The 72,089-nt window shown below is 35.3% G+C and overlaps 1 protein-coding gene and 2 long non-coding RNA genes across 3 annotated transcripts; 2 read left to right on the forward strand and 1 right to left on the reverse strand.

The window, feature by feature from the left end:
- Positions 1-20,996: 20,996 nt before the first annotated feature.
- LOC113317332 lies at positions 20,997-23,282 on the forward strand. Its single transcript, XR_003343435.1, has 4 exons — positions 20,997-21,290; positions 21,381-21,451; positions 21,557-21,650; positions 22,484-23,282. It is a non-coding gene; the product is annotated as an uncharacterized LOC113317332 (long non-coding RNA).
- Positions 23,283-51,957: 28,675 nt separating this feature from the next.
- Positions 51,958-53,174, reverse strand: LOC113317361. Its single transcript, XR_003343469.1, has 2 exons — positions 53,117-53,174; positions 51,958-53,018 (listed from the first exon to the last, which is right to left on the reverse strand). It is a non-coding gene; the product is annotated as an uncharacterized LOC113317361 (long non-coding RNA).
- A 13,556-nt stretch (positions 53,175-66,730) lies between these two features.
- Positions 66,731-68,419, forward strand: LOC113316534 (protein NYNRIN-like). Its single transcript, XM_026564696.1, has one exon. The coding sequence runs from the start codon at positions 66,731-66,733 to the stop codon at positions 68,417-68,419; it is 1,689 nt and encodes a 562-aa protein (XP_026420481.1).
- Positions 68,420-72,089: the final 3,670 nt, after the last annotated feature.

Here is a 72,089-nt window from a genome sequence, read left to right on the forward strand (position 1 = left end):
AAGTGATCAAATAATCAATAAGAAACATTCCGAATCTACATCAAATGATTGTCTCACACAAATAATGGAAGATGTTACCAGGCAATTTTCACATGATCATCTTTTGACTTTCGTCAAGAATAAAAGATGAACTTGGTTAAAGCGAAATCTTACCCATACATATTTCGAGAAATATGAAAGTGAGTTAAATTCAGCTTAAAATATCAATTTTATATAAAAAAAATCTATATAGCTATACCACTTTTTGTCTCAATAGAAGATAGAATAGAAATAGACTTCTTAGTGATAGGTGAGTTCAGGTCTCCACATACCTTTTGTTGATGAAGTTCCACAAGATCCCCTTAGTAGTTCTTCGTCTTAAATCGATAAACCCAGTGAAGTCTAAAGCTCAACTATACATTCTATCCTAATCCGAGACATAGATATAAGTAGACTAGAAATCAAGACTTATAGTTTTGACAACTAAACTTGACAAACAAGATTGAGATAGCAATGCTTGCGTGTTGGACCGAGTAGTGCTCTAACAACAATATTATTTTAGTAGGGCAGTTGATCATTCGTTTTAATATTATTATATCTATTTCATTAGTAGGGAAGTAATTCATCCGTTTTAATATTATTGCTTATTAATATAGTAGGGCAGTAACTAATCCGTTAGAATGTTATCTTAGTAGGGTGATAATTCATCATTTTATTATATATATTATTTTATTTGAGGGAAATCACTCATGTGTATATTATACTTGTTTGTCTAACTGGGTTGGGTTGTGAGATAAATCTTAATCACTAAAAGCTATCCAGAACTAAAATATTTATTTGGTTGACTAATTCGTTTTCTTGTTGTGTGTGTATATTTCAAACTAAAAATGGTAGGTTAAATCAATTATATTATGATTTATAAGCTTCAATAGGAATTATGAGTAATTAGTTTAAAAATTATGGACACTTAGTCTATCCAGCTTTTGAGAATAGTGAGTTCGGTAATCTTGACAGATTCCACATTCATTTCATAAATTTATTGATTTTATGAGTTGTTCAATTAGTTTAAAGCTTGACAAATCTTTTATGTTTATTGGGGTATAAAGAGTTATGGGTATAAAGAGTTATTGGACTGAGACTAACAAGAGATATATGACTTCTGACTCGGTATAAAATATAAAATGAACAAGTGTCAATTTTATAAAAGCATAAGTGTCAATAGAACATAATATGTTCTCAGAAAAAATAAAAACAGAAAAATTCATCTGATGAGTATACGTAAAAACTTCTCAAACTAAAAAAACACTCATGCACCCTAAACCTTCGATGAGTATACATAGATAAAGAATTGATACACAGAGATCAGGGACAAGGATTATCTTGCAATATCCAATGTTTTCAAGAAGACCAAAAACAAATCATGGAGAATTAAGTTGTTTGTTTGCTCAAAAACAGTATAACACAAATAAACAAAGATGATATGGATGATCGTAATAATAGATTTCATAGAAAAAGTTCATCGCTATATAAAATTAGTTAATATATATGATAAATATGTCAATGTTAAGCTTGTCATAACTGGAAACACTAAGTTTGACCGTAATTAGCCGGCGTTGGTATTCTGAAGAAACTGAAACCGAGCAATTTACACAAGTATGGAATGATACTGAATATGAAGACCAAGTATCCTTATCACTAAAATAGAATCCCTCCAGTTCCGTAGGTCATATAAAGTAAAGCCTCTTTGCAAAACCCGTTCATATTGTAACGAACCTCTAATAGAACGTCTCCAGTTTTTAAACACTTCATAACGAACCTCTAACAGAATACTGGTGTCACGAGGTGTTGTGTGATGAGTTCCTGAAAGTTTTGGTTGAAAAGAGGCCGAAAACTCAAAAAATCTTGCTGCACTTTGCCGGAGGCGACCTGTAGGAGTTAAATATCGCACACGTTGGCAATCAAGCGAAGTAAAGAATATAACTTAAGCGAATAACATCGCACACAACAAAGTTGAGATGACGCACCAGATGAGTCAGCAAAGTCACGAGTAAAGTGTGAAGAACTGTGTGAGAAGGTACGCTATGCGAATATGAGAGATTGTATATGAGCGAATGTATCGCATAGTGATCCCAAAAATAATGGGGAGAGGTCATTGTTTCTGGGAGGATTCTAGGACAAGTCTTGGAAAGGAAATAGAAAGAGAGAGAAAGTGAGCTTAGGTTTCAAGTAGAATTGTTGTAATACTTGAATCATTCTTGTAAACATTCTTAATCTTTAGTTATAAAACAAGAATTCATGATGATCACCTAGAGATTGAGTCAGTTATAGTGGAGTGTAGTTGTAAGATTTCTTACAACTACATTTTTGGCGCTAGAAAATAGCTCTGGATGTTAATTCCTGTTAATAGATATGAAATTCATAAGGGATCCATGAAGACAACAAGAGTCAAACTAATTCAAGAAAGAACCAAAGATATACAGTGTAATAACATAACTAAAGTATCAATTTCTGAGGCAGATTTTCAAGCGACGATAACCGGGAGAATTCTTAAAAGAAATTACGAAGGAAAGAAGGTGGAAACGGTAGAGAAAGAATTACCATTACAAGATTGGGAAAAGGTGAAGATTACCTTTGCGGCAGATGAAATTTCATAGGAAAACTTACAGCGAGCAGATCCATTGGTAATTACGGTCACAGTCGAGCGAGAAAACATTATTGCAAATCAGAGGACATTTGAAGGATGGGCGATTGATAAGACATTGATAGATACATGAAGTGCAATTGATATATTATTTTATCGCACATTCAAAGCAATGGGATATAAAGATGCATAAATGGCACCTACAGCCTATAATGCTCATGGATTCAATAGAGCAGTTACAAATCCAAAGGGAGAAATCGTGACGCGAATATTATTGGGAGAGGTTGAAACAAAGATAACACTATGTGTGATTGACATTGAGTCACCATACAACATGTTGTTGGGAAGACCATGGGTACATGTATTAAAGGCGGTAGCGTCAACGTTACATCAATGCATCAGGTTTCCAATTCCAAGCGGTATAGGTGAAATCAGAGGAGACATTAAGGCTGCGAATACTTGTAATCAAATAGATGTGCGAAATTATGAAGGACGAGCCAAAAAACCAAAGTATCGATGGAGAAAAGCGAAACAACAAAGGAAAGAGGAGGAATTTCGAATATACATGATAAGAGCGAAAGAAGGAAAAGGAATACCAAGCGAAGAACCAGCGGAGGAAGGTGGACGAAGTAAAGAAATTAAGGAACCAACACCTATGGGAGAACCAAAAGCGAATTTTACCGCAACAAAACCAACAAAATAAATAAATATAGGAATTGAAGAAGAACCGAAAGTATTAAGAATTGGAACTAAAATGGATAAAGAAGAAGAGGAAAAAACAATAAGCATTCTGCGAGAATACAATGATATTTTCGCATGGAGTATGAAAGAAATGCCTAGAATAGATCCGTCTGTCACATGTCATAAATTAGACATTAAGAAGAATGTAAAGCCGTTCAAGCAAAGGATAAGGAAAATTGCAACTGATTATCATCCTAAAATAGAAGCAGAACTACAAAAAATGTTAGATGCAGGAATTATAAGGGAGGCTAAATATCCGGAATGGATAGAAAATATGGTAGTGGTCCTTAAAAAGAACAAAATAATTAGGATTTGCATAGATTTTACATATCTAAACAAAGCGTTCCCTAAAGACAGCTTCCCTTTACCCGATATACCTCAAATGGTGGAATCAGCATCAGGGAATGATAGAGTCACAATGTTAGATGGGTATAAAGGCTATAATCAAATTCCTTTGGCAGAAGAAGATCAAGAACACACCGCTTTCTTCGCACCAGGAGGTTTATATTGTTACACGAAAATGCCGTTTGGATTGAAGAATGCTGGTGCGACATATCAAAGAATGGCGCAGAAAGTTTTCGAAAAATGGATATATAAAACATTGGAGGTCTATGTAGATGATATGATAATTAAAATCAAAGAGGCGAAAGATTATGTTGATGATTTGCGAGCAATATTTGAACAGGTGCGAACATTCAATATTAAAGTAAACCCAGAAAAATGTATAGTTGGTGTATCATCAGGAAAAAATTTAGGCTATATTATATCCAAGGAGGGAATACAAGTTGATCCGAAGAAGGTAAAGGCAATTAGAGATATGCCACCACCTGCGACAATCAAAGATGTTCAAAAGTTAAATAGATTGATAGCATCATTGGGAAGATTCATTGCAAGATCTTCGGAAAAATGCAAACACTTTTTCAATATACTAAAGAAGGGAACCAAATTTGAATGGACAAAGGAGTGCGACGAAGCATTACAGAGCATAAAAGATTATTTGGTAAATTTATACATTATGCAAAAGGCGAAGCAGGGAGAAGAATTGTTATTGTATCTAGCATCAACATCTCATGCATTAAATGTAGTACTGTTACGATCAGAGGAAGGTGTAGAAAACTGATATATTACATAAGCAAAACATATAACTCTGAAGAAAAAAATTATTCCAAAATCGAAAAGCTGATTCTCGCACTGGTATATGCATCATTCAAGCTTCGCATCTATTTTCAAGCTCACAAAATTAAAGTATTAACAAGAGCACCAATTGAAAATGCAGTAAGAATTCCAAGAGGTCAGGAAGAATAGAGAGGTGGAATGCAAAATTAGGAAACTATGAGATTGGTTATGAAATTTAATCTTCACCAAAATCTCAAGTTATCGCAGAGTTTCTTGCAGAATTTCCAATAGAAGAAGATGAATATGTAGAAGAAATGATGCAGGTGGATGAAGAACATGGAAATCCTAATGATTTATTGACTGAGCGAAATCCAAAAAGATGGGAGATTTTGGTGGATGGATCCTCCAATGGAGAAGGAAATGGGATTGGTATTGTATTTATTTCACCAACGGGAGCGAGAATGGATTACTCATTCAGATTGGACTTCGCATCCAAAAATAATGAAACTGAATATGAAGCAGTCGTTCACGCACTAAGATTAGCAATTGAAATGAAGATTGAGGATGCGCGAATAACTAGTGATTCTCAGCTGGTAATTCGTCAGATAGAAGGCACATATAGTACTAATGAACCATTTTTGCAAAAGTATAGGAGATTGGTTATGGATTTAGTAATGCAAATTCCAAAAATAAGTTGGAGACATATAGGGAGAAAAGATAATAGACTCGCAGATGCATTGGCGTTCATACAATCAATTTTAGTAGATCCGGTCGCAAGAGATACAAAAATACAAACACTATTATTACCATCTATAGAAAAGGGTGAAGAAGTGCAAACATATGTGATGATCATAGACGATACACAAGCAGAAAATGTGAGCGACGAGAAAGATTGGAGAACTGAGATACACTCTTATTTAGAGAAAGGGGAATTTCCGATGAAAAGATTAGAAGCACACAAATTAAAAAGTCGTGCGACAAATTATGAATTAAGGGATGGTGTTCTTTATAGAAGGTCATTCCTTGGACCTTCGCTCAGATGTCTTACGCGAAAGGAAGGAATCAAAATTCTAAAGGCATTACACTATGGCGATGCTGGCAACCATAGTGGAGGAAGATCACTCGGATACAGAGTAAAAATACAAGGATAGTACTGGCCATATATGCATGAAGATGCAAAACAATTTTCCAGGAGATGCGAAGAATGTCAACGTCATGGAAAGAATATACATGCACCTAGGGCTATGATTAATACATCAATAAATGTGTGTCCCTTTGGAAAATGGGGAATAGATATTGTTGGACCATTTATACCAGGAACGGTACAAAAAAGGTTCTTAATTGTCGCAACAGATTATTTCACTAAATGGGCAGAAGTAAAAGCAGTTCAACTTATACGCGATAAAGACATCTTCACATTCATTTTTGAAAATATTATATGCCGATTTGGCATTCCTGCACAATTGGAGTCTGATAATGGGAAGCAGTTTGAAGGCGAGAATATAACAATGCTACTTAATGCGTTCAAAATTCAAAGTGGCAAATCTACCCCTTTGTATCCTCAGAGTAATGGACAAGTAAAAGCTACAAACAAAACAATCGCAGACAACCTGGAGAAAAAGTTAGAAGCCACAACAAAATATGGTGCGAACAAGTACATAATGTAGTATGGGCTTACAGAACTACAAGAAGAGAAGCAACCGGAATGTCGCCCTTCTGTCTGACATATGGAGTAGAGGCAGTGCTACCAACAGAAGTGATCATCCCTACCACAAAGAGAGAAGCTTGGGAAAAGAATTTAAGTGCATACTTAATTTTAACAAAGTTGGATGATTTGGAGGAAGTAAGAGAAGTCGCTTTGCAGCACATGGAAAATTATCAAAAAAGACTACCTCGAGAATATAACAAGCGGGTCAAAATAAGAGAAATTCAACCAATTGAATTAGTGCTATGCGAAATTCCAGTATATCAAAAAGGAAAAGATGGAAAATTGGAGAAAAGATGGGATGGACCTTATATAATATAAAGAATAGTTGGAGAGGAAGCCTATGAATTAATGGATCCTGAAGGACGAAATACAGGTCGTAAATTAAATTTCCCTTGGAATAGGCAGTTCTTGAAAAAGTATTATCCATAGTCACTTGCGAATCAATTCGCATGGATAAAAATTTAATATTTCGAATAATTGTAATGCGAATATTTCGTTGGAAATTAAGAAATTCTATAAAAGAAAAGTAAGACCTTGATAAAGGCTACAAAAAATGATATTTATTATCAGGTTGGCTAGGAATCTGAATGTGGCGTGCACCCTAGTTCGCTCATATGCAAGAGGAAATATAGTAAGACCTATCGCACGTCACAATCGTAAAGACCTAGAAGGCATGACTCGAGGGAAGGCTACACCAACCCTAGAACTTGAGTTGTGGAGATTTGGGGTGAGAATTAAACGATAATGCCCATCCGGGAGAGATACCTTAAAATTTCAGTATAAGATAGAAATCTTAGATTGAGAGCCTAAGGTGAAAAAGGCTCTCCAAGGAGTGCAGAAACTCGATCAGGGCACCGAGGTACACGGTTGAGTCAAGAGTTCCTGGGACGTCTGGAGCGTACCTTGCCACTCTTGACAAGTCCTGACTATGATGCACTCGGTCCGAAGATACCCCACTTAGGGTGCGATCTTGCTGCCATAAACCCTATAGGTAGTGTATGCGAGATTGCGAAATCAACTGGTTGTTGAAAAGCCGGATGGGAAGAGCCATAATCTTAACCCGATAGAGGTAAGCTTCCTTGAAGGGGAAATCAGAGGGGAAGATAAGGACGGCACCCTCCATTAGGGAGCTGAATTGTGTCAAAAGACGTAACTATCACAAGGCTTTTACTCATGGGAGTATTAAGACTTGTGATATTTATGCGACAAACCTGAAGAGGAAATAATACAAGTGAAAAACATAAGACGAGATCAATGGGTCGATGTACTATAATACAAAGACTTCCTGCGATTTCGTCGCACAAAAATGAGGCAAGATAAGACCTTTACAAAGGAAGGAAAAATAAGACCTCCTAAGTAAATTAAATAAACCACTGATAAATTCGCACGATTATTTCTTACAAGGAACATAATAAGAGGAAAGTATGGGAATTAAAACAAGAATGTATTATCTTCCTTGCAACAAACAAATATGCGAAGGCTCAAATATGTTGAAATAAAGAAGGAAATCAAGAATGCTTAACAGTAACATCTCATTCAAAATACTTTTCAGACTTTAGCACTGGATCCAAGATTTTCAATCTCAGTACTGGCTTCATTAGCAGATTTCTCTTCTTCTTGTTGAATTTCTTCATCATCTTGATCTTTTTCATCATCGCTTAAAAAGTCAAAATCACTATCTGGCTCAGGATATTCTTCATCCGCACTCACATTGCATACGGGGAGTTTTACTGATGGAAGAGAGTTGCTTGAGAGAACACCATCAATAACAAATTGGGCACTAGAGTGGCCTTTGCGAATAGATGCTCTTTCGAGATTTATAGCATTTATCTCTAGAAAATTCTTATGAAATGCAAATCTTCTTCGTGCTCTGCTTCGAGACACACAGAGAGAGCTCAAGGTTCCCACGAGATAATTCCATATTTGCATATTCTTTGCGAACCTTGGATAATTCAGAATTCAATTGAGCAACAACAGACTGGTGCAATTTTTCAGAATCTACAAAGAATAATAAATAACTATAAATAGAAATAAAGAATTAATATTGTGCGAAAAATGCTAAGAAATCATAATAAGGCAGTCAACTCTAGATGACTACCTTGGAAGAATTTACAAAAGTCAAGGGTATTGTCCTTCATACTTTCCATAGCTTTATCAAATCCATCACCAACTGAACCACTCAGGCGAGATCGAATTTTCTTTTCTTCAGAAGAAAGAGATTTGTTCTTTTTTTTAAGAACATTGAAGAATTCTTCAATTGAATGTATTGTTGTTGAAGTTGATTTTTCTTCACAGAAAGATTTATGTTATTCTGAATTAATTTCTCATTTCGGGAGCTTAAATATTTAAGCGAAGTCTCGCACTTTTCCTTCAGTACGCGAAGAGTTCGTGCTTGGTTTTCATTTATTTCATGAAGAATTGAATACTGATGTGAAAACATTGCTTCTTTCTTCGAAAAAGATAGTTTCTCCCTAGAAAGAGTATGGTTTTCATCTGATAAAGTTTGATGAAGCAAGTCAGCATCGCGTGGAAATTTAGAAAAATAAGATACTTGATCACTAAAAAACTCAATTTTCTGAGTGAGTTGGTTATTTTCATGGGAAAGATTGTTAATCTGATCAGGTGAATATGAATATTGATTATCTAATTGGTTTAGTTGAGACTGCAACTTCACGTTATTCGCTTGAGTATCTTCAGCGAGGAATTGAAAATCGTATCACTCATTCGTTCGCTTCCGGTTTAAATCTTAACAAATGCATAAAGAAATTTACGAAAATGAACGTATGCGGAGGAATACCGAATACGATAAGTGATTCAAATATAATAATAAATACCTCTAAGTTTTTGATTTTTGCTGCGAAGATTTTCATCCTCAAAATTTGAAATTTGGAGTTCTCCTCTCAGCCTTTGTATTTCCTTCTCCAAAGAAACATTTTTCTGCGAAAGTTCCAACTGAGAACAACTAGATTCAAAATGCTTTTAAGAAAGCATCACACGACGATGAGAATCCTAAAAAGGAAAAGATGAGGTTAGTATGACTTGGAAGTATCATTAAAGAAGATAAAGTTAAGGTGTGAAGGATAATTACCAAAACATCTATAGTAACATGGAAACTCGGTTCAATTTGAGAAAGGGCCTCATCCCTTGAAACTTTATCAACGGGAAATTCACATAGAAGCTTGCTTAAGGAAGAACAGGAGCGAAGCTTGCAAAGATCATCAGTTAAAGATTGGGTAGAGTTGATGACATCAGATAGAGTTTGAGCAGCATGTTTTGCACTATCCAAAGCTTTCTTATTCAAAGGAAAAGAATTTAGTAAGGAAACAGAAGAAGGAGTAGTAAAATTTGTTGGAATGGGGGATTTCTTTAGAGAAAGGTTCGGTTGAGAGCTAGATTTAATGGGTGAAGAGTGGTGGCTCTCTAAAAGAGTCACAGAAATGATACCTGCAAGTGCACAGGGTCAGTTGCAGTGAGTGTGCAAGCAGGGTTTGTCCACAGGGACAAGGTGGGCATATATTTTCTATTTTTGGTTTCTTGCTTCGTTTGCTAACTTGTTCTTAGGGGTAGTGAACAGTGAGGTTGTGTGTTGTTATTAACACCACAGTGGACAATTGATGGGCTGTAGAGACAACAATGGAACAAGAGAAAAACATTGAAGGAAAACAGAAAAATAAAAGTGGACAGTGAAGGTGGATGAGTGAAGATGTTATGGATGGAATAGGTGAGGACTAGGGGTTTGAATTCACCCTAGCTTAAGCTATGCATTCTCCTATAGACATGTTAAACTCAACTATGTTCTATTATTTCCAAAGCACTAATTGTCTTTCTAAGGTACAACTAGTCAAAAGATTTATGAATTCAGCTTCAGTTGCAGCTTATCAACAGCTCATGAACCTAACTACAAAGTATACTTGGCATACATTGTGAGAGTGATCTGTCACTAAACTAAGTTCATTCAAACTTGCTTAACATTCAGGAATACTACACAACAGGGCTAGGGCTTCGTAAAGTTTTAAACAGGAAATTAAACTAACTAACATGTGAGAAACAAAAATTGAAAGATGGAATAAAACAGCAAAGAACAAACATGAACAGAAATTGAAGAACCCTAAATATTAAATTGAAAATTAAAACTAAAATTAAACAGTGATTAACCCAAATTTGGGGGTATCTCGGCTAACCAAGAACACCCCGAAATTGCTCTACACACTCTCTATTTATAGCATACAAAATACCCAAATTTTGTGAACCCTAATTTTGAAATTAGGGTTTTGAAAATCCGAAATTTACTCACCAACTCTCTGATTTCGCCTTGACCCATGCTTCATCTCTGTTTCCTGTTCTTATCCATGCGCCTATTGATGCAATTGCTCCCTAATTTGAGGTGTCTTATCAAACCTCACCTAGGTCAGTTGGTGAGAGGGGTTAAAGCACTTCGAATTAGGGGGATGGGTCGTGTCGGGTTTGGTGAAGATGTGATAGTACTGCAGAGGTGAGGTGGGAGAGATGGTGGAGTTGATGGAGGTGGTGGAGTTGCAGACGGGGTATGGGGGTGAAGAAGATGAAGGTCGGCTGGAGAAGAAAACGATTTGGGTTTTCTTTTGGTTTTGTTTGGGAAATAGGGTTAGGTAGATTCGGTGTGATGCGGATCATCAAGTTTCGATGTCTTGCGATTCTGAGCCGTGGATATGAAGCTGATAGAATGATCCAACGGCGAGAAATGATGAGGCTAGTAGCGACCGTTGGATTGTGTGATACAACGAAATAAACAGTGCGAGATGGAGTTAGGTGATGTAGTGTTAAACGGAAGTATCGAGATTTGATGCACATGCATAGGAGCGACCGTAGGATACAAATGCAATCTAATCTGAAGGCTTGGAATTTAAGCGCTATGGTGTTTGACAAGGACTTCAGATTTTGATGCATGATGAAGGAGCGACCGTAGGATTTCGATGTAATCCCATCTAACGTCTGAGAATGGAGGCGGTTATGGAAATAGAAAATGGGTTTGGGTAAGGGTTTTGGGCCTTGGGTATGCCAAGCCCATATCTTCTTTAAGAACAAATCTTCCTTCTTGAGCCCATTTCTAGTCTTTTGGGTTTATGCGCACCATTCTTTGCGGCTTCCTTGCGTAATTTCTTCCGGCTTTTCACTACTTTTCTGCTCTTTTCGCTCCGCAATTCATCCAAACTTTATTTATTACCTAAAAATATAAAATTAAGTAAGAAAAATATTTATTCTTGAAAACAATGAAAATACAGAATATGGGATAAAATGTAGAATTAACGCACAAAAGATGAGTTAAATGCCAAGAAAAATATATAGAAATATGCACTTTTTAGCACTCATCAAAGAGAAAACTTGATTTGCATGCGATGGAGTCGCAGAGGCAACAAGAGGAGTTCTTTTTATTACTTGGCTAAGAGAAAACTCCTTATTCACAGGAGACTCTTTAAAAAGTTCGTCATAAGTAACATATGCATTCTCATCCATAAGAGGATTTGTTGGTGAAGGAGTAGCAGGAACATTCTTCTCAGAAACCTGGGGAGATATATGGGTGACAGAAACATCTTTTTCAAGAATTTGACTTATTATCGGGGTGATAGGAGGGCTAGTATGCGAAGGCTGAACTGTGGATACAGGAACAACATCCATAACGCTAAAATCTAGAATACAAAGATTTGAAGAGAGTGGTAAGGGTTTGCGATAGTTTTTTACTTTCTGCTTCTTATCATCAACCATCTCAGCGTCGGAAGCCTTCGAAAATAAAGTAGATAAGTAGTAGAGGCAACGATATTGTTTTAAGATAATTGGGTATTCCTTACTTCTTTATTATGCGAAGCCAGCCTCTTGTGAGATTCCTTATTTTGAGATTCCTCATCGATGGTTTCTATAACACACTCGGAGTTGAGTTGATCTAAATATGGTAAAGCGTTTATAAAGACCTTACTATCCATAGAGTCATGATGCTACAAAAACAGACTTATGAAGTCTCGAACGTGTTTGCCTGCTCTGATACCAATTGAAAAGGCAGGGGTTTAACAACAACACCCAATATTTTGTTTAGGAAACATCTATGGACTAACTCGAGTATCATTCCAATAGAATCAACTAGACAGTCAGACTCAATCAAGGAAAATATATCCAAGAGTTAAATATCAGTTTCTCAAATCAATCTGCAATCGAACAAATTAAAATTTGTGAGCCTTATTAATATGAGAAACAACTTGAAAGGTACCAAATACCAAAGTTCAAGTGTCAATCAATTTATATCAACAACCTAAGGTTGGATTATTGAATTGATTAAACTACGCACAACCTGTGATATTTCAATTATATAAAAATATAATGCAGAAAAGAAATAACACAGACACTATAAGTTTTGTTAACGATGAAACCGAAAATGCAAAAAAAACCCGGGATCTAGTCCAGTTTTTAACACCACACTGTATTAAGCCGCTACAGACTCTAACCCACTACAAATTAAATTCGGACTGGAATGTACGTAGTTGATCCCTAACCAATCTCCCACTGATTAAAGTATAGTCGATTTCCTAGCGCCTCTGAATCCTAGCACGACTCTACGCACTTGATTCCCTTAGATGATCTCACCCACAACCGTGATTTTCTACGAACCAAAGTCGAAGACTTGATAAAAAAATCTGGCTCACACACAAAAGTCTATTAATTAAATAGATAAATCTGTCTCCCACAGAAATACTTACGAGTTTTTGTTCCGTATTTTGATAAATCAAAGTGAACAGGAAACAATTGATAATCCGGACTTATATTCCCGAAGAATAGCTTAGAAATATCAATCACCTCACCTCATCACAATAATCATAATCATTTGGAAGCTAAAAGATATTGTAGAATTACAAATAATCAGATAAAGAGCTTTGTGATTAGTTTTTATCTTACCTATCGGAGATTAAATCTCGAGCAAATCTTAGAGAATATAGTACTTTAAAACGATAGAACAAAGTAAGATCAGAACACGCAACTACGTAGAAAATAGTTGGGGCCTGGCTTCAGAATCACAATAAAGTCTTTAATTCGTTAACCTATAATGGTTTTAAGAAAAACCTAGGTTAAAGGAGAATCGACTCTATTTGCAACTAGTAACACACATGAGATGTGGGGATTAAGTTTCTCAGTTGCTAGATTTTTCCCTTATATAGTCTTAAAATCAGGATTTGCAATCAAAATTACCTTGGTAACCAAGCATTCAATATTTACCGTTAGATGAAAACTTGATTAGATGCAAGCTAATATCTTTCAACCTTTAGATCGTCTTAGCTTGTTACAAACATGTGAAATGTACCTTCATTTAGATATGGGTAACTGTACCTAAACGTGACTTGGTTGGCTCAACAATAGTTAACTGAAGTTAGCCATATGAACACTTTCATTTCAACCTTATTCTTCGTTATCACAACTAGTTCCAATGACTCAATGAAACTAGTTATGGAGTTGTTCAATTGTTTATATTCTCATGGAAGTATACATGACACAATTGAAGCAAAAACGGTTTTGATTCACTTGAATTAATTCATGAACATTATAGCCACATTTTGCAAAAGATTGTGTTCCTTATTATTTAAATATATTTGTTCATGAATAAACCAATTTTATAACTTAACCTACTCAAGTATGCAAACGGGCACACAAACCTAATTAGCCGGACTTGGTATTGGCAAAATATTGTGTCACGAAAACCAATTTCCTCGTTGCCGAAAGAATTCAGCGGTGCAAAAAATTTCATCACCTATAGCGAGTCGTTGAAAGTGTTCTGTGATGTCCTTAAGAAATCGTCACCGAATTTTTTTAATTAGCGACATAAGTGTTTTTGCCACCAAAACTATCTTTTTGTGAGCAAATAAAATGGACACTGTTCACTAATTTTGTGATGAAGAATTTTGTCACTCTTGGTATTTTTGGTGAGGAAAATATTTTATCACTTAAAATAACTTTAGCCGCGAAATTCGTTCGTCTCGAAATATATTTATAGTGAAGAAAAAAATTCATCACATAAAATAATTTTAGCCGCGAAATTTGTTCGTCTCAAACTGTACTTATAGCGAAGAAACAAGATCATCACGTTAACAGTTTTAACCGCGAAATTTGTTCGTCTCAAAATATATTTATAGTGAAGAAACAAATTCGTCAGCTAAATAATTTTAGCCACGAAACCGTTTCATCTCTGAAAATATAATGATTTCGCAGCGGAATAACTTTCATCTCAAAATAAAAAAATTAATAACAAAATTTAGTCGTCTTTAAAAATACGTATAATGACCAATTAGGATTGTCTCTGTAGGTCATTTCAATAATGAATATCATCGTCTCCGAAACAACTTTACCTGCATATATAATCGTCTCCAAGATAATTTTTGGGACAAAGTCACCATAACTTTACCTCACCATAACTATTTTCTCATCATACCAAACTCGTCACCATTTTTTCTTTGATGACTAGCTTAGATTTATAATTACACAAAAATAAATATAAATAAATAAACATTTAAATAAATAATATAAGTTGAATAAAAAATAATTACCCATTAAAAATAATTTTTTTATACAAGATCCAAACTTGAAAAAATCTGATAAATAAACTCCAGCAATAAATAAATAGATAAACATCACTACTAGAAAAGAAAAAAAATTTCTAAGACTAAAACATTAATGTGACCGCATTCAACTTTCAGTTACATTAGCAGTAATGTTGTCCAGCCCGAGAGAACGCATCATCATATCTTGCATATTTCTTATGACCATTTCGCTGTCTTCTTTCATCTTTTTGATCTCCTCATTCTAGGCGCGTATTTGCTCTTCCTGAGCTTGAATTCTATCAGCCTGTGCTTATAACATTTCATGAATTCCTTCATTGTTAGAAACAATGGTCAAAGAACACGTTGTCATTGCTTTTTCTTTAAAACCTGAGCACATACTTCTGCCTCAGTGGGTGCTGCAGCTCCCACTTCGATGCCTTGCTGCATTAGTTGATTCATCGTGTCCTATCTAGAGATACATCAAAGAGAGAATAATTAGCAACTGCACCCGAATATCAAACTAGTAGGTTAATTCTAGTGATATAAAACTATACAAGAGATTACAAATATTTATTGGATGTGGTTTGGTTTAGACGTATACAACACAAATTGTAACACTAATACTGTCTATACTAACCCATTCGATGCGAGCTTCATCAGAAACCCATTTCATGTGAATACTACAAAAGTGGTACCCTACACATATTTTACAACAAGGCATATTAGTGGGACAAGTAAGCACTAAATAGATGAACAAGCTGGAAATCAATTTGTTGTTCAACTTAGTTTTCAGACTCCAAGTAACAGAAAGAACTTTCAAACACTACTGCTTGTAGTTAGAGAAGGAAGGGGACAAGTAAGCTACCAAATCGACCTACCGACACATATACAAGGTGATCTGAGTTATTCAAAAAGGAAAAAACCTTAAATACTCACATTTTGTGAGTGCTGCGTAAACCTAGCTAAAAAAGTTATAAATTGCAGACCTAAATTATGTTTTGTGATTGTTGCTGACTTAAAAGTGCATAATGCTACTTTTAACTGTTTAAGTAAGAACATTACCAACTAAAATAAATAACGCTAACTAAGTCTCGGCTAGCACACAGAATTGTGAAGTCAACCAAGCTCCATACATAAGTCTAAAACGGATCAAAACTACCAATCTAACTATGGAGATTAATGAAATAAAAGTCCAAAAAGAAGAAAAAGGGGAAAAGTAACAGGTACCCTCAGAAGATGATGTTGCTGGAGCTGGTTGTACATTATTGTTAGCCATTTTTCACCTGAGCTGCTGGGCAATGAAACAACACCATGATTAAAAGAACAACTAAGAAACCACAGGCAAAAACATGAAAGTTTGATGATGCATATATATCTTTTTCAAACAACAGAATACAAAAGGAATATAAAGGGGAAGAGCAAACCTTAAAGAATATTAGGAGATCAAAAAATTACAAAATTAGGGTTTGCATATATGAAATTGAAGACTAATGTGAGATCTAGTACATTCAATCAGTATCTTGTGAGAAAAACTTGAGAACTTTGGGGATGTATTTATAGGAGAGAAAATGAAAGATCAAGCGGGGAAAAAATCGCCCAGCTTTTTTCCCTTTTTATTTACATGGCGCCAAAAAATTGAAGATTAACCAAATTCGAAATGGTTCCTTAGCTTGTTTTATCTGATTTTAAAACTAGGGTTTTTCTGTTCATATCTTCTTTCCAAATGGGTGAATATTCTTCTCCTCAAAAATCGAAAATTCTCATCCAAAATAATTCTTAACAAGGAAGATTTACCTATATGGAACGAATTTAAGATTCACTGACAACCATATGATATGCTCATTTACCTCATTCAACCATTCATCCCTCAAAAAAAAATCTTGAAAATCTTTTGAGAAAATCTTCAGCCAATCAAATCCTGATTTCTAGTCAAATATCCCTTCTACACGATCTCTATATTTTAGGTAATGAAATAACAAAAAAGAAGAAAAACTCGTCTTCTTTATTTTAGGGAAGAATAAGAAAATTTATCTGAGATTTTCGATAGAAAAGAGGTAAAAAATTTATGAGATTAATGTGCTGAAACTATATTCTGGAGAAGTTGTATCACACACTTCGTGATGCACTAAATTAAGATACATTAGATCTTTCATCCAATGGGAACTTTCCAGGGATTATTCAAAATCTTTAAGCAAATAATTTTTGTTTTTGGTAGTAAAAGTTGGCTTTGTGATATCCAAAAATCAAAGTTTTTTTTAAGAAGATAATTTCGTTTTTGGCAGTAAAGACTGGCTTTGTAATTTCCAAAAAATCTGAATGAGTCTTCCGCGCGTCTCCATCAAAGATTATCTAAATTCATCCTCCGAGTAACTTAGAGGACCGCTAGATCTTAAGGATAATGCATTTTAATACTCAGAAAATGAGTTTGTGTAAGGATTTTTTAAGGTTACCCGGTGCATTTTAGGACGTGCTAACAAATTTCAAGAGCGGACTGATAAATCCCAAGTTGAGATGAAAATTTTTCAATCACAGGTAGATTGTATTGCACTTGTGGATGAAATTCGTATTAAGTGGCGAAATCACAAAAGAATATTTTTCAAGAAATCTTGAGATCCAGTCTTTACCTTCATTACTTGCTCTTTCTTTGTAAGGTATAGAGGAGAAGCATAAATGACCCTGTGTTGCCTTAAAACTCAGTTACTTAGCGTGAGATTGTAAGATTATTGAAAAAAATGAAAAGATACCACACAAATTTAATGTTCTGTTAGCATATTTTAGTTACACTGGTATTTTAGGGTTGGTATTTAAATTCTTGGTTCACAAGATAAATTTTTCATGTAGTAACGCATTTATGCTTATAGTTAATTCTGAATTTGATGAAAAGATCGAGTCAAAAAGTAAATTTTGATTGCAAATAAAATTATACTTTGAGTGTATATGCATAATGACCACTTAAACGATAGGAGGCTGATGAAGTACTCAATTTCTCAATCAAAAGAAATTTGGATAAATATGGGTGAAATTTGTGGAAATTCTTGTGAGATTGTGTATATATATACAATATCATACTAGATGACCACTTTTACAGCTGGAAGCCAGGAACTCAACTTCTTAATAGGAAGAAATTTGGAAAAATTAAAGAGAGCTCATAAAACATTATAGTAATATTGTGCATTTATTGAAATAAATAAGAAGATATCGAGGATATTTCAAATAGAGTTTACAAGTTTTTGCCTCACTGTACAAATTGGAGTTGGGATATGCATTGAGATTTAGATTCTTGGCTTACAAGATAAAATTTTGGTTGAGTTTAATTTGAACTTAATGAAAATTTCGGGTCACTGAGAAAATTTTGATTATAGATAATCATAGTATTTTATTTACATATGCATGCTTCAATCAAATTCACATCTTCTTCTTTCTCTTGACGGCTCAAGGTGAAATTCAATTCAAGTCTTTTAAGGTAATCATATTGATAAAGAATCGGGTCACAAAGTATTACAAATAAATAAGAATATAGTTTATGTGCATATATATGCATAATGACCACTTTCACGATGGGAGGCGGAGGATGTACTCAAGTTCTCAATTGAAAGACCTTCGGACAAATTAAAATGAAATTTGAGGAAAATTTATGCATATATATATTTTAGTTTTATTAGTATATTTTATGACCACTATTATGGTTGGAAGCCAATGGAGAACTCAACTTCTCAAAAGTAGGAAATTCGGATAAATCAAAAAGATCTTGGAAAAAGATCGATTATAGTCAAATTGTAGAATTATTGAAAGAAATGAGAAGATAACGAGGATATTTCAAAACGAGTTAACAAGTTTTTGTCACACTTGAAAAATTGGAGTTGGGATGTATATTTTTGAGTTACAAAATAAATTTATGGCACAATGTTATATTGTTTTTGTATTTAATTTTGAATTTTATGTAATTTGCAGAAAAAAATTTGATTGTAGATAATAGTGTTTTGTATACATATGCAAGGTATTTTTGAAATTGAGGCCATTGCATCAAATTGGAATATATTATTTTAGTATGTTCTTGCATAAATTTTTAATTAAATCGGCCTAACTCTTGTCAATGATTTGAATTTAGCGGTTACCAGCCAATTTTTGAAATGGGTGTTTAATTAAAAATCTACCAAATTTTGCGATTGCCAAACACGTTTCACAGACCATATCAATTACCAAATGTCATAATGACCTCAAAAATACAAAAGCGATACAATGCATTAATAATACTAGCTTATATCACCCGTAAGTGATATGGTAAGCACATGTGTGTTTAGTAATTAATGTTTGTCATTCTTTAGCAAATTCAATTTGTATATATTAAATGATCGTTTTCATGGTGGAGACTGATGAAAACACAACTTCTCAATCGGAAGAACTAGAAAAATTAGAGTGAAAATGGAAAAAATTATAACGAAATTGTAAGATTATAAGTATAATCCTATTTTTCTTGTAAACAATAAATATCAATCAAAAGAAACTGGAAAAATTAGAGTGAACATTGGGAAAAATTATAACGAAATTGTAAGATTATAAGTATAATCCTATTTTTATTGTAGACAATAAATCTCAATCGGAAAAAACTGAGGAAAAATTAGAATTAAATTGAAATAATTATAAGGAAATTATAAGACTACAAGTGTGTTCTTCTTTTTATTGTAGAAATAAAAAATAATTTATTTTAGTCGCGATATTTTATTTTGTAATATAGTCTACTTTAAATTACGTTCTTTTTTAATATAGTCTATTTTAAATTACGTGCACTGCATTGAGTGAAAATTTGTATAGGCTAATGTGAATCTAAAAAAAAAAGAAAAAAAAAGGAAAATGCGGTCAGAAAAAGAAACAATAAAAAAAAGCTCAAAAAAGAAGAGGGGATTTTGTGTTTCCCTCTCAAAATAAATGGCTATTTTGCGTTTTCCCCCTTTTAAATTGATAATTGGTGAATCCCCCTTTCAGTCATAACCGCCGTTACCCTTACTTAATCGTGCACGTAATGTTCACGTGTGTGCCATTAAAAATATTAGATTTATATTTTAATCTAATCTGACGGTCCTCAAAAAAGATCATACTCTAACCCTAAAAACATCAAGTATCGATGTATCATCGTCCTCGTTGTCTCCAATACATCCATATCATTGAGACTACAGACCATAGGCGAAAATTAAAATCCCATTTTGTTTCCCAAGTCTGCAAAATCCCCTTAACCAAAAATCAAAATTCTCTACAAGTGAATCCTAAACAAACAAATCTTCACCTTAATTCGACTAAAATTTCACAAACAATCAAAATTCCAATAAAAGAATCAAGACCAATTTGAATGCAATTTCTTATGTAATTCCACTTTTGCAATTAAGGCACTGATCATTTTTTTCATTCATTTGATCAAACATTCTAACAGGCATCTCAACATCACCTGCTTAGGCAAACCCAAAAAAAAAAATCAATCATAATTCAGAGAACACCGATGTCCCAACTTAATTTGTTCAACAAATCAAAACATTCACTATGATCCCCATTTAGCACACCACATCGGTAACCGAATCCATTTCCTACACTTCACAAAAAATTTAATTGATCTTTGAATTTTTCCGATCTGGGGTTTGAGAACATTAAAAAATTAGTATTCACTATTAATAGAACTACAATTCTTGATTCTATTGCACCCGATTGATTATTTGAAAGATCTTGGATTGGGATTGTGTGTGGGTTGCAGATTTGGGGGAAGTTACAGAAACTTTGACGGAGACGGAGAGAAAGAAATGATCTTTCAGATCTCTATCGCAATCTCTCTTATTTGGTACACCACGTGTTACCTGATTGGAATGGTTTCTTTAGATATCAACACATGTTAAGCTTTTAAAATAATATACACGTACACTGCACATGCCCGATTACCCAGGTGATAACGGCAGTTATGACTGTGAGGAGAGGTTTCACCAATTATCAATTGAAAAAGTGGGAATCGCCATTTATTTTGTGGGGGAAATACAAAATCCCCCAAAGAAAATATTTTGCTCAAGTAAGAATTTACTACAATCAGATTTCCATGCCTCCAAGCTATTTCAGGCATGCCAAGGCTCCAAGAGGTCTCTTGGATAACTGAACGGTTTAGTAACTATGGAGTAACTTATTAAGATACAGCTGGATACACCATGTTATAACCCGGCGGAGTCTCCCATATTTGTTTCTAGGGCTTTCGATAAAAATAAAAAATAAAAATGGAAAGCTCTCGTTCTTCTCTTCTTCCCTAATTATCGTTTCCGTTCTTCCGTAAAATAAAGAAAGCGTAATCGAAATTGCTGATTACTGTTGAGGATTAATGATGTAATTAAGAGTTTGAATGGGTTAGGAATTGGGTTCTGAAGTTCGATTTCAAAGCAAGTTAGGAAAAGATTTGGAAACAGCTGAAGAACTGCTGCGAATTTGATTTAGCTTGGATTTCTTATTTTAGCACAATCAAATTCGTCACATCTTCTTCACTCTCTGGACGGCTTAAGGTGAAATTGAATTCAAGTCTTTCAAGGTAATCGTTCTGTTTTAAGTATTTCAATGTTTAATTAATCAAATTAGGAAAAGGGGTTATTAATGTCGACAAATTTTCCTTCACATCCAGGAAGAAAAGAAGTAGAATTTTAGTCGGGTGAAGAAAAAGGGATACAGACGAGGAAGTGTTGCCAAAGAAAGGTTTGTGTTCTTCTATTTACAATGATTAGCCTGGATGGAGTTGTTAATCATATTATCGCTCTAAAATTTTTGATAAAATAGTTAACGGTGTTCAGTTCAATTCAGAAGAATCGAGAATTGGGAAAATCAAATTTAAGGCTTTTGATTTGGATGAACATCAAATCTCTCGTAGAGCAAAGATTATGATTATTACGCTAAGGTAACTGATTTCCAAATCCCTCTCTATTTTATTGATTTGACTCAAATTTTTGTTGGTATTGTTAGGTCATTAATTTGTAGTGGGAACAATTTTTCTATGTCAATCTTGCATTGGAATTTTGAAAACTTTGTGCTGTGCACACTTTCATGTTTTGGAGTTGGGATTTGGGTTAATGACAAAGTTATTGGACACAGAATATGATGGGACAAGAATGTTAGGTCGCCCTTTTCAATTCAGTGTTTTAGGTGGAAATGTTGTGAGATTAACATGACAGCCACGGTCAAGTACGGGTATTTCTTCTTTTCGTTTTTTTTTTAAGTAAAACACTATGAGATGGGTGTTGGCTTTACTGTGGATAGATGCCTGGGACTGTAGAGAGGGTAATTTGTTAGTTAAGCGATTTGTGGATTTAAAAGTATGCTAGAGATTTGAAACTGCGAATGTTACTTATAACTTATATGTTTATCATGACAAAGTTTGTTAAGTAGAGTTCTCACATCTTGTTGGAACCATATAGGCAGTCTTGGCTCATACAAACTGTACACACTGTAATTGAATATCTTAGGATTTTGATAGTGGATTTTGTTGTATTACATTAATTTAATGACAGTCAAGTGGTTAGGGAGGTTTAGCTGGTTTTCTATATACTCAAGAATTTCAAGTTACAATTTCGTTCAATCTATGGACTGACCACCAAGGACGGTTAGCTTTGGTGCGAATTTGTGTTTTATTTTTCTTGTGAAATGGTGTTAGTACATGTTCTGTCTGCCCCCATATATGCTAGTATGCGTTTGTGATACCTTTTTTTTCTTTTATTTTTGAATTAAGGATAGATTAAAGCTGGATGCATGAACCCAACAAATTGAGTAAAGAACGGTCAGGTGTTAATTTCTTTATTGAGATGACCAAAAAGCATCTCATAAGAAACAAAAAGGACAAGTGACTCCACGGAAGAAAAATCTTAAAACAGATTATGATTTGACATGTTTAAATGTGAATAATACGTGATTTAAGAAAGAACCATGTCTATCGCATTGGATGCGCGACAAGTGTTCTACCTGGATGATCATAAATTCGGAGCAGACTGGAAAGTGGTTCAAAAAATGCATCACAGACATATATGAGACATACGTGGGATGTTCCTGAAATGGGTGATGATGATGAAGAAGAAGATGTTTATCAGCAAACTTGGGATGTAACAGTATCATCACTCATACAAGAAGATAATGTTGGAGTAGATAAACTCCGTAGAGATGATGTGGAGGTAGAGTTGGTAGATGCAGAGATTGTACTTGCAGCTGATATTGATGTGGATGATGTTCATGTCGAGGAAGAAGATGAGACATTGATTGATTATAATGACTCGGAAGACGTGCCCGTTGACGATGATTCAGATTTAGAGGATTAGTTATTTGCATTTTATTTACTTAAAAATAGTTGTTTGGTTTGATCATTATTTTGATTAGAACAATAGCTCATAACACCGCTATTTTGAGAATAATTAGTTTAATCATTTTTAAGTAAATAAAATGATTCAGAGGTTCTAGCCGTACTTCCGATGATTCAGAGATTGGTTATTTTTGTTGTTTGGTTGGATTTCAACGATCTTCTATATGTCAGCTTTACTACGCAGTTCTTTTTTTTTTTTTTTTTTTCTTTTTTTTTGTGTTTTTTGTGTCTTTTCTGTTCCCATTGTGTTGGCATAATTTAAGGTGCTCAAACAGGGAAAATATTTTGATCTAGCACTGCTAGATCATGTTTGATCTAGCGGCATGTAAGCCAGACATTTGGGTATTTTTGTTGTCAACAAACTCTTATGTTAACCCGAGTTATCTCTTTCGCCGGTGTTTTAGCTACCGTGTAAATTACAGGAAGAATGATGATGACTGCCATGAACGAGGGTTTCTACTAAAATTTAAGAAATCCTTCAATCACATGGTCCTAAAATTTTCAGAAATTCCTCAATAACATGTTCCACAAATACATCTTGCTCTTGTACTCAGGTGGAAAATATTTGGGTACCAACTAATTTCTTGAAATACTGATTGGCTACTGATTAATTTAGTCAAACAATGCGTAAGTACCCATTGGTTTTGTTACATAATAATTGGGTACTAATCAAATTGGTGAAAAAATGTATGGGTTTTGGTAGAATTTTAAAGGAGAAGCAAACAGTTCATCATCATCATCGCATTCGTGGTAGTGGTTTACTGAACGTGTTTGGTTTTGTAGATTTATGTTTACACAGGTTTACCATGTATTAAAATTTTCATGATATATTTCACAAAGTTAGGATAGATAACTATTACCTAGCTCTGATGATAAAGGATTCAAGGTTTAGAATAGAATGGAAGTTGAGGTATTGGTTCAGATGGTTCGGATCGAAGGAGAGGGAATATGAGAAGACAAAAAGAGAAAAAACTTCTTTGATTACTATTTAAAGTTGAAGAAAAACGGGTATATAATGCTCATCCATATCCAGTAAAAAAAAGAAAAAAGATCTTGTACATCACTAAACATACTGTAACTAAAAGAACGGCAACACAAGCCAACTGCGAAAAGAAAAAGAGATAACCGTGGTTAACCTAGGAGTTTGCGGAGGTCATAATAGCCAAAATGTCTGGTCTACATGCTGCTAGATCAAACATGATACACACCTGAATTTTAAGAGATATCTAGGAGATAACCTCGAAAGGATTTGGATGATAATTTCTTCTGGCAGATGCGGCATTAAAACTAGCTGCTTCTCATTCATGGTTTCCTTTTCTTCCATCGTTGCCATCCTGTTCCGGTTCATGTTTGAGGACTTGGCAAATATTCCTCCCATGTGTGCTACTTTCGGGTTTGTTTATGGATGTGATAAAAGTTTTTTTTTTTTTTTTTGCTAAGAATGTGATCAAAGATTCAAAATACACTTTTTGTATCCTTTTAACAAAATTTTCAACAAAAACCCTTAAAGTAGGAGAGTTGACTTGGTTGTATACATCTCCTTTTAAATCGAAATGGACTGAGACTAACAAGAGATATATGACTTGTGACTCGGTATAAAATATAAAATGAACAAGTGTCAATTTTATAAAAGCATAAGTGTCAATAGAACATAATTTGTTCTCAGAAAAAATAAAAACAGAAATTCATCTGATGAGTATACGTAAAAACTTCTCAAACTAAAAAAACACTCATGCACCCTAAACCTTCGATGAGTATACATAGAGAAAGAATTGATACACAGAGATCAGGGACAAGGATTATCTTGCAATATCCAATGTTTTCAAGAAGACCAAAAACAAATCATGGAGAAATTAAGTTGTTTGTTTGCTCAAAAACAGTATAACACAAATAAACAAAGATGATATGGATGATCGTAATAATAGATTTCATAGAAAAAGTTCATCACTACAGAAAATTAGTTAATATATATGATAGATATGTCAATGTTAAGCTTGTCATAACTGGAAACACTAAGTTTGACCGTAATTAGCCGGCGTTGGTACTATGAAGAAACTGAAACCGAGCAATTTACACAAGTATGGAATGATACTGAATATGAAGACCAAGTATCCTTATCACTAAAATAGAATCCCTCCAGTTCCGTAGGTCATATAAACTAAAGCCTCTTTGCAAAACCCGTTCATGTTGTAACGAACCTCTAATAGAACGTCTCCAGTTTTTAAACACTTCATAACGAACCTCTAACAGAATACTGGTGTCACGAGGTGTTGTGTGATGAGTTCCTGATAGTTTTGGTTGACAAGAGGCCCAAAACTCAAAAAATCTTGCTGCACTTCGCGGGAGGCGACCAGCGTCAGAGATCTTTAGCCAAATACGATCCCCAAGCCTTAAGCTACAGATTTTGTACGCTTAGGTCGATACATGCAAAGCCAGTATCGGGACTTAAAAAATGGACTAAAAATTGCCCGATGTAAGAAAGTTTGAAGTTTAACTTTTTTCTTTTTCATTTGCGCTTACTTACCAATCTGATTGAATCCTTTTTGTTGAATCAATTCTTTACTCTCCATCCAATTCTCTTTCTGGGCACCTCATTTTGTTATGTTCAACGTATTAGACAAGGTCTCCACAATTCTTTGTCTTCATGCAATTCTTTTACGACGTGCATGTTTTGCTGTCATATAAATGTGCCGGCATGGTTTACACCTGCAAGTACTAATATCTTGCAAATGACTTTATATGTATAATCTTGTATAGGATTAGGATGAACCGAAAAGAGAAGACGTTTCGAAATCAATACAATGTTACAAGAAGCATTCTGGTATTTCGAAGTACATAGCACGAAAGCACATCAAATATCTTATCAGCGAGGCAAGGAAGAAGAAGATCAAAAAAAATCAGTCTAAAAGCCCTTTCCATTTTCCCAAAGCCTTTAGATAAGACCCGTAGGAGTTAAATATCGCACACGTTGGTAATCAAGCGAAGTAAAGAATATGACTTAAGCGAACAACATCGCACACAACAAAGTTGAGATGATGCACCAGATGATGTCAACAAAGTCACGAGTAAAGTGTGAAGAACTGTGCGAGAAGGTACGCTATGCGAATATGAGCGATTGTATATGAGCGAATGTATCGCATAGTGATCCCAAAAATAATGGGTTTCTTAGCTGTCATCCACTATGTAAAATTCTATATAAAGGGGAGAGGTCATTGTTTCTGGGAGGATTCTAGGACAAGTCTTGGAAAGGAAATAGAAAGAGAGAGAGAAAGTGAGCTTAGGTTTCAAGTAGAATTGTTGTAATACTTGAATCATTCTTGTAAACATTCTTAATCTTTAGTTAATAAAACAAGAATTCATGATGATCACCTAGAGATTGAGTCAGTTATAGTGGAGTGTAGTTGTAAGATTTCTTACAACTACATTTTTGGCGCTAGAAAATAGCTCTGGATGTTAATTCATGTTAATAGATATGAAATTCATAAGGGATCCATGAAGACAACAAGAGTCAAACTAATTCAAGAAAGAGTCAAAGATATACAGTGTAATAACATAACTAAAGTATCAATTTCTGAGGCAGATTTTCAAGCGACGATAACCGGGAGAATTCTTAAAAGAAATTACGAAGGAAAGAAGGTGGAAACGGTAGAGAAATAATTACCATTACAAGATTGGGAAAAGGTGAAGATTTCCTTTGCGACGGATGAAATTTCAGAGGAAAACTTACAGAGAGCAAATCCATTGGTAATTACGGTCACCGTCGAGCGAGAAAACATTATTGCAAACCAGAGGACATTTGAAGGATGGGCGATTGATAAGACATTGATAGATACAAGAAGTGCAATTGATATATTATTTTATCGCACATTCAAAGCAATGGGATATAAATATGCAGAAATGACACCTACAACCTATAATGTTCATGGATTCAATAGAGCAGTTACAAATCCAAAGGGAGAAAGCGTGACGCGAATATTACTGGGAGAGGTTGAAACAAAGATAACACTATGTGTGATTGACTTTGAGTCACCATACAACATGTTGTTGGGAAGACCATGGGTACATGGATTAAAGGCGGTAATGTCAACGTTACATCAATGCATCAGGTTTCCAATTCCAAGCGGTATAGGTGAAATCAGAGGAGACATTAAGGCTGTGAATACTTGTAATCAAATAGATGTGCGAAATTATGAACGACGAGCCAAAAAAACGAAAGGATCGATGGATAAAAGCGAAAGAACAAAGGATCGAGGAGGAATTTTGAATATACATGATAAGAGCGAAAGAAGGAAAAGGAATACCAGGCGAAGAACCAGCGGAGGAAGGTGGACGAAGTAAAGAAATTAAGGAACCAACACCTATGGGAGAACCAAAAGCGAATTTTACCGCAGCAAAACCAACAAAAGAAATAAATATAGGAATTGAAGAAGAACCGAAAATATTAAGAATTGGAACTAAAATGGATAAAGAAGAAGAAGAAAAAACAATAAGCATTCTGCGAGAATACAATGATATTTTCGCATGGAGTATGGAAGAAATGCCTGGAATAGATTCGTCTGTCGCATGTCATAGATTATACATTAAGAAGAATGTAAATCCGTTCAAACAAAGGATAAGGAAAATTGCAACTGATTATCATCCTAAAATAGAAAACTACAAAAGATGTTAGATGCAGGAATTATAAGGGAGGCTAAATATCCAGAATGGATAGCAAATATTTTAGTGGTCCGTAAAAAGAACAAAATAATTAGTATTCGCATAGATTTTACAGATCTAAACAAAGCGTGCCCTAAAGACAGCTTCCCTTTACCCGATATAATTCAAATGGTGGAATCAGCATCAGGGAATGATAGAGTCACAATGTTAGATGGGTATAAAGGCTATAATCAAATTCCTTTGGCAGAAGAAGATCAAGAACACACCGCTTTCTTCGCTCTAGGAGGTTTGTATTGTTACATGAAAATGCCGTTTGGATTGAAGAATGCTGGTGCGACTTATCAAAGAATGGCGCAGAAAGTTTTCGAAAAATGGATACATAAAACATTAGAGGTCTATGTAGATGATATGCTAATTAAAAGAAAAGAGGCGAAAGATCATGTTGATGATTTGCAAGCAATATTTTAACAGGTGCGAACATTCAATATTAAAGTAAACCAAGAAAAATGTATAGTTGGTGTATCATCAGGAAAATTTTTAGGGTATATTATATCCAAGGAGGGAATACAAGTTGATCCGGAGAAGGTAAAGGCGATTAGAGATATTCCACCACCTGCGACAGTCAAAGATGTTCAAAAGTTAAATGGATTGATAGCATCATTGGGAAGATTCATTGCAAGATCTTCAGACAAATGCAAACACTTTTTCAATATACTAAAGAAGGGAACCAAATTTGAATGGACAAAGGAGTGCGACGAAGCATTACAGAGCATAAAAGATTATTTGGTAAATTTATCCATTATGCAAGAGGCGAAGCAGGGAGAAGAATTGTTATTGTATCTAGCATCAACATCTCATGCATTAAATGTAGTACTGTTATGATCAGAAGAAGGTGTAGAAAAACTGATATATTACATAAGAAAAACATATAACTCCGCAGAAAAAAATTATTCCAAAATCGAAAAGATGATTCTCGCACTGGTATGTGCATCATTCAAGCTTCGCATCTATTTTCAAGCTCACAAAATTAAAGTATTAACAAGAGCACCAATTGAAAATGCAATGAAGAATTGGAAGAGGTCAGGAAGAATAGAGAGGTGGAATGCAAAATTAGGAAACTATGAGATTGGTTATGAAATTTTATCTTCTCCAAAATCTCAAGTTATCGCAGAGTTTCTTGCAGAATTTCCAATAGAAGAAGATGAATATGTAGAAGAAATGATGAAGGTGGATGAAGAACATGAAAATCCTAATGATTTATTGACTGAGCGAAATCCAAAAAGATGGGAGATTTTGGTGGATGGATCCTCTAATGGAGAAGGAAATGGGATTGGTATTGTATTTATTTCACCAACGGGAGCGAGAATGGATTACTCATTCAGATTGGACTTCGCATCCACAAATAATGAAACTGAATATGAAGCAGTCGTTCACGCACTAAGATTAGCAATTGAAATGAAGATTGAGGATGCGTGAATAACTAGTGATTCTCAGCTGGTAATTCGTCAGATAGAAGGCACATATAGTAATAATGAACCATTTTTTCAAAAGTATAGGAGATTGGTTATGGATTTAGCAATGCAAATTCCAAAAATAAGTTGGAGACATATAGGGAGAAAAGATAAGACACTCGCATATGCATTGGCGTTCATACAATCAATGTTAGTAGATCCGGTCGCAAGGGATATAAAAATACAAACACTATTATTACCATCTATAGAAAAGGGTGAATAAGTGCAAACAGATGTGATGATCATAGATAATACACAAGCAGAAAATGTGAGCGACGAGAAAGATTGGAGAACTGAGATACACTCTTATTTAGAGAAAGGGGAATTTCCGAAGAAAAGATTAGAAGCACACAAATTAAAAAGTCGTGCGACAAATTATGAATGAAGGGATGGTGTTCTTTATAGAAGGTCATTCTTTGGACCTTCGTTCAGATGTATTACGCGAAAGGAAGGAATCGAAATTCTAAAGGCATTACACTATGGCGATGCTTGAAACCATAATGGAGGAAGATCACTCGGATACAGAGTAAATATACAAGGCTATTACTGGCCATATATGCATGAAGATGCAAAACAAGTTTCCAGGAGATGCGAAGAATGTCAACGTCATGGAAAGAAGATACATGCACCTAGGGCTATGATTAATACACCAACAAATGTGTGGCCCTTTGGAAAATGGGGAATAGATATTGTTGGACCATTTATACTAGGAACGGGACAAAAAAGGTTCCTAATTATCGCAACAGATTATTTCACTAAATGGGCAGAAGTAAAAGCAGTTCAACATATACGCGATAAAGACATCTTCACATTCATTTTTGGAAATATTATATGCCGATTTGGCATTCCTGCACAATTGGAGTCTGATAATGGGAAACAGTTTGAAGGAGAGAATATAACAATGCTACTCAATGCGTTCAAAATTCAAAGTGGCAAATCTACCCCTTTGAATCCTCAGAGTAATGGACAAGTAGAAGCTACAAACAAAAAAATCGTAGACAACCTGAAGAAAAAGTTAGAAGGGAACAACAAAGGATAGTGCGAACAAGTACATAATTTAGTATGGGCTTACAGAACTACAAGAAGAGAAGCAACCGGAATGTCGCCCTTCTGTCTGACATATGGATTAGAGGCAGTACTACCAACAGAAGTGATCATCCATACCACAAAGAGAGAAGCTTGGAAAAGAATTTAAGTGCAGACTTGATTTTAACAAAGTTGGATGATTTGGAGGAAGTAAGAGAAGACGCTTTGCAGCACACGGAAAATTATCAAAAAAGACTAGCTCGAGAATATAACAAGCGGGTCAAAATAAGAGAAATTCAACCAATTGAATTAGTGCTACGCGAAATTCCAGTTTATCAAAAAGGAAAAGATGGAAAATTGGAGAAAAGCTGGGATGGACCTTATATAATAAAAAGGATAGTTGGAGAGGGAGCCTATGAATTAATGGATCCTAAAGGACGAAATACAGGTCGTAAATTAGATCTCCCTTGGAATAGGCAGTTCTTGAAAAAGTATTATCCATAGTCACTGGCGAATCAATTCGCATGGATAAAAAGTTAATATTTCGAAAATTGTAATGCGAATTTTTCTCTTGGAAATTAAGAAATTCTATAAAAGAAAAGTAAGACCTTGATAAAGGCTACAAAAAATGATATTTATTATCAGGTTGGCTAGGAATCCGAATGTGGCGTGCACCCCAGTTCTCTCATATGCAAGAGGAAATATAGTAAGACCTATCGCACATCACAATCGGAAAGACCTAGAAGGCATGACTCGATGGAAGGCTACACCGACCCCAGAACTTGAGTTGTGGAGATTTGGGGAGAGAATTAAACGATAATGCCCATCCGGGAGAGATACCTTAAAATTTCAGTCTAAGATAGAAATCTTAGATTGAGAGCCTAAGGTGAAAAAGGCTCTCCAAGGAGTGCAGAAACTCGATCAGGGAACCGAGGTACACGGTTGAGTCAAGAGTGCACGTGACGTCTGGAGCGTACCTTGCCACTCTTGACAAGTCCTGACTATGATGCACTCGGTCCGAAGATACCCCACTTAGGGTGCGATCTTGCTGCCATAAACCCTATAGGTAGTGTATGCGAGATTGCAAAATCAATTGGTTGTTGAAAAGCCGGATGGGAAGAGACATAATCTTAACCCGATAGAGGTAAGCTTCCTTGAAGGGGCAATCAGAGGGGAATATAAGGACGGAACCCTCCATTAGGGACCTGAATTGTGTCAAAAGACGTAACTATCACAAGGATTTTAATCATGGGAGTATTAAGACTTGTGATATTTATGCGACAAACCTGAAGAGGAAATAATACAAGCGAAAAAGATAAGACGAGATCAATGGGTCGATGTACTAAAATACAAAGACTTCCTGCGATTTCGTCGCACAAAAATGAGGCAAGATAATACCTTTACATAGGAAGGAAAAATAAGACCTCCTAAGTAAATTAAATAAACCACTGATAAATTCGCACATTGTTTCTTACAAGGAACATAATAAGAGGAAAGTATGGGAATTAAAACAAGAATGTATTATCTTCCTTGCAACAAACAAATACGTGAAGGCTCAAAATATGTTGAAATAAAGAAAGGAAATCAAGAATGCTTAACAGTAGCATCTTATTCAAAATACTTTTCAGACTTTAGCACTGGATCCAAGATTTTCAATCTCAGTACTGGCTTCATTAGCAGATTTCTCTTTTTCTTGTTGAATTTCTTCATCATCTTGATCTTTTTCATCATCGCTTAAAAAGTCAAAATCACTATCTGGCTCAGGATATTTTTCATCCGCACTCACATTGCATACGGGGAGTTTTACTGCTGGAAGAGAGTTGCTTGAGAGAATACCATCAATAACAGATTAGGCACTAGAGTGGCCTTTGTGAATAGCTGCTCTTTCGAGATTTCTAGCATTTATCTCTAGAAAATTCTTCTGAAATGCAAATCTTCTTCGTGCTCTGCTTCGAGACGCAGAGAGAGAGCTCAAGGTTCCCACGAGATAATTCCATATTTGCATATTCCTTGCGAACCTTGGATAACTCAGAATTCAAATGAGCAACAACAGACTGGTGCGATTTTTCAGAATCGACAAAGAATAATAAATAACTATAAATAGAAATAAAGAATTAATATTGTGAGAAAAATGCTAAGAAATCATAATAAGGCAGTCAACTCTAACTGACTACCTTGGAAGAATTTACAAAAGGAAAGGGTATTGTCCTTCATACTTTCCATAGCTTTATCAAATCCATCACCAACTGAACCACTTAGGCGAGATCGAATTTTCTTTTCTTCAGAAAAAAGAGATTTGTTCTTTTTCTTAAGAAAATCGCAAGAATTCTTCAATTGACTGTATTGTTCTTGAAGCTGATTTTTCTTCACAGAAAGATTTATGTTATTATGAATTAATTTCTCATTTCGGGAGCTTAAATCTTTAAGCGAAGTCTCGTACTTTTCCTTCAGTACGCGAAGACTTCGTGCTTGGCTTTCATTTATTTCATGAAGAATTGAATACTGATGTGAAAAAATTGCTTCTTTCTTCGAAAAAGATAGTTTCTCCCTAGAAAGAGTATGGTTTTCTGCTGATAAAGTTTGATGAAGCAAGTCAGCATCGCGTGACAGTTTAGAAAAATAAGATACTTGATCACTAAAAAACTCAATTTTCTGAGTGAGTTGGTTATTTTCATGGGAAAGATTGTTAATCTGATTAGGTGAATATGAATATTGATTATCTAATTGGTTTAGTTGAGACTGCAACTTCACGTTATTCGCTTGAGTATCTTCAGCGAGGAATTGAAAATCGTATCTCTCAGTCGTTCGCTTCCGGTTTAAATCTTAACAAATGCATAAACAAATTTACGAAAATGAACGTATGCGAAGGAATACAGAATACGATAAGTGACCCAAATATAATAATAAATAGCTCTAAGTTTTTGATTTTCGCTGCCAAGATTTTCAGCCTCAAAATTTGAAATTTGGAGTTCTCCTCTCATCCTTTGTATTTCCTTCTCAAAAGAAACATTTTTCTACGAAAGTTCCAACTGAGAACAACTAGATTCAAAATTCTTTTCAGCAAGCATCACATGACGATGAGAATCCTAAAAAGGAAAAGATGAGGTTAGTATGACTTGGAAGTATCATTAAAGAAGATAAAGTTAAGGTGCGAAGGATAATTACCAAAACATCTGGAGCAACATGGAAACTCGGGTCAATTTGAGAAAGGACCTCATCCCTTGAAGCTTTATCAACGGGAAATTCACATAGAAGCTTGCTTAAGGCAGAACAGGAGCGAAGCTTGCAAAGATCATCAGTTTTGGGCAGAGTTGATGACATCGTATAGAGTTTGAGCAGCAAGTTTTACACTATCCAAAGCTTTCTTATTCAAAGGAAAAGAATTTAGTAAGGAAACAGAAGAAGGAGTAGTAAAATTTGTTGGAATGGGGGATTTCTTTTGAAAAAGGTTCGGTTGAGAGCTAGAGTTAATGGGTGAAGAGAAAACTTGATTTGCATGCGATGGAGTCGCAGAGGCAACAAGAGGAGTGCTTTTTATTACTTGTCTAAGAGAAAACTCCTTATTCAAAGGAGACTCTTTAAAAAGTTCGTCATAAGTAACATATGCATTCTCATCCATAATAGGATTTGTTGGTGAAGGAGTAGCAGGAACATTCTTCTCAGAAACCTGGGGAGATATATGGGTGACAAAAACATCTTTTTCAAGAGTTTGACTTATTATCGGAGTGATAGGAGGGCTAGTATGCGAAGGCTGAACTGTGGATAGAGGAACAACATCTATAGCGCTAAAATCTAGAATACAAAGATTTGAATAGAGTGGTATGGGTTTGCGTGAGTTTTTAACTTTCTGCTTCTTACCATCAACCATCTCAGCAACGGAAGCCTGCCAAAATAAAGTAGATAAGTAATAGAGGCAACGATATTGTTTTAAGATAATTGGGTATTCCTTGCTTCTTTATTATGCGAAGCCTTCCTCTTGTGAGATTCCTTATTTTGAGATTCCTCATCGATGGTTTCTATAACACACTCGGAGTTGAGTAGATCTGAATATGGTAAAGCGCTTATAAAGACCTTACTATCCATAGAGTCATGATGCTACAAAAACAGACTTATGAAGTCTCGAACGTGTTTGCCTGCTCTGATACAAATTGAAAAGGCGGGGGTTTAGCAACAACACCCAATATTTTGTTTAGGAAATATATATGGACTAACTCCAGTATAGTTCCAATAGAATCAACTAGACAGTCAGACTCAATCAAGGAAAATATATCCAAGAGTTATATATCAGTTTCTCAAATCAATCTGCAATCGAACAAATAAAAATCTATGAGCCTTATTAATATGAGAAACAACTTGAAAGGTACCAAATACCAAAGTTCAAGTGTCAATCAATTTATATCAACAACCTAAGGTTGGATTATTTAATTGATTAAACTGCGCACAACCTGTGGTATTTCAATTATATAAAAATATAATGCAGAAAAGAAATAACACAGACACCATAAGTTTTGTTAATGAGGAAACCGAAAATGCAGCAAAACCCCGGATCTAGTCCAGTTTTTAACACCACACTGTATTAAACCGCTACAGACTCTAACACACAACAAATTAACTTAGAACTGGAATGTACGTAGTTGATCCCTAACCAATCTCCCACTGATTAAAGTACAGTCGATTTCCTAGCGCCTCCGAATCCTAGCACGACTCTACGTACTTGATTCCCTTATATGATCTCACCTACAACAGTGATTTTCTACGAACCAAAGTCGAAGAATTGATAAAAAAATCTGGCTCACACAGAAAAGTCTATTAATTAAATAGATAAATCTGTCTCCCACAGAAATACTTAGGAGTTTTTGTTCTGTCTTTTTATAAATCAAAGTGAACAGGAAACAACTGATAATCCGGACTTATATTCCCGAAGAATAGCTTAGAAATATCAATCACCTCATCACAATAATCATAATCATATGGAAGCTAAAAGATATTGTAGAATTACAAATAATCAAATAAAGAGCTTTGTGATTAGTATTTATTTTACCTATCGGAGATTAAATCTCGAGCAAATCTTAGAGAAGATAGTACTTTAAAACGATAAAACATAGTAAGATCAGAACACGCAACTACATAGAAAATATTTGGGGTCTGACTTCAGAATCCCAATAAAGTCTTTAAGTCGTTAACCTATAATGGTTTTAAGAAAAACCTAGGTTAAAGGAGAATCGACTCTAGTTGCAACTAGTAACACACATGAGGTGTGGGGATTAAGTTTCTCAGTTGCTAGAGTTTTCCATTATATAGTCTTCAAATAAGGGTTTGCAATCAAAGTTACCTTGGTAACCAAGCATTCAATATTTACCGTTATATGAAAACTTGATTAGATGCAAGCTAATATCTTTCAACCTTTAGATCGTCTTAGCTTGTTACAAACATGTGAAATGTACCTTCATTTAGATATAGGTAACTGTACCTAAACGTGTACACTTGGTTGGATCAACAATAGTTAACTGAAGTTAGCCATATGAACACTTTCATATCAACCTTATTCATCGTTATCGCAACTAGTTCCAATGACTCAGTGAAACTAGTTATGCAGTTGTTCAATTGTTTATATTCTCATGGAAGTATACATGACACAATTGAAGCAAAAACAGTTTTGATTCACTTGAACTAATTCATGAACATTATAGCCACATTTTGCAAAAGATTGTGTTCCTTATTATTTAAATATATTTGTTCATGAATAAAACAATTTTAGAACTTAACCTACTCAAGTATGCAAACGGGCACACAAACCTAACTAGCCGGACTTGGTATTGGTTCGCCAGTATGCCAATGGGTACGCATCGTACATGACCAAACTCAGTTGAATTCCCAGACTTGAACTGTTACGCCGGTACACATACGGGTATGCATACTATAGTTCTCGGACTTCAACTATCAAACCAGTATGCATACGGGTATGCATACTATGGTTCCCGGGCTTGGAGTGTAATTGCAACAGTACGCATACTGTGCTATATCCAATCAAAGGTTAATTTTTCTATACTCCATTTAAATCAATGAAGCATTCTCGGAAGACGTGAATAGCTGTCTCACACAAACTATTAGCTTCAAAGCAATTTTCAAGTGATCAAATAATCAATAAGAAACATTCCGAATCTACATCAAATGATTGTCTCACACAAATAATGGAAGATGTTACCAGGCAATTTTCACATGATCATCTTTTGACTTTCGTCAAGAATAAAAGACGAACTTGGTTAAAGCGAAATCTTACCCATACATATTTCGAGAAATATGAAAGTGAGTTAAATTCAGCTTAAAATATCAATTTTATATAAAAAAAAAATCTATATAGCTATACCACTTTTTGTCTCAATAGAAGATAGAATAGAAATAGACTTCTTAGTGATAGGTGAGTTCAGGTCTCCACATACCTTTTGTTGATGAAGTTCCACAAGATCCCCTTAGTAGTTCTTCGTCTTAAATCGATAAACCAGTGAAGTCTAAAGCTCAACTATACATTCTATCCTAATCGGAGACATAGATATAAGTAGACTAGAAATCAAGTCTTATAGTTTTGACAACTAAACTTGACAAACAAGCTTGAGATAGCAACGCTTGCGTGTTGGACCGAGTAGTACTCTAACAACAATATTATTTTAGTAGGACATTTGTTCATTCGTTTTAATATTATTATATCTATTTCATTAGTAGGGAAGTAATTCATCCGTTTTAATATTATTGCTTATTAATATAGTATGGCGGTAACTAATCCGTTTGAATGTTATCTTAGTAGGGTGGTAATTCATCATTTTATTATATATATTATTTTATTTGAGGGAAATCACTCATGTGGATATTATACTTGTTTGTCTAACTGGGTTGGGTTGTGAGATAAATCTTAATCACTAAAAGCTATCCAGAACTAAAATATTTATTTGGTTGACTAATTCGTTTTCTTGTTGTGTGTGTATATTTCAAAGTAAAAATGGTAGGTTAAATCAATTATATTATGATTTAGAAGCTTCAATAGGAATTACGAGTAATTAGTTTAAAAATTATGGACACTTAGTCTATCCAGCTTTTGAGAATAATGATTTCGGTAATCTTGACAGATTCCACATTCATTTCGTAAATTTATTGATTTTATGAGTTGTTCAATTAGCTTAAAGCTTGATAAATCTTTTATGTTTATTGGGGGTATAAAGAGTTATGGAAAAAATAAAAAATAATGCATACTGATGCAAATATACAAGGATGAGTACTTGTGGTCAGTTTCTTAATAAAAGTCGGTTAATCTTGATCAACCGCTTGATACAAGTATTAGTACATTTCTAGTAAAATGGTTCAAATTAATGGTTTCATCGATACACTGTCATTATTCCTGTCCCAAGAATGTATCAACAAAGCTGATCAATGAATTTCATGGAGAAACTTTTATTCTTCAAAACAAATAAAGAAAGAAGTTATGGAAAATCATTACAAATTTCATGGACAAAGATAATAGATGTGAATGTTAAGTTGTTGATCAGTTTTGGGAAAACTTAATCAGTCATATTAAGAGCCGGCATTAGTGCTTTGTGGAAACTGAAACCGAGCTCTTAACATAACTATGGAATGACAATGAACTTGAAGACCATTTATCCTTATCGTGCTTCAAAAACTTTGACGTTTCATTCTTTGGATCATATAGAACCAAAGCCTCTCTAGTACCCCCAATTATGCTGTGGTGATAAATCTCTAATAGAATCTCTCCAGTTTTTAAACACTTGATCCTTCTCAAGCGCCCAAACCTTCCCATTTCAAGTGATATTGCCAGTTTCGAAATGCTGTAAAATTTAGTCCATGACTCTTTCTTTCCGTAATCCTTCATCAACCATACTTCAAAACCAAGGTCTACATTGCAGTAAAGCATACCAAGACACCCATCCAACACATCGATACATGCAGTGTCACCGATATGCTCGAAATTCGGATTTTCTGGTGGTGAGATTACTCTGATAAGCTCATCTGTCATATGTAAAGCAATTAAGGCTGTGGGCGAAGATGATGACAGCCAATGAAGAGCTCCATTACAAAACACTCCATACTTGTGTGATTGCGGAGATAAGACATAAGAGATCTGTTGGATTGGTTTCCATAAATTCGATCTAAGCGAATATATTTTAGCTTCAGATTGGTTCAAGGTTAAATTGCTTATGATACATACAAACTTATAATCATCACTCTCGGAGTCATAACCAAGCCCACATCCTATCAATGTTGACATGCTATGTTTATCAACTTGAAATTGATCAGGTGCACTTGGTATTCATTTGTAGTCCCCATTAGATGGGTTCCATAAACTGAAATCATGGCATTTAGCAGTGCGTATGCAGAACAAGCCATTACAACAAGCCACAAAATTAATCATAAAGTAATTATCAACGACTGGGCAATGAATCTTCTCAATCCGGCTGTCAATATCATCAAGTAATGACGATGATGTTGATAATGATTCGTTATCTATAGAGTACATATCTTTGCCATATCTAACCATGATAATGAAGTGATTTTTTATCATGTCAACAAGTTTAGGGTTATTAAATAGGACACTCCAAGGTTTTTGCCATAGGAGTTTGCGGAGGTCATAATAGCCAAAATGTCTGGTCTACATGCTGCTAGATCAAACATGATACACACCTGAATTTTAAGAGATATCTAGGAGATAACCTCGAAAGGATTTGGATGATAATTTCTTCTGGCAGATGCGGCATTAAAACTAGCTGCTTCTCATTCATGGTTTCCTTTTCTTCCATTGTTCCCATCCTGTTCCCGTTCATGTTTGAGGACTTGGCAAATATTTCTCCCATGTGTGCTACTTTCGGGTTTGTTTATGGATGTGATAAAAGTTTTTTTTTTTTTTTTTGCTAAGAATGTGATCAAAGATTCAAAATACACTTTTTGTATCCTTTTAACAAAATTTTCAACAAAAACCCTTAAAGTAGGAGAGTTGACTTGGTTGTATACATCTCCTTTTAAATCGAAATGGACTGAGACTAACAAGAGATATATGACTTCTGACTCGGTATAAAATATAAAATGAACAAGTGTCAATTTTATAAAAGCATAAGTGTCAATAGAACATAATTTGTTCTCAGAAAAAATAAAAACAGAAATTCATCTGATGAGTATACGTAAAAACTTCTCAAACTAAAAAAACACTCATGCACCCTAAACCTTCGATGAGTATACATAGAGAAAGAATTGATACACAGAGATCAGGGACAAGGATTATCTTGCAATATCCAATGTTTTCAAGAAGACCAAAAACAAATCATGGAGAAATTAAGTTGTTTGTTTGCTCAAAAACAATATAACACAAATAAACAAAGATGATATGGATGTCGTAATAATAGATTTCACAGAAAAAGTTCATCACTACAAAAAATTAGTTAATATATATGATAGATATGTCAATGTTAAGCTTGTCATAACTGGAAACACTAAGTTTGACTGTAATTAGCCGGCGTTGGTACTCTGAAGAAACTGAAACCGAGCAATTTACACAAGTATGGAATGATACTGAATATGAAGACCAAGTATCCTTATCACTAAAATAGAATCCCTCCAGTTCCGTAGGTCATATAAACTAAAGCCTCTTTGCAAAACCCGTTCATGTTGTAACGAACCTCTAATAGAACGTCTCCAGTTTTTAAACACTTCATAACGAACCTCTAACATAATACTGGTGTCACGAGGTGTTGTGTGATGAGTTCCTGATAGTTTTGGTTGAAAAGAGGCCCAAAACTCAAAAAATCTTGCTGCACTTCGCGGGAGGCGACCAGCGTCAGAGATCTTTAGCCAAATCCGATCCCCAAGCCTTAAGCTACAGATTTTTTACGCTTAGGTCGATACGTGCAAAGCCAGTATCGGGACTTAAAAAATGGACTAAAAATTGCCCGATGTAAGAAAGTTTGAAGTTTAACTTTTTTCTTTTTCATTTGCGCTTACTTACCAATCTGATTGAATCCTTTTTTTTGAATCAATTCTTTACTCTCCATCCAATTCTCTTTCTGGGCACCTCATTTTGTTATGTTCAACGTATTAGACAAGGTCTCCACAATTCTTTGTCTTCATGCAATTCTTTTACGACGTGCATGTTTTGCTGTCATATAAATGTGCCGGCATGGTTTACACCTGCAAGTACTAATATCTTGCAAATGACTTTATATGTATAATCTTGTATAGGATTAGGATGAACCGAAAAGAGAAGACGTTTCGAAATCAATACAATGTTACAAGAAGCATTCTGGTGTTTCAAAGTACATAACACGAGAGCACATCAAATATCTTATCAGCGAGGCAAGGAAGAAGAAGATCAATAAAAATCAGTCTAAAAGCCCTTTCCATTTTCCCAAAGCCTTTAGATAAGACCTGTAGGAGTTAAATATCGCACACGTTGGTAATCAAGCGAAGTAAAGAATATAACTTAAGCGAACAACATTGCACACACCAAAGTTGAGATGACGCACCAGATGATGTCAGCAAAGTCACGAGTAAAGTGTGAAGAACTGTGCGAGAAGGTACGCTATGCGAATATGAGCGATTGTATATGAGCGAATGTATCGCATAGTGATCCCAAAAATAATGGGTTTCTTAGCTGTCATCCACTATGTAAAATTCTATATAAAGGGGAGAGGTCATTGTTTCTGGGAGGATTCTAGGACAAGTCTTGGAAAGGAAATAAAAAGAGAGAGAAAGTGAGCTTAGGTTTCAAGTAGAATTGTTGTAATACTTGAATCATTCTTGTAAACATTTCTTACAACTACATATTTGGCGCTAGAAAATAGCTCTGGATGTTAATTCTTGTTAATAGATCTGAAATTCATAAGGAATCCATGAAGACAACAAGAGTCAAACTAATTCAAGAAAGAGGCAAAGATATACAATGTAATAACATAACTAAAGTATCAATTTCTGAGGCAGATTTTCAAGCGACGATAACCGGGAGAATTCTTAAAAGAAATTACGAAGGCAAGAAGGTGGAAACGGTAGAGAAAGAATTACCATTAAAAGATTGGGAAAAGGTGAAGATTTCCTTTGCGGCAGATGAAATTTCAGAGGAAAACTTACAGCGAGCAGATCCATTGGTAATTACGGTCACAGTCAAGCGAGAAAACATTATTGCAAACCAGAGGACATTTGAAGGATGGGCTATTGATAAGACATTGATAGATACAGGAAGTGCAATTGATATATTATTTTATCGCACATTCAAAGCAATGGGATATAAAGATGCAGAAATGACACCTGCAGCCTATAATGTTCATGGATTCAATAGAGCAGTTACACTATGTGTGATTGACATCATCTGGTGAGTTTGAAACAAAGATAACACTATGTGAAATTGACATTGAGTCACCATACAACATGTTGTTGGGAAGACCATGGGTACATGGATTAAAGGTGGTAGCGTCAACGTTACATCAATGCATCAGGTTTCCAATTCCATGTGGTATAGGTGAAATCAGAGGAGACATTAAGGCTGCGAATACTTGTAATCAAATAGATGTGCGAAATTATGAAGGACGAGCCAAAAAACGAAAGGATCGATGGAGAAAAGCGAAAGAACAAAGGAAAGAGGAGGAATTTCGAATATACATGATAAGAGCGAAAGAAGGAAAAGGAATACCAAGCGAAGAACCAGCGGAGGAAGGTGGACGAAGTAAAGAAATTAAGGAACCAACACCTATGGGAGAACCAAAAGCGAATTTTACCGCAGCAAACCAACAAAAGAAAAATATAGGAACTGAAGAAGAACCAAAATATTAAGAATTGGAACTAAAATGGATAAAGAAGAAGAGGAAAAAACAATAAGCATTCTGCGAGAATATAATGATATTTTCGCATGGAGTATGGAAGAAATGCCTGGAATAGATCGTCTGTCGCATGTCATATTAGACATTAAGAAGAATGTAAAGCCGTTCAAGCAAAGGATAAGGAAAATTGCAACTGATTATCATCCTAAAATAGAAGCAGAACTACAAAAGATGTTAGATGCAGGAATTATAAGGGAGGCAAATATCCAGAATGGATAGCAAATATGGTGGTGGTACCTAAAAAGAACAAAGGAATTAGGATTTGCATAGATTTTACAGATTAAACAAAGCGTGCCCTAAAGACAGCTTCCCTTTACCCGATATACCTCAAATGGTGGAATCAGCATCAGGGAATGATAGAGTCACAATGTTAGATGGGATAAAGGCTATAATCAAATTCCTTTGGCAGAAGAAGATCAAGAACACACCGCTTTCTTCGCACCAGGAGGTTTATATTGTTACACGAAAATGCCGTTTGGATTGAAGAATGCCGGTGCGACTTATCAAAGAATGGTGCAGAAAGTTTCGAAAAATGGATACATAAAACATTGGAGGTCTATGTAGATGATATGCTAATTAAAAGCAAAGAGGCGAAAGATCATGTTGATGATTTGCGAGCAATATTTGAACAGGCGAACATTCAATATTAAAGTAAACCCAGAAAAATGTATAATTGGTGTATCATCAGGAAAATTTTAGGCTATATTATATCCAAGGAGGGAATACAAGTTGATCCGGAGAAGGTACAGGCGATTAGAGATATGCCACCACCTGCGACAGTCAAAGATGTTCAAAAGTTAAATGGATTGATAGCATCATTGGGAAGATTCATTGCAAGATCTTCGGACAAATGCAAACACTTTTTCAATATACTAAAGAAGGGAACCAAATTTGAATGGACAAAGGAGTGCGACGAAGCATTACAAGCATAAAAGATTATTTGGTAAATTTATCCATTATGCAAAAGGCGAAGCGAGAGAATTGTTATTGTATCTAGCATCAACATCTCATGCATTAAGTGCAGTACTGTTACGATCAGAGGAAGGTGTAGAAAAACCGATATATTACATAAGCAAAACATATAACTCCGCAGAAAAAAATTATTCAAAAATCGAAAAGCTGATTCTCGCACTGGTATATGCATCATTCAAGCTTCGCATCTATTTTCAAGCTCACAAAATTAAAGTATTAACAAGAGTACCAATTGAAAATGCAATGAAGAATTCGAAGAGGTCAGGAAGAATAGAGAGGTGGAATGCAAATTAGGAAAATGAGATTGGTTATGAAATTTATCTTCACCAAAATCTCAAGTTATCGCAGAGTTTCTTGCAGAATTTCCAATAGAAGAAGATGAATATGTAGAAGAAATGATGGAGGTGGATGAAGAACATGGAAATCCTAATGATTTATTGACTGAGCGAAATCCAAAAGATGGGAGATTTTGGTGGATGGATCCTCCAATGGAGAAGGAAATGGGATTGGTATTGTATTCATTTCACCAACGGGAGCGAGAATGGTTACTCATTCAGATTGGACTTCGCATCCACAAATAATGAAACTGAATATGAAGCAGTCGTTCACGCACTAAGATTAGCAATTGAAATGAAGATTGAGGATGCGCGAATAACTAGTGATTCTCAGCTGGTAATTCGTCAGATAGAAGGCACATATAGTACTAATGAACCATTTTTGCAAAAGTATAGGAGATTGGTTATGGATTTAGCAATGCAAATTCCAAAAATAAGTTGGAGACATATAGGGAGAAAGATAATAGACTCTCAGATGCATTGGCGTTCATACCATCAATGTTAGTAGATCCGGTCGCAAGGGATATAAAAATACAAACACTATTATTACCATCTATAGAAAAGGGTGAAGAAGTGCAAACAGATGTGATGATCATAGACGATACACAAGCAGAAAATGTGAGCGACGAGAAAGATTGGAGAACTGAGATACACTCTTATTTAGAGAAAGGGGAATTGCCGAAGAAAAGATTAGAAGCACACAAATTAAAAAGTCGTGCGACAAATTATGAATTAAGGGATGGTGTTCTTTATAGAAGGTCATTCCTTGGACCTTCGCTCAGATGTCTTACGCGAAAGGAAGGAATCGAAATTCTAAAGGCATTACACTATGATGCTGGAACCATAGTGGAGGAAGATCACTCGGATACAGAGCAAAAATAAGGCTATTACTGGCCATATATGCATGAAGATGCAAAACAAGTTTCCAGGAGATGCGAAGAATGTCAACGTCATGGCAAGAAGATACATGCACCTGGGCTATGCTTAATACATCAACAAATGTGTGGCCCTTTGGAAAATGGGGAATAGATATTGTTGGACCATTTATACCAGGAACGGGACAAAAAAGGTTCCTAATTTCGCAACAGATTATTTCACTAAATGGGCAGAAGTAAAAGCAGTTCAACATACGCGATAAAGACATCTTCACATTCATTTTTGAAAATATTATATGCCGATTTGGCATTCCTGCACAATTGGTGTCTGATAATGGGAAGCAGTTTGAAGGAGAGAAATAACAATGCTACTCAATGCGTTCAAAATTCAAAGTGGCAAATCTACCCTTTATCCTCAGAGTAATGGACAAGTAGAAGCTACAAACAAAAAATCGCAGACAACCTGAAGAAAAAGTTAGAAGGGACAACAAAGGATGGCGAACAAGTACATAATGTAGTATGGGCTTACAGAACTACAAGAAGAGAAGCAACCGGAATGTCGCCCTTCTGTCTGACATATGGAGTAGAGGCAGTGCTACCAACAGAAGTGATCATCCCTACCACAAAGAGAGAAGCTTGGGAAAAGAATTTAAGTGCACTTGATTTTAACAAAGTTGGATGATTTGGAGGAAGTAAGAGAAGTCGCTTTGCAGCACATGGAAAATTATCAAAAAAGACTAGCTCGAGAATATAACAAGCGGGTCAAAATAAGAGAATTCAACCAGAATTAGTGCTACGCGAAATTCCAGTATATCAAAAGGAAAGATGGAAAATTGGAGAAAAGCTGGGATGGACCTTATATAATAAAAAGATAGTTGGAGAGGGAGCCTATGAATTAATGGATCCTGAAGGACGAAATACAGGTCGTAAATTAGATCGCCTTGGAATAGGCAGTTCTTGAAAAAGTATTATCCATAGTCACTGCGAATCAATTCGCATGGATAAAAAGTTAATATTTCGAATAATTGTAATGCGAATATTTTCTTGAAATTAAGAAATTCTATAAAAGAAAAGTAAGACCTTGATAAAGGCTACAAAAATGATATTTATTATCAGATTGGCTAGGAATCCGAATGTGGCGTGCACCCTAGTTCGCTCATATGCAAGAGGCAATATAGTAAGACCTATCGCACATCAATCGGAAAGACCTAGAAGGCATGACTCAAGGGAAGGCTACACCGACCCCGAACTTGAGTTGTGGAGATTTGGGGTGAGAATTAAACGATAATGCCCATCCGGGAGAGATACCTTAAAATTTCAGTCTAAGATAGAAATCTTAGATTGAGAGCCTAAGGTGAAAAGGCTCTCCAAGGAGTGCAGAAACTCGATCAGGGCCGAGGTACACGGTTGAGTCAAGAGTGCCGACGTCTGGAGCGTACCTTGCCACTCTTGACAAGTCCTGACTATGATGCACTCGGTCCGAAGATACCCCACTTAGGGTGCGATCTTGCTGCCATAAACCCTATAGGTAGTGTATGCGAGATTGCAAATCAACTGGTTGTTGAAAAGCCGGATGGGAAGAGCATAATCTTAACCCGATAGAGGTAAGCTTCCTTGAAGGGGCAATCAGAGGGGAAGATAAGGACGAACCCTCCATTAGGGAGCTGAATTGTGTCAAAAGACGTAAATATCACAAGGCTTTTACTCATGGGAGTATTAAGACTTGTGATATTTATGCGACAAACCTGAAGAGGAAATAATACAAGCGAAAAAGATAAGACGAGATCAATGGGTCGATGTACTAAAATACAAAGACTTCCTGCGATTTCGTCGCACAAAAATGAGGCAAGATAAGACCTTTACATAGGAAGGAAAATAAGACCTCCTAAGTAAATTAAAAAACCACTGATAAATTCGCACGATTGTTTCTTACAAGGAACATAATAAGAGGCAAGTATGGGAATTAAAACAACAATGTATTATCTTCCTTGCAACAAACAAATATGCGAAGGCTCAAAATATGTTGAAATAAAGAAAAGAAATCAAGAATGCTTAACAGTAGCATCTTATTCAAAATACTTTTCAGACTTTAGCACTGGATCCAAGATTTTCAATCTCAGTATTGGCTTCATTAGCAGATTTTTTTTCTTCTTGCTTAATTTCTTCATCATCTTGATCTTTTTCATCATCGCTTAAAAAGTCAAAATCACTATCCGGCTCAGGATATTCTTCATCCGCACTCACATTGCATACGGGGAGTTTTACTGCTGGAAGAGAGTTGCTTGAGAGAATACCATCAATAACAGATTGGGCACTAGAGTGGACTTTGCGAATAGCTGCTCTTTCGAGATTTCTAGCATTTATCTCTAGAAAATTCTTCTGAAATGAAAATCTTCTTCGTGCTCTGCTTCGAGACGCAGAGAGAGAGCTCAAGGTTCCCACGAGATAATTCCATATTTGCATATTCTTTGCGAACCTTGGATAATTCAGAATTCAATTGAGAAACAACAGACTGGTGCGATTTTTCAAAATCTACAAAGAATAATAAATAACTATAAATAGAAATAAAGAATTCATATTGTGCGAAAAATGCTAAGAAATCATAATAAGGCAGACAACTCTAGCTGACTACCTTGGAAGAATTTACAAAAGCCAAGGGTATTGTCCTTCATACTTTCCATAGCTTTATCAAATACATCAACAACTGAACCACTTAGGCGAGATCGAATTTTCTTTTCTTCAGAAGAAAGAGATTTGTTCTTTTTCTTAAGAACATCGCAAGAATTCTTCAATTGACTGTATTGTTCTTGAAGCTGATTTTTCTTCACAGAAAGATTTATGTTATTCTGAATTAATTTCTCATTTCAGGAGCTTAAATATTTAAGCGAAGTCTCGTACTTTTCCTTCAGTACGCGAAGAGTTCCTGCTTGTTTTTCATTTATTTCATGAAGAATTGAATACTGATGTGAAAACATTGCTTCTTTCTTCGAAAAAGATAGTTTCTCCCTAGAAAGAGTATGGTTTTCTTCTGATAAAGTTTGATGAAGCAAGTCAGCATCGCGTGACAATTTAGAAAAATAAGATACTTGATCACTAAAAAACTCAATTTTCTGAGTGAGTTGGTTATTTTCATGGGAAAGACTGTTAATCTGATCAGGTGAATATGAATATTGATTATCTAATTGGTTTAGTTGAGACTGCAAATTCACGTTATTCGCTTGAGTATCTTCAGCGAGGAATTGAAAATCTATCTCTCATTCGTTAGCTTCCGGTTTAAATCTTAACAAATGCATAAAGAAATTTACGAAAATGAACGTATGTGAAGGAATACAGAATACGATAAGTGACTCAAATATAGTAATAAATACCTCTAAGTTTTTTATTTTCGCTGCGAAGATTTTCAGCCTCAAAATTTGAAATTTGGAGTTCTCCTCTCAGCCTTTGTATTTCCTTCTCCAAAGAAACATTTTTCTGCGAAAGTTCCAACAGAGAACAGCTAGATTCAAAATGTTTTTCAGCAAGAATCACACGACGATGAGAATCCTAAAAAGGAAAAGATGAGGTTAGTATGACTTGGAAGTATCATTAAAGAAGATAAAGTTAAGGTGCGAAGGATAATTACCAGAACATCTAGAGAAACATGGAAACTCGGGTCAATTTGAGAAAGGACCTCATCCCTTGAAGCTTTATCAACGGGAAATTCACATAGAAGCTTGCTTAAGGCAGAACAGGAGCGAAGCTTGCAAAGATCATCTGTTAAAGATTGGGCAGAGTTGATGACATCGGATAGAGTTTGAGCAGCAAGTTTTACACTATCCAGAGCTTTCTTATTCAAAGAAAAAGAACTTTGTAAGGAAACAGAAGAAGGAGTAGTAAAATTTTTTGGAATGGGGGATTTCTTTTGAGAAAGGTTCGGTTGAGAGCTATAGTTAATGGGTGAAGAGAAAACTTGATTTGCATGCGATGAAGTCGCAGAGGCAACATGAGGAGTGCTTTTTATTACTTGGCTAAGAGAAAACTCCTTATTCACATGAGACTCTTTAAAAAGTTCGTCATAAGTAACATATGCATTCTCATCCATAAGAGGATTTGTTGGTGAAGGAGTAGCAGGTACATTATACTCAGAAACATGGGGAGATATATGGGTGACAGAAAACATCTTTTTCAAGAGTTTGATTTATTATCGGAGTGATAGGAGGGCTAGTATGCGAAGGCTGAACTGTGGATACAGGAACAACATCTATAGCGCTAAAATCTAGAATACAAAGATTTGAAGAGAGTGGTATGGGTTTGCGAGAGTTTTTAACTTTCTGCTTCTTACCATCAACCATCTCAGCGTCGGAAGCCTTCGAAAATAAAGTAGATAAGTAATAGAGGAACCGATATTGTTTTAAGATAATTGGGTATTCCTTACTTCTTTATTATGCGAAGCCTTCCTCTTGTGAGATTCCTTATTTTGAGATTCCTCATCGATGGTTTCTATAACACACTCGGAGTTGAGTAGATCTTTATATGGTAAAGCGTTTATAAAGACCTAACTATCCATTGAGTCATGATGCTACAAAAACAGACTTATGAAGTCTCGAACGTGTTTGCCTGCTCTAATACCAATTGAAAAGGCGGGGGTTTAACAACAACACCCAATATTTTGTTTAGGAAATATCTATGGACTAACTCCAGTATAATTCCAATAGAATCAACTAGACAGTCAGACTCAATCAAGGAAAATATATCCAAGAGTTATATATCAGTTTCTCAAATCAATCTGCAATCGAACAAATAAAAATCTGTGAGCCTTATTAATATGAGAAACAACTTGAAAGGTACCAAATACCAAAGTTCAAGTGTCAATCAATTTATATCAACAACCTAAGGTTGGATTATTTAATTGATTAAACTACGACAACCTGTGATATTTCAATTATATAAAAATATAATGCAGAAAAGAAATAACACACACACCATAAGTTTTGTTAACGAGGAAACCGAAAATGCAGAAAAACCCCGGGATCTAGTCCAGTTTTTAACACCACACTGTATTAAGCCGCTACAGACTACTTCGGACTGGAATGTACGTAGTTGATCCCTCACCAATCTCCCACTGATTAAAGTACATTCGATTTCCTAGCGCCTCCGAATCCTAGCACGACTCTACGCACTTAATTCCCTTAGATGATCTCACCCACAACCGTGATTTTCTACGAACTAAAGTCGAAGACTTGATAAAAAATCTGGCTCACACAGAAAAGTCTATTAATTAAATAGATAAATCTGTCTCCCACAGAAATACTTACGAGTTTTTGTTCCGTCTTTTGATAAATCAAAGTGAACAGGAATTAATTGATAATCCAGACTTATATTCCCGAAGAATACCTTAGAAATATCAATCACCTCATCACAATAATCATAATCATATGGAAGCTAAAAGATATCGTAGAATTACAAATAATCAGATAAAGAGCTTTGTGATTAGTTTTTATCTTACCTATCAGAGATTAAATCTCGAGCAAATCTTAGAGAAGATAGTACTTTAAAATGATAGAACAAAGTAAGATCAGAACACGCAACTACGTAGAAAATAGTTGCGGCCTAGCTTCAGAATCCCAATAAAGCCTTTAAGTCGTTAACCTATAATGGTTTTAAGAAAAACCTAGGTTAAAGGAGAATCGAATCTAGTTGCAACTATTAACACACATGAGGTGTGGGGATTAAGTTTCTAAGTTGCTAGATTTTTCCCTTATATAGTCTTCAAATCAGGGTTTGCAATCAAAGTTACCTTGGTAACCAAGCATTCAATATTTACCGTTAGATGAAAACTTGATTAGATGCAAGCTAATATCTTTCAACCTTTAGATCGTCTTAGCTTGTTACAAACATGTGAAATGTACCTTCATTTAGATATAGGTAACTGTACCTAAACGTGTACACTTGGTTGGCTCAACAATAGTTAACTGAAGTTAGCCATATGAACACTTTCATATCAACCTTATTCATCGTTATCACAACTAGTTCCAATAACTCAGTGAAACTAGTTATGAAGTTGTCCAATTGTTTATATTCTCATGGAAGTATACATGACACAATTGAAGCAAAAACAGTTTTGATTCACTTGAACTAATTCATGAACATTATAGCCACATTTTGCAAAAGATTGTGTTCCTTATTATTTAAATATATTTGTTCATGAATAAACCAATTTTAGAACTTAATCTACTCAAGTATGCAAACGGGCACACAAACCTAGTTAGCCGGACTTGGTATTGGTTCGCCAGTATGCCAATGGGTACGCATACTTTCGTACATGACCAAACTCAGTTGAATTCCCAGACTTGAACTATTACGCCGGTACACATACGGGTATGCATACTACAGTTCTCGGACTTCAACTATCAAACCAGTATGCATACGGGTATGCATACTATGGTTCCCAGGCTTGGAGTGTAATTGCAACAGTACACATACTGTGCTATATCCAATCAAAGGTTAATTTTTTTGTACTCCATTTAAATCAATGAAGCATTCTTGGAAGATGTGAATAGCTGTGTCACAAAAACTATTAGCTTCAAAGCAATTTTCAAATGATCAAATAATCAATAAGAAACATTCCGAATCTATATCAAATGATTGTCTCACACAAATAATGTAAGATGTTACCAGGCAATTTTCACATGATCATCTTTTGACTTTCGTCAAGAATAAAAGATGAACTTGGTTAAAGTGAAAGCTTAACAATACATATTTCGAGAAATATGAAAGCGAGTTAAATTCAGCTTAAAATATCAATTTTGTATAAAAAAAATCTATATAGCTATACCACTTTTTGTCTCAATAGGAGATAGAGTAGAAATAGACTTCTTAGTGATAGGTGAGTTCAGGTCTCCACATACCTTTTGTTGATGAAGTTCCACAAGATCCCCTTAGTAGTTCTTCGTCTTAAATCGATAAACCCAGTGAAGTCTAAAGCTCAACTATACATTCTATCCTAATCCGAGACATAGATATAAGTAGACTAGAAATCAAGACTTATAGTTTTGACAACTAAACTTGACAAACAAGCTTGAGATAGCAACGCTTGCGTGTTGGACCGAGTAGTGCTCTAACAACAATATTATTTTAGTAGGACATTTGTTCATTCGTTTTAATATTATTATATCTATTTCATTAGTAGGGAAGTAATTCATCCGTTTTAACAAAATACACTTTTTGTATCCTTTTAACAAAATTTTCAACAAAAACCCTTAAAGTAGGAGAGTTGACTTGGTTGTATACATCTCCTTTTAAATCGAAATGGACTGAGACTAACAAGAGATATATGACTTCTGACTCGGTATAAAATATAAAATGAACAAGTGTCAATTTTATAAAAGCATAAGTGTCAATAGAACATAATTTGTTCTCAGAAAAAATAAAAACAGAAATTCATCTGATGAGTATACGTAAAAACTTCTCAAACTAAAAAAACACTCATGCACCCTAAACCTTCGATGAGTATACATAGAGAAAGAATTGATACACAGAAATCAGGGACAAGGATTATCTTGCAATATCCAATGTTTTCAAGAAGACCAAAAACAAATCATGGAGAAATTAAGTTGTTTGTTTGCTCAAAAACAGTATAACACAAATAAACAAAGATGATATGGATGATCGTAATAATAGATTTCATAGAAAAAGTTCATCACTACAGAAAATTAGTTAATATATATGATAGATATGTCAATGTTAAGCTTGTCATAACTGGAAACACTAAGTTTGACCGTAATTAGCCGGCGTTGGTACTCTGAAGAAACTGAAACCGAGCAACTTACACAAGTATGGAATGATACTGAATATGAAGACCAAGTATCCTTATCACTAAAATAGAATCCCTCCAGTTCCGTAGGTCATATAAACTAAAGCCTCTTTGCAAAACCCGTTCATGTTGTAACGAACCTCTAATAGAACGTCTCCAGTTTTTAAACACTTCGTAACGAACCTCTAACAGAATACTGGTGTCACGAGGTGTTGTGTGATGAGTTCCTGATAGTTTTGGTTGACAAGAGGCCGAAAACTCAAAAAATCTTGCTGCACTTCGCCGGAGGCGACCAGCGTCAGAGATCTTTAGCCAAATCCGAGCCCCAAGCCTTAAGCTACAGATTTTGTACGCTTAGGTCGATACATGCAAAGCCAGTATCGGGACTTAAAAAATGGACTAAAAATTGCCCGATGTAAGAAAGTTTGAAGTTTAACTTTTTTCTTTTTCATTTGCGCTTACTTACCAATCTGATTGAATCCTTTTTGTTGAATTAATTCTTTACTCTCCATCCAATTCTCTTTCTGGGCACCTCATTTTGTTATGTTCAACGTATTAGACAAGGTCTCCACAATTCTTTGTCTTCATGCAATTCTTTTACGACGTGCATGTTTTGCTGTCCTATAAATGTGCCGGCATGGTTTACACCTGCAAGTACTAATATCTTGCAAATGACTTTACATGTATAATCTTGTATAGGATTAGGATGAACCGAAAAGAGAAGACGTTTCGAAATCAATACAATGTTACAAGAAGCATTCTGGTGTTTCAAAGTACATAGCACGAAAGCACGTCAAATATCTTATCAGCGAGGCAAGGAAGAAGAAGATCAATAAAAATCAGTCTAAAAGCCCTTTCCATTTTCCCAAAGCCTTTAGATAAGACCTGTAGGAGTTAAATATCGCACACGTTGGTAATCAAGCGAAGTAAAGAATATAACTTAAGCGAACAACATTGCACACAACAAAGTTGAGATGACGCACCAGATGATGTCAGCAAAGTCACGAGTAAAGTGTGAAGAACTGTGCGAGAAGGTACGCTATGCGAATATGAGCGATTGTATATGAGCGAATGTATCGCATAGTGATCCAAAAAATAATGGGTTTCTTAGCTGTCATCCACTATGTAAAATTCTATATAAAGGGGAGAGGTCATTGTTTCTGGGAGGATTCTAGGACAAGTCTTGGAAAGGAAATAGAAAGAGAGAGAAAGTGAGCTTAGGTTTCAAGTAGAATTGTTGTAATACTTGAATCATTCTTGTAAACATTCTTAATCTTTAGTTAATAAAACAAGAATTCATGATGATCACCTAGAGATTGAGTCAGTTATAGTGGAGTGTAGTTGTAAGATTTATTACAACTACATATTTGGCGCTAGAAAATAGCTCTGGATGTTAATTCTTGGTAGATTTTCAAGCGACGATAACCGGGAGAATTCTTAAAAGAAATTACGAAGGCAAGAAGGTGGAAACGGTAGAGAAATAATTACCATTACAAGATTGGGAAAAGGTGAAGATTTCCTTTGCGGCAGATGAAATTTCAGAGGAAAACTTACAGCGAGCAGATCCATTGGTAATTACGGTCACAGTCGAGCGAGAAAACATTATTGCAAACCAGAGGACATTTGAAGGATGGGCTATTGATAAGACATTGATAGATACAGGAAGTGCAATTGATATATTATTTTATCGCACATTCAAAGCAATGGGATATAAAGATGCAGAAATGACACCTGCAGCCTATAATGTTCATGGATTCAATAGAGCAGTTACACTATGGTGATTGACATATCTGGTGAGTTTGAAACAAAGATAACACTATGTGTGATTGACATTGAGTCACCATACAACATGTTGTTGGGAAGACCATGGGTACATGGATTAAAGGCGGTAGCGTCAACGTTACATCAATGCATCAGGTTTCCAATTCCAGGTATAGGTGAAATCAGAGGAGACATTAAGGCTGCGAATACTTGTAATCAAATAGATGTGCGAAATTATGAAGGACGAGCCAAAAAACGAAAGGATCGATGGAAAAAGCGAAAGAACAAAGGAAAGAGGAGGAATTTCGAATATACATGATAAGAGCGAAAGAAGGAAAAGGAATACCAGCGAAGAACCAGCGGAGGAAGGTGGACGAAGTAAAGAAATTAAGGAACAACACCTATGGGAGAACCAAAAGCGAATTTTACCGCACAAACCAACAAAAAAATAAATATAGGAATTGAAGAAGAACCGAAAATATTAAGAATTGGAACTAAAATGGATAAAGAAGAAGAGGAAAAAACAATAAGCATTCTGCGAGAATACAATGATATTTCGCATGGAGTATGGAAGAAATGCCTGGAATAGATCCGTCTGTCGCATGTCATAATTATACATTAAGAAGAATGTAAATCCGTTCAACAAAGGATAAGGAAAATTGCAACTGATTATCATCTAAAATAGAAGCAGAACTACAAAAGATGTTAGATGCAGGAATTATAAGGGAGGCTAAATATCCAGAATGGATAAAATATGGTAGTGGTACTAAAAAGAACAAAGAATTAGGATTTGCATAGATTTTACAGATCTAAACAAAGCGTGCCCTAAAGACAGCTTCCCTTTACCCGATATACCTCAAATGGTGGAATCAGCATCAGGGAATGATAGAGTCACAATGTTAGATGGGTATAAAGGCTATAATAAATTCCTTTGGCAGAAGAAGATCAAGAACACACCGCTTTCTTCGCACCAGAGGTTTATATTGTTACACGAAAATGCCGTTTGGATTGAAGAATGCGGTGCGACTTATCAAAGAATGACGCAGAAAGTTTCGAAAAATGGATACATAAAACATTGGAGGTCTATGTAGATGATATGCTAATTAAAAGCAAAGAGGCGAAAGATCATGTTGATGATTTGCGAGCAATATTTGAACAGGTGGAACATTCAATGTTAAAGTAAACCCAGAAAAATGTATAGTTGGTGTATCATCAGGAAAATTTTAGGCTATATATCCAAGGAGGGAATACAAGTTGATCCGGAGAAGGTAAGGCGATTAGAGATATGCCACCACCTGCGACAGTCAAAGATGTTCAAAAGTTAAATGGATTGATAGCATCATTGGGAAGATTCATTGCAAGATCTTCGGACAAATGCAAACACTTTTTCAATATACTAAAGAAGGAACCAAATTTGAATGGACAAAGGAGTGCGACGAAGCATTACAAAGCATAAAGATTATTTGGTAAATTTATCCATTATGCAAAAGGCGAAGCGGGAGAAGAATTGTTATTGTATCTAGCATCAACATCTCATGCATTAATGTAGTAGTGTTACGATCAGAGGAAGGTGTGAAAAACTGATATATTACATAAGCAAAACATATAACTCAGAAAAAAATTATTCAAAATCGAAAAGATGATTCTCGCACTGGTATATGCATCATTCAAGCTTCGCATCTATTTTCAAGCTCACAAAATTAAAGTATTAACAAGAGCACCAATTGAAAATGCATGAAGAATTCAAGAGGTCAGGAAGAATAGAGAGGTGGAATGCAAATTAGGAAACTATGAGATTGGTTATGAAATTTTATCTTCACCAAAATCTCAAGTTATCGCAGAGTTTCTTGCAGAATTTCCAATAGAAGAAGATGAATATGTAGAAGAAATGATGGAGGTGGATGAAGAACATGGAAATCCTAATGATTTATTGACTGAGCGAAATCCAAAAGATGGGAGATTTTGGTGGATGGATCCTCCAATGGAGAAGGAAATGGGATTGGTATTGTATTATTTCACCAACGGGAGGAGAATGGATTACTCATTCAGATTGGACTTCGCATCCACAAATAATGAAACTGAATATGAAGCAGTCGTTCACGCACTAAGATTAGCAATTGAAATGAAGATTGAGGATGCGCGAATAACTAGTGATTCTCAGCTGGTAATTCGTCAGATAGAAGGCACATATAGTACTAATGAACCATTTTTGCAAAAGTATAGGAGATTGGTTATGGATTTAGCAATGCAAATTCCAAAAATAAGTTGGAGACATATAGGAGAAAAGATAATAGACTCAGATGCATTGGTGTTCATACATCAATGTTAGTAGATCCGGTCGCAAGGGATAAAAATACAAACACTATTATTACCATCTATAGAAAAGGGTGAAGAAGTGCAAACAGATGTGATGATCATAGACGATACACAAGCAAAAAATGTGAGCGACGAGAAAGATTGGAGAACTGAGATACACTCTTATTTAGAGAGGGGAATTTCCGAAGAAAAGATTAGAAGCACACAAATTAAAAAGTCGTGACAAATTATGAATTAAGGGATGGTGTTCTTTATAGAAGGTCATTCCTTGGACCTTCGCTCAGATGTCTTACGCGAAAGGAAGGAATCGAAATTCTAAAGGCATTACACTAGCGATGCTGGAAACCATAGTGGAGGAAGATCACTCGGATACAGAGTAAAAATACAAGGCTATTACTGGCCATATATGCATGAAGATGCAAAACAAGTTTCCAGGAGATGCAAGAATGTCAACGTCATGGAAAGAAGATACATGCACCTAGGGCTATGATTAATACATCAACAAATGTGTGGCCCTTTGGAAAATGGGGAATAGATATTGTTGGACCATTTATACTAGGACGGGACAAAAAAGGTTCCTAATTTCCAACAGATTATTTCACTAAATGGGCAGAAGTAAAAGCAGTTCAACATATACGCGATAAAGACATCTTCACATTCATTTTTGAAAATATTATATGCCGATTTGCATTCCTGCACAATTGGAGTCTGATAATGGGAAGCAGTTTGAAGGAGAGAACATAACAATGCTACTCAATGCGTTCAAAATTCAAAGTGGCAAATCTACCCCTTTGTATCCTCAGAGTAATGGACAAGTAGAAGCTACAAACAAAAAATCGCAGACAACCTGAAGAAAAAGTTAGAAGGGAACAACAAAGGATGGTCGGACAAGTACATAATGTAGTATGGGATTACAGAACTACAGAAGAGAAGCAACCGGAATGTCGCCCTTCTGTCTGACATATGGAGTAGAGGCAGTGCTACCAACAGAAGTGATCATCCCTACCACAAAGAGAGAAGCTTGGGAAAAGAATTTAAGTGCTTAATTTTAACAAAGTTGGATGATTGGAGGAAGTAAGAGAAGTCGCTTTGCAGCACATGGAAAATTATCAAAAAGATAGCTCGAGAACATAACAAGCGGGTCAAAATAAGAGAATTCAACCAATTGAATTAGTGCTACGCGAAATTCCAGTATATCAAAAAGGAAAGGATGGAAAATTGGAGAAAAGCTAGGATGGACCTTATATAATAAAAAGGATAGTTGGAGAGGGAGCCTATGAATTAATGGATCCTGAAGGACGAAACACAGGTTGTAAATTAGATCTCCCTTGGAATAGGCAGTTCTTGAAAAAGTATTATCCATAGTCACTTGGAATCAATTCGCATGGATAAAAAGTTAATATTTCGAATAATTGCAATGCGAATTTTTCTTGGAAATTAAGAAATTCTATAAAAGAAAAGTAAGACCTTGATAAAGGCTACAAAAAATGATATTTATTATCAGGTTGGCTAGGAATCCGAATGTGGCGTGCACCCTAGTTCGCTCATATGCAAGAGGAAATATAGTAAGACCTATCGCACGTCACAATCGGAAAGACCTAGAAGGCATGACTCGAGGGAAGGCTACACCGACCCCAGAACTTGAGTTTGGAGATTTGGGGAGAGAATTAAACGATAATGCCCATCCGGGAGAGATACCTTAAAATTTCAGTCTAAGATAGAAATCTTAGATTGAGAGTCTAACATCACCAACTGAACCACTTAGGCGAGATCGAATTTTATTTTCTTCAGAAGAAAGAGATTTGTTCTTTTTCTTAAGAACATCGCAAGAATTCTTCAATTGACTGTATTGTTCTTGAAGCTGATTTTTCTTCACAGAAAGATTTATGTTATTCTGAATTAATTTCTCATTTCAGGAGCTTAAATATTTAAGCGAAGTCTCGTACTTTTCCTTCAGTACGCGAAGAGTTCCTGCTTGTTTTTCATTTATTTCATGAAGAATTGAATACTGATGTGAAAACATTGCTTCTTTCTTCGAAAAAGATAGTTTCTCCCTAGAAAGAGTATGGTTTTCTTCTGATAAAGTTTGATGAAGCAAGTCAGCATCGCGTGACAATTTAGAAAAATAAGATACTTGATCACTAAAAAACTCAATTTTCTGAGTGAGTTGGTTATTTTCATGGGAAAGACTGTTAATCTGATCAGGTGAATATGAATATTGATTATCTAATTGGTTTAGTTGAGACTGCAAATTCACGTTATTCGCTTGAGTATCTTCAGCGAGGAATTGAAAATCTATCTCTCATTCGTTAGCTTCCGGTTTAAATCTTAACAAATGCATAAAGAAATTTACGAAAATGAACGTATGTGAAGGAATACAGAATACGATAAGTGACTCAAATATAGTAATAAATACCTCTAAGTTTTTTATTTTCGCTGCGAAGATTTTCAGCCTCAAAATTTGAAATTTGGAGTTCTCCTCTCAGCCTTTGTATTTCCTTCTCCAAAGAAACATTTTTCTGCGAAAGTTCCAACAGAGAACAGCTAGATTCAAAATGTTTTTCAGCAAGAATCACACGACGATGAGAATCCTAAAAAGGAAAAGATGAGGTTAGTATGACTTGGAAGTATCATTAAAGAAGATAAAGTTAAGGTGCGAAGGATAATTACCAGAACATCTAGAGAAACATGGAAACTCGGGTCAATTTGAGAAAGGACCTCATCCCTTGAAGCTTTATCAACGGGAAATTCACATAGAAGCTTGCTTAAGGCAGAACAGGAGCGAAGCTTGCAAAGATCATCTGTTAAAGATTGGGCAGAGTTGATGACATCGGATAGAGTTTGAGCAGCAAGTTTTACACTATCCAGAGCTTTCTTATTCAAAGAAAAAAACTTTGTAAGGAAACAGAAGAAGGAGTAGTAAAATTTTTTGGAATGGGGGATTTCTTTTGAGAAAGGTTCGGTTGAGAGCTATAGTTAATGGGTGAAGAGAAAACTTGATTTGCATGCGATGAAGTCGCAGAGGCAACATGAGGAGTGCTTTTTATTACTTGGCTAAGAGAAAACTCCTTATTCACATGAGACTCTTTAAAAAGTTCGTCATAAGTAACATATGCATTCTCATCCATAAGAGGATTTGTTGGTGAAGGAGTAGCAGGTACATTATACTCAGAAACATGGGGAGATATGGGTGACAGAAAACATCTTTTTCAAGAGTTTGATTTATTATCGGAGTGATAGGAGGGCTAGTATGCGAAGGCTGAACTGTGGATACAGGAACAACATCTATAGCGCTAAAATCTAGAATACAAAGATTTGAAGAGAGTGGTATGGGTTTGCGAGAGTTTTTAACTTTCTGCTTCTTACCATCAACCATCTCAGCGTCGGAAGCCTTCGAAAATAAAGTAGATAAGTAATAGAGGAACCGATATTGTTTTAAGATAATTGGGTATTCCTTACTTCTTTATTATGCGAAGCCTTCCTCTTGTGAGATTCCTTATTTTGAGATTCCTCATCGATGGTTTCTATAACACACTCGGAGTTGAGTAGATCTTTATATGGTAAAGCGTTTATAAAGACCTAACTATCCATTGAGTCATGATGCTACAAAAACAGACTTATGAAGTCTCGAACGTGTTTGCCTGCTCTAATACCAATTGAAAAGGCGGGGGTTTAACAACAACACCCAATATTTTGTTTAGGAAATATCTATGGACTAACTCCAGTATAATTCCAATAGAATCAACTAGACAGTCAGACTCAATCAAGGAAAATATATCCAAGAGTTATATATCAGTTTCTCAAATCAATCTGCAATCGAACAAATAAAAATCTGTGAGCCTTATTAATATGAGAAACAACTTGAAAGGTACCAAATACCAAAGTTCAAGTGTCAATCAATTTATATCAACAACCTAAGGTTGGATTATTTAATTGATTAAACTACGACAACCTGTGATATTTCAATTATATAAAAATATAATGCAGAAAAGAAATAACACACACACCATAAGTTTTGTTAACGAGGAAACCGAAAATGCAGAAAAACCCCGGGATCTAGTCCAGTTTTTAACACCACACTGTATTAAGCCGCTACAGACTACTTCGGACTGGAATGTACGTAGTTGATCCCTCACCAATCTCCCACTGATTAAAGTACATTCGATTTCCTAGCGCCTCCGAATCCTAGCACGACTCTACGCACTTAATTCCCTTAGATGATCTCACCCACAACCGTGATTTTCTACGAACTAAAGTCGAAGACTTGATAAAAAATCTGGCTCACACAGAAAAGTCTATTAATTAAATAGATAAATCTGTCTCCCACAGAAATACTTACGAGTTTTTGTTCCGTCTTTTGATAAATCAAAGTGAACAGGAATTAATTGATAATCCAGACTTATATTCCCGAAGAATACCTTAGAAATATCAATCACCTCATCACAATAATCATAATCATATGGAAGCTAAAAGATATCGTAGAATTACAAATAATCAGATAAAGAGCTTTGTGATTAGTTTTTATCTTACCTATCAGATTTAAATCTCGAGCAAATCTTAGAGAAGATAGTACTTTAAAATGATAGAACAAAGTAAGATCAGAACACGCAACTACGTAGAAAATAGTTGCGGCCTAGCTTCAGAATCCCAAGCCTTTAAGTCGTTAACCTATAATGGTTTTAAGAAAAACCTAGGTTAAAGGAGAATCGAATCTAGTTGCAACTATTAACACACATGAGGTGTGGGGATTAAGTTTCTAAGTTGCTAGATTTTTCCCTTATATAGTCTTCAAATCAGGGTTTGCAATCAAAGTTACCTTGGTAACCAAGCATTCAATATTTACCGTTAGATGAAAACTTGATTAGATGCAAGCTAATATCTTTCAACCTTTAGATCGTCTTAGCTTGTTACAAACATGTGAAATGTACCTTCATTTAGATATAGGTAACTGTACCTAAACGTGTACACTTGGTTGGCTCAACAATAGTTAACTGAAGTTAGCCATATGAACACTTTCATATCAACCTTATTCATCGTTATCACAACTAGTTCCAATAACTCAGTGAAACTAGTTATGAAGTTGTCCAATTGTTTTATTCTCATGGAAGTATACATGACACAATTGAAGCAAAAACAGTTTTGATTCACTTGAACTAATTCATGAACATTATAGCCACATTTTGCAAAAGATTGGTGTTCCTTATTATTTAAATATATTTGTTCATGAATAAACCAATTTTAGAACTTAATCTACTCAAGTATGCAAACGGGCACACAAACCTAGTTAGCCGGACTTGGTATTGGTTCGCCAGTATGCCAATGGGTACGCATACTTTCGTACATGACCAAACTCAGTTGAATTCCCAGACTTGAACTATTACGCCGGTACACATACGGGTATGCATACTACAGTTCTCGGACTTCAACTATCAAACCAGTATGCATACGGGTATGCATACTATGGTTCCCAGGCTTGGAGTGTAATTGCAACAGTACACATACTGTGCTATATCCAATCAAAGGTTAATTTTTTTGTACTCCATTTAAATCAATGAAGCATTCTTGGAAGATGTGAATAGCTGTGTCACAAAAACTATTAGCTTCAAAGCAATTTTCAAATGATCAAATAATCAATAAGAAACATTCCGAATCTATATCAAATGATTGTCTCACACAAATAATGTAAGATGTTACCAGGCAATTTTCACATGATCTTTTGACTTTCGTCAAGAATAAAAGATGAACTTGGTTAAAGTGAAAGCTTAACAATACATATTTCGAGAAATATGAAAGCGAGTTAAATTCAGCTTAAAATATCAATTTTGTATAAAAAAAATCTATATAGCTATACCACTTTTTGTCTCAATAGGAGATAGAGTAGAAATAGACTTCTTAGTGATAGGTGAGTTCAGGTCTCCACATACCTTTTGTTGATGAAGTTCCACAAGATCCCCTTAGTAGTTCTTCGTCTTAAATCGATAAACCCAGTGAAGTCTAAAGCTCAACTATACATTCTATCCTAATCCGAGACATAGATATAAGTAGACTAGAAATCAAGACTTATAGTTTTGACAACTAAACTTGACAAACAAGCTTGAGATAGCAACGCTTGCGTGTTGGACCGAGTAGTGCTCTAACAACAATATTATTTTAGTAGGACATTTGTTCATTCGTTTTAATATTATTATATCTATTTCATTAGTAGGGAAGTAATTCATCCGTTTTAACAAAATACACTTTTTGTATCCTTTTAACAAAATTTTCAACAAAAACCCTTAAAGTAGGAGAGTTGACTTGGTTGTATACATCTCCTTTTAAATCGAAATGGACTGAGACTAACAAGAGATATATGACTTCTGACTCGGTATAAAATATAAAATGAACAAGTGTCAATTTTATAAAAGCATAAGTGTCAATAGAACATAATTTGTTCTCAGAAAAAATAAAAACAGAAATTCATCTGATGAGTATACGTAAAAACTTCTCAAACTAAAAAAACACTCATGCACCCTAAACCTTCGATGAGTATACATAGAGAAAGAATTGATACACAGAAATCAGGGACAAGGATTATCTTGCAATATCCAATGTTTTCAAGAAGACCAAAAACAAATCATGGAGAAATTAAGTTGTTTGTTTGCTCAAAAACAGTATAACACAAATAAACAAAGATGATATGGATGATCGTAATAATAGATTTCATAGAAAAAGTTCATCACTACAGAAAATTAGTTAATATATATGATAGATATGTCAATGTTAAGCTTGTCATAACTGGAAACACTAAGTTTGACCGTAATTAGCCGGCGTTGGTACTCTGAAGAAACTGAAACCGAGCAACTTACACAAGTATGGAATGATACTGAATATGAAGACCAAGTATCCTTATCACTAAAATAGAATCCCTCCAGTTCCGTAGGTCATATAAACTAAAGCCTCTTTGCAAAACCCGTTCATGTTGTAACGAACCTCTAATAGAACGTCTCCAGTTTTTAAACACTTCGTAACGAACCTCTAACAGAATACTGGTGTCACGAGGTGTTGTGTGATGAGTTCCTGATAGTTTTGGTTGACAAGAGGCCGAAAACTCAAAAATCTTGCTGCACTTCGCCGGAGGCGACCAGCGTCAGAGATCTTTAGCCAAATCCGAGCCCCAAGCCTTAAGCTACAGATTTTGTACGCTTAGGTCGATACATGCAAAGCCAGTATCGGGACTTAAAAAATGGACTAAAAATTGCCCGATGTAAGAAAGTTTGAAGTTTAACTTTTTTCTTTTTCATTTGCGCTTACTTACCAATCTGATTGAATCCTTTTGTTGAATTAATTCTTTACTCTCCATCCAATTCTCTTTCTGGGCACCTCATTTTGTTATGTTCAACGTATTAGACAAGGTCTCCACAATTCTTTGTCTTCATGCAATTCTTTTACGACGTGCATGTTTTGCTGTCCTATAAATGTGCCGGCATGGTTTACACCTGCAAGTACTAATATCTTGCAAATGACTTTACATGTATAATCTTGTATAGGATTAGGATGAACCGAAAAGAGAAGACGTTTCGAAATCAATACAATGTTACAAGAAGCATTCTGGTGTTTCAAAGTACATAGCACGAAAGCACGTCAAATATCTTATCAGCGAGGCAAGGAAGAAGAAGATCAATAAAAATCAGTCTAAAAGCCCTTTCCATTTTCCCAAAGCCTTTAGATAAGACCTGTAGGAGTTAAATATCGCACACGTTGGTAATCAAGCGAAGTAAAGAATATAACTTAAGCGAACAACATTGCACACAACAAAGTTGAGATGACGCACCAGATGATGTCAGCAAAGTCACGAGTAAAGTGTGAAGAACTGTGCGAGAAGGTACGCTATGCGAATATGAGCGATTGTATATGAGCGAATGTATCGCATAGTGATCCAAAAAATAATGGGTTTCTTAGCTGTCATCCACTATGTAAAATTCTATATAAAGGGGAGAGGTCATTGTTTCTGGGAGGATTCTAGGACAAGTCTTGGAAAGGAAATAGAAAGAGAGAGAAAGTGAGCTTAGGTTTCAAGTAGAATTGTTGTAATACTTGAATCATTCTTGTAAACATTCTTAATCTTTAGTTAATAAAACAAGAATTCATGATGATCACCTAGAGATTGAGTCAGTTATAGTGGAGTGTAGTTGTAAGATTTATTACAACTACATATTTGGCGCTAGAAAATAGCTCTGGATGTTAATTCTTGGTAGATTTTCAAGCGACGATAACCGGGAGAATTCTTAAAAGAAATTACGAAGGCAAGAAGGTGGAAACGGTAGAGAAATAATTACCATTACAAGATTGGGAAAAGGTGAAGATTTCCTTTGCGGCAGATGAAATTTCAGAGGAAAACTTACAGCGAGCAGATCCATTGGTAATTACGGTCACAGTCGAGCGAGAAAACATTATTGCAAACCAGAGGACATTTGAAGGATGGGCTATTGATAAGACATTGATAGATACAGGAAGTGCAATTGATATATTATTTTATCGCACATTCAAAGCAATGGGATATAAAGATGCAGAAATGACACCTGCAGCCTATAATGTTCATGGATTCAATAGAGCAGTTACACTATGTGTGATTGACATCATCTGGTGAGTTTGAAACAAAGATAACACTATGTGTGATTGACATTGAGTCACCATACAACATGTTGTTGGGAAGACCATGGGTACATGGATTAAAGGCGGTAGCGTCAACGTTACATCAATGCATCAGGTTTCCAATTCCATGTGGTATAGGTGAAATCAGAGGAGACATTAAGGCTGCGAATACTTGTAATCAAATAGATGTGCGAAATTATGAAGGACGAGCCAAAAAACGAAAGGATCGATGGAAAAAAGCGAAAGAACAAAGGAAAGAGGAGGAATTTCGAATATATACATGATAAGAGCGAAAGAAGGAAAAGGAATACCAAGCGAAGAACCAGCGGAGGAAGGTGGACGAAGTAAAGAAATTAAGGAACTAACACCTATGGGAGAACCAAAAGCGAATTTTACCGCAACAAAACCAACAAAATAAATAATATAGGAATTGAAGAAGAACCGAAAATATTAAGAATTGGAACTAAAATGGATAAAGAAGAAGAGGAAAAAACAATAAGCATTCTGCGAGAATACAATGATATTTCCGCATGGAGTATGGAAGAAATGCCTGGAATATATCCGTCTGTCGCATGTCATAGATTATACATTAAGAAGAATGTAAATCCGTTCAAACAAAGGATAAGGAAAATTGCAACTGATTATCATTCTAAAATAGAAGCAGAACTACAAAAGATGTTAGATGCAGGAATTATAAGGGAGGCTAAATATCCAGAATGGATAAAAAATATGGTAGTGGTAACTAAAAAGAACAAAAGAATTAGGATTTTCATAGATTTTGCAGATCTAAACAAAGCGTGCCCTAAAGACAGCTTCCCTTTACCCGATATACCTCAAATGGTGGAATCAGCATCAGGGAATGATAGAGTCACAATGTTAGATGGGTATAAAGGCTATAATAAAATTCCTTTAGCAGAAGAAGATCAAGAACACACCGCTTTCTTCGCACCAAGAGGTTTATATTGTTACACGAAAATGCCGTTTGGATTGAAGAATGCTGGTGCGACTTATCAAAGAATGACGCAGAAAGTTTTCGAAAAATGGATACATAAAACATTGGAGGTCTATGTAGATGATATGCTAATTAAAAGCAAAGAGGCGAAAGATCATGTTGATGATTTGCGAGCAATATTTGAACAGGTGGGAACATTCAATGTTAAAGTAAACCCAGAAAAATGTATAGTTGGTGTATCATCAGGAAAATTTTTAGGCTATATTATATTCAAGGAGGGAATACAAGTTGATCCGGAGAAGGTAAAGGCGATTAGAGATATGCCACCACCTGCGACAGTCAAAGATGTTCAAAACTTAAATGGATTGATAGCATCATTGGGAAGATTCATTGCAATATCTTCGGACAAATGCAAACACTTTTTCAATATACTAAAGAAGGCAACAAAATTTGATGGACAAAGGAGTGCGACGAAGCATTACAAAGCATAAAGGATTATTTGGTAAATTTATCCATTATGCAAAAGGCGAAGCGGAGAGAAGATTGTTATTGTATCTAGCATCAACATCTCATGCACTAAATGTAGTAGTGTTACGATCAGAGGAAGGTGTTGAAAAACTGATATATTACATAAGCAAAACATATAACTCAGCAGAAAAAAATTATTCCAAAATCGAAAAAGATGATTCTCGCACTGGTATATGCATCATTCAAGCTTCGCATCTATTTTCAAGATCACAAAATTAAAGTATTAACAAGAGCACCAATTGAAAATGCAGTAAAGAATTCCAAGAGGTCGGGAAGAATAGAGAGGTGGAATGCAAAATTAGGAAACTATGAGATTGGTTATGAAATTTAATCTTCACCAAAATCTCAAGTTATCGCAGAGTTTCTTGCAGAATTTCCAATAGAAGAAGATGAATATGTAGAAGAAATGATGGAGGTGGATGAAGAACATGGAAATCCTAATGATTTATTGACTGAGCGAAATCCAAAAAGATGGGAGATTTTGGTGGATGGATCCTCCAATGGAGAAGGAAATGGGATTGGTATTGTATTTATTTCACCAACGGGAGGGAGAATGGATTACTCATTCAGATTGGACTTCGCATCCACAAATAATGAAACTGAATATGAAGCAGTCGTTCACGCACTAAGATTAGCAATTGAAATGAAGATTGAGGATGCGCGAATAACTAGTGATTCTCAGCTGGTAATTCGTCAGATAGAAGGAACATATAGTACTAATGAACCATTTTTGCAAAAGTATAGGAGATTGGTTATGGATTTAGCAATCCAAATTCCAAAAATAAGTTGGAGACATATAGGTAGAAAAGATAATAGACTCTCAGATGCATTGGTGTTCATACAATCAATGTTAGTAGATCCGGTCGCAAGGGATATAGAAATACAAACACTATTATTACCATCTATAGAAAAGGGTGAAGAAGTGCAAACAGATGTGATGATCATAGACGATACACAAGCAAAAAATGTGAGCGACGAGAAAGATTGGAGAACTGAGATACACTCTTATTTAGAGAGAGGGGAATTTCCGAAGAAAAGATTAGAAGCACACAAATTAAAAAGTCGTGCTACAAATTATGAATTAAGGGATGGTGTTCTTTATAGAAGGTCATTCCTTGGACCTTCTCTCAGATGTCTTACGCGAAAGGAAGGAATCGAAATTCTAAAGGCATTACACTATAGCGATGCTGGAAACCATAGTGGAGGAAGATCACTCGGATACAGAGTAAAAATACAAGGCTATTACTGGCCATATAAGCATGAAGATGCAAAACAAGTTTCCAGGAGATGCCAAGAATGTCAACGTCATGGAAAGAAGATACATGCACCTAGGGCTATGATTAATACATCAACAAATGTGTGGCCCTTTGGAAAATGGGGAATAGATATTGTTGGACCATTTATACTAGGGACGGGACAAAAAAGGTTCCTAATTTTCCCAACAGATTATTTCACTAAATGGGCAGAAGTAAAAGCAGTTCAACATATACGCGATAAAGACATCTTCACATTCATTTTTGAAAATATTATATGCCGATTTTGCATTCCTGCACAATTGGAGTCTGATAATAGGAAGCAGTTTGAAGGAGAGAACATAACAATGCTACTCAATGCGTTCAAAATTCAAAGTGGCAAATCTACCCCTTTGTATCCTCAGAGTGATGGACAAGTAGAAGCTACAAACAAAAAAATCGCAGACAACCTGAAGAAAAAGTTAGAAGGGAACAACAAAGGATGGTTCGGACAAGTACATAATGTAGTATGGGATTACAGAACTACCAGAAGAGAAGCAACCGGAATGTCGCCCTTCTGTCTGACATATGGAGTAGAGGCAGTGCTACCAACAGAAGTGATCATCCCTACCACAAAGAGAGAAGCTTGGGAAAAGAATTTAAGTGCAGACTTAATTTTAACAAAGTTGGATGATTCGGAGGAAGTAAGAGAAGTCGCTTTGCAGCACATGGAAAATTATCAAAAAAGAATAGCTCGAGAACATAACAAGCGGGTCAAAATAAGAGAAATTCAACCAATTGAATTAGTGCTACGCGAAATTCCAGTATATCAAAAAGGAAAGGATGGAAAATTGGAGAAAAGCTAGGATGGACCTTATATAATAAAAAGGATAGTTGGAGAGGGAGCCTATGAATTAATGGATCCTGAAGGACGAAACACAGGTTGTAAATTAGATCTCCCTTGGAATAGGCAGTTCTTGAAAAAGTATTATCCATAGTCACTTGGGAATCAATTCGCATGGATAAAAAGTTAATATTTCGAATAATTGCAATGCGAATATTTTTCTTGGAAATTAAGAAATTCTATAAAAGAAAAGTAAGACCTTGATAAAGGCTACAAAAAATGATATTTATTATCAGGTTGGCTAGGAATCCGAATGTGGCGTGCACCCTAGTTCGCTCATATGCAAGAGGAAATATAGTAAGACCTATCGCACGTCACAATCGGAAAGACCTAGAAGGCATGACTCGAGGGAAGGCTACACCGACCCCAGAACTTGAGTTTTGGAGATTTGGGGAGAGAATTAAACGATAATGCCCATCCGGGAGAGATACCTTAAAATTTCAGTCTAAGATAGAAATCTTAGATTGAGAGTCTAACATCACCAACTGAACCACTTAGGCGAGATCGAATTTTATTTTCTTCAGAAGAAAGAGATTTGTTCTTTTTCTTAAGAACATCGCAAGAATTCTTCAATTGACTGTATTGTTCTTGAAGATGATTTTTCTTCACAGAAAGATTTATGTTATTCTGAATTAATTTCTCATTTCGGGAGCTTAATATTTAAGCGAAGTCTCGTACTTTTCCTTCAGTGCGCGAAGAGTTCGTGCTTGGTTTTCATTTATTTCATGAAGAATTGAATACTGATGTGAAAACATTGCTTCTTTCTTCGAAAAAGATAGTTTCTCTCTAGGAAGAGTATGGTTTTCTTATGATAAAGTTTGATGAAGCAAGTCAGCATCGCTTGACAATTTAGAAAAATAAGATACTTGATCACTATAAAACTCAATTTTCTGAGTGAGTTGGTTATTTTCATGGGAAAGACTGTTAATCTGATCAGGTGAATATGAATATTGATTATCTAATTGGTTTAGTTGAGACTGCAAATTCACGTTATTCGCTTGAGTATCTTCAGCGAGGAATTGAAAATCGTATCTCTCATTCGTTCGCTTCCGGTTTAAATCTTAACAAATGCATAAAGAAATTTACGAAAATGAACGTATGTGAAGGAATAAAGAATACGATAAGTGACTCAAATATAGTAATAAATACCTCTAAGTTTTTTATTTTCGCTGCGAAGATTTTCAGCCTCAAAATTTGAAATTTGGAGTTCTCCTCTCAGCCTTTGTATTTCCTTCTCCAAAGAAACATTTTTCTGCGAAAGTTCCAACTGAGAACAGCTAGATTCAAAATGTTTTTAAGCAAGCATCACACGACGATGAGAATCCTAAAAAGGAAAAGATGAGGTTAGTATGACTTGGAAGTATCATTAAAGAAGATAAAGTTAAGGTGCGAAGGATAATTACCAGAACATCTAGAGAAACATGGAAACTCGGGTCAATTTGAGAAAGGACCTCATCCCTTGAAGCTTTATCAACGGGAAATTCACACAGAAGCTTGCTTAAGGCAGAACAGGAGCGAAACTTGCAAAGATCATCAGGTAAAGATTGGGCAGAGTTCATGACATCAGATAGAGTTTGAGCAGCAAGTTTTACACTATCCAAAGCTTTCTTATTCAAAGAAAAAGAATTTAGTAAGGAAACAGAAGAAGGAGTAGTAAAATTTGTTGGAATGGGGGATTTATTTTGAGAAAGGTTCGGTTGAGAGCTATAGTTAATGGGTGAAGAGAAAACTTGATTTGCATGCGATGAAGTCGCAGAGGCAACATGAGGAGTGCTTTTTATTACTTGGCTAAGAGAAAACTCCTTATTCACAGGAGACTCTTTAAAAAGTTCGTCATAAGTAACATATGCATTCTCATCCATAAGAGGATTTGTTGGTGAAGGAGTAGCAGGAACATTATGCTCAAAAACCTGGGGAGATATATGGGTGACAGAAACATCTTTTTCAAGAGTTTGATTTATTATCGGAGTGATAGGAGGGCTAGTATGCGAAGGCTGAACTGTGGATACAGGAACAACATCTATAGCGCTAAAATCTAGAATACAAAGATTTGAAGAGAGTGGTATGGGTTTGCGAGAGTTTTTAACTTTCTGCTTCTTACCATCAACCATCTCAGCGTCGGAAGCCTGCGAAAATAAAGTAGATAAGTAATAGAGGCAACAATATTGTTTTAAGATAATTGGGTATTCCTTACTTCTTTATTATGCGAAGCCTTCCTCTTGTGAGATTCCTTATTTTGAGATTCCTCATCGATGGTTTCTGTAACACACTCGGAGTTGAGTAGATCTATATATGGTAAAGCGTTTATAAAGACCTAACTATCCATAGAGTCATGATGCTATAAAAACAGACTTATGAAGTCTCGAACGTGTTTGCCTGCTCTAATACCAATTGAAAAGGCGGGGGTTTAACAACAACACCCAATATTTTGTTTAGGAAATATCTATGGACTAACTCCAGTATAATTCCAATAGAATCAACTAGACAGTCAGACTCAATCAAGGAAAATATATCCAAGAGTTATATATCAATTTCTCAAATCAATCTGCAATCGAACAAATAAAAATTTGTGAGCCTTATTAATATGAGAAACAACTTGAAAGGTACCAAATACCAAAGTTCAAGTGTCAATCAATTTATATCAACAACCTAAGGTTGGATTATTTAATTGATTAAATTACGACAACCTGTGATATTTCAATTATATAGAAATATAATGCAGAAAAGAAATAACACACACACCATAAGTTTTGTTAACGAGGAAACCGAAAATGCAGAAAAACCCCGGGATCTAGTCCAGTTTTTAACACCACACTGTATTAAGCCGCTACAGACTACTTCGGACTGGAATGTACGTAGTTGATCCCTCACCAATCTCCCACTGATTAAAGTACATTCGATTTCCTAGCGCCTCCGAATCCTAGCACGACTCTACGCACTTAATTCCCTTAGATGATCTCACCCACAACCGTGATTTTCTACGAACTAAAGTCGAAGACTTGATAAAAAATCTGGCTCACACAGAAAAGTCTATTAATTAAATAGATAAATCTGTCTCCCACAGAAATACTTACGAGTTTTTGTTCCGTCTTTTGATAAATCAAAGTGAATAGGAATCAATTGATAATCCAGACTTATATTCCCGAAGAATACCTTAGAAATATCAATCACCTCATCACAATAATCATAATCATATGGAAGCTAAAAGATATTGTAGAATTACAAATAATCAGATAAAGAGCTTTGTGATTAGTTTTTATCTTACCTATCGGAGATTAAATCTCGAGCAAATCTTAGAGAAGATAGTACTTTAAAATGATAGAACAAAGTAAGATCAGAACACGCAACTACGTAGAAAATAGTTGCGGCCTAGCTTCAGAATCCCAATAAAGCCTTTAAGTCGTTAACCTATAATGGTTTTAAGAAAAACCTAGGTTAAAGGAGAATCGAATTTAGTTGCAACTATTAACACACATGAGGTGTGGGGATTGAGTTTCTAAGTTGCTAGATTTTTCCCTTATATAGTCTTCAAATCAGGGTTTGCAATCAAAGTTACCTTGGTAACCAAGCATTCAATATTTACCGTTAGATGAAAACTTGATTAGATGCAAGCTAATATCTTTCAACCTTTA

The sequence above is a fragment of the Papaver somniferum genome, chromosome 10 (assembly GCF_003573695.1).
Source record: "Papaver somniferum cultivar HN1 chromosome 10, ASM357369v1, whole genome shotgun sequence".
NCBI classification, from domain to species: Eukaryota; Viridiplantae; Streptophyta; class Magnoliopsida; order Ranunculales; family Papaveraceae; genus Papaver; species Papaver somniferum.

Excerpts from the sequence above, each read along its gene's own strand:
- LOC113316534 (XM_026564696.1), top strand. The coding sequence starts at position 66,731 with ATGGAGGTGGATGAAGAACATGGAAATCCTAATGATTTATTGACTGAG.